This window comes from Mus musculus, chromosome 17 (genome assembly GCF_000001635.26).
Source record: "Mus musculus strain C57BL/6J chromosome 17, GRCm38.p6 C57BL/6J".
NCBI classification, from domain to species: domain Eukaryota; kingdom Metazoa; phylum Chordata; class Mammalia; order Rodentia; family Muridae; genus Mus; species Mus musculus.
The window spans coordinates 23,216,880-23,288,908 of record NC_000083.6 but is presented as its reverse complement, the minus strand read 5'-3'; the positions used below and the strand labels follow the sequence as shown (position 1 = coordinate 23,288,908).

The 72,029-nt window shown below is 38.2% G+C and overlaps 1 pseudogene; it reads left to right on the top strand.

Annotated features, from left to right (window-relative positions):
- Positions 11,731-47,241, top strand: Vmn2r-ps133 (vomeronasal 2, receptor, pseudogene 133; annotated as a pseudogene).

Below are 72,029 nucleotides of genomic sequence, written 5' to 3'. Positions count from 1 at the left end.
TTCATAACTTCTGTTAGTTTCACTGTGTCCCTGTTTAGTTTCTGTTTCCATGATCTGTCCATTGATGAAAGTGGTGTGTTGAAGTCTCCCACTATTATTGTGTGAGGTGCAATGTGTGCTTTGAGCTTTACTGAAGTGTCTTTAATGAATGTGGCTGCCCTTGCATTTGGGGCATAGATATTCAGAATTGAGAGTTCTTCTTGGAGGATTTTACCTTTGATGAGTATGAAGTGTCCCTCCTTGTCTTTTTTGATAACTTTGGGTTGCAAGTCGATTTTATTCAATATTAGAATGGCTACTCCAGCTTGTTTCTTCAGACCATTTGCTTGGAAAATTGTTTTCCAGCCTTTCACTCTGGGGAAGTGTCTATCTTTTTCCCTGAGATGGGTTTCCTGTAAGCAGCAGAATGTTGGGTCCTGTTTGTGTAGCCAGTCTGTTAGTCTATGTCTTTTTATTGGGGAATTGAGTCCATTGATATTAAGAGATATTAAGGAAAAATAATTGTTGCTTCCTTTTATTTTTGTTGTTAGAGTTGGCATTCTGTTCTTGTGGCTGTCTTCTTTTTGGTTTGTTGAGGGATTACTTTCTTGCTTTTTCTAGGACGTGATTTCCATCCTTGTATTTTTTTTTCTGTTATTATCCTTTGCAGGGATGGATTCTTCAAAAGATAATGTGTGAATTTGGTTTTGTTGTGGAATACTTTGGTTTCTCCACCTATGGTAATTGAGAGTTTGGCCGGGTATAGTAGCCTGGGCTGGCATTTGTGTTCTCTTAGTGTCTGTATAACATTTCTCCAGGCTCTTCTGGCTTTCATAGTCTCTGGTGAAAAGTCTGGTGTAATTCTGATAGGCCTGCCTTTATATGTTACTTGACCTTTCTCCCTTACTGCTTTTAATATTCTCTATTTAGTGCATTTGTTGTTCTGATTATTATGTGTCGGGAGGAATTTCTTTTCTGGTCCAGGCTATTTGGAGTTCTGTAGGCTTCTTGTATGATCATGGGCATCTCATTCTTTAGGTTTGGGAAGTTTTCTTCTATAATTTTGTTGAAGATATTTGCTGGCTCTTTAAGTTGAAAATCTTCATTCTCATCAACTCCTATTATCTGTAGGTTTGGTCTTCTCATTGTGTCCTGGATTTCCTGGATGTTTTGAGTTAGGATCTTTTTGCTTTTTGTATTTTCTTTGATTGTTGTGCCGATGTTCTCTATGGAATCTTCTGCAACTGAGATTCTCTCTTCCATCTCTTGTATTCTGTTGCTGATGCTTGCATCTATGGTTCCAGATTTCTTTCCTAGGGTTTCTATCTCCAGCGTTGCCTCACTTTGGGTTTTCTTTTTTGTTTCTACTTCTCTTTTTATGTCTTGGATGGTTTTATTCAAATCCATCACCTGTTTGGTCATGTTTTCCTGCAATTCTTTAAGGGATTTTTGTGTTTCCTCTTTAAGGTCTTCTACCTGTTTAGCTGTGTTCTCCTGTATTTCTTTAAGTGAGTTGTTAAAGTCCTTCTTGATGTCCTCTACCATCATCATGAGATATGTTTTTAAATCTGGGACTTTCTTTTTGGGTGTGTTGGGGTGCCCAGGACTAGGTGGGGTGGGAGTGCTGCGCTCTGATGATTGTGAGTGGTCTTGATCTCTGTTAGTAGGATTCTTACTTTTGCCTTTTGCCATCTGGTAATCTCCGAAGCTAGTTGTTATAGTTGTCTCTGGTTAGAGCTTGTTCCTCAGGTGACTCTGTTAGCCTCTATCAGCAGATCTGGTAGACTAGCTCTCTCCTTAATTTCAGTGGTCAGAGTACTCTCTGCAGTCAACCTCTCCTCTTGCAGGGAAGGTGCCCAGATATCTGGTGTTCCAACCTGCCTTCTGGCAGAAGTTTTGTTCCACTTACCAGATGTCTTAATATCCCGTGGGGGATCCTGTGGGGGTCCTTGCTGGTGTCCGGAGACTCCCAGGGCAAGCAACCCTGGTGTTGTTGTGGACTGGAAGGGACTTCTGACCCTGATTAAGCCAGGTTTTCTGATTCCCTAATTAATGCAGTCTCAGGTCCAGTGTGATCGGATTGGAGTAGATGCTGTGTTCCACTCACCAGAGGTCTTAAGATCCCATGGGGGATCCTGTGGGGGTCCTTGAGGGTGTCTGGAGACTTCTCGGGTAAGGAACCCCAGTGCTGGCATTGACCGGAAGGCGCAGATAACCCTTCTAAGGTGAAAGATAAGTTATTTCACCTGTCTCTTCACACCACCAAGAAGCACAATGTTTATTGGGTCTATTTGGATTCTGGAGACAGAACATTCCTCACTTGGGTGTGTTACTCAGGCCTATTTTCCAAGTGACTTGAAAAGCTTCTAGTTTTGTTTGGGGCATGGAACAGGAAAAAGTCTTTTCAACAGGTCCAGGCGGCTGTGCAGGCTGCTCTACCACTTGAACCATATGATCTAGCAAACTTGATGGTACTTGAGGTGGCAGATAGAGATGTTGTTTGGAACCTCTGGCAGGCCCCTGTAGGTGAATCACAGAAGAGACCTTTGGGATTTTGGAGCAAAGCTCTACCATCATCTGCAGACAACTATTCTCCATTTGAAAAATATCTCTTGGACTGCTATTGGGCCTAAGTGGAAACTGAACATTTGACAATAGGACACCAAGTTACCTGTGGCCTGAGCTACCCATCATAAGCTGGGAGTTATCAGACCCTCCAAGTCATAAATTAGGACATGCACAGCAGCAGTCTATTATCAAATGGAAGTGGTATATATGTGATCCAGCTTGAGAAGGTCCTGAAGGCACAAACAAGTTACATGAAGAAGAAGTTGCTCAAATGCCCATGGTTTCTACAACTGTTACAATGCCATCTGCTGCCAGGCATGCACCTCTAACCTCATGGGGTGTTCCCTATGATTGGCTGACTGAAGAAGAGAAACTAGGACGTGTTTTACTGATGGCTCTGCATGTTATGCAGGCACAACCCAGAAGTGGACAGCTGCAGCATTATAATCTCTTTCCAGGACAACCCTGAAAGATACAGGTGAAGGAAAATCTTCACAGTAGACAGAACTTTGGGCAGAACACCTGGTATTACACTTTGTTTGGAAGAAGAAATGGCCAGATGTATAATTGTCACTAACTCATAGATTGGCTGGATGGTCAGGGACTTGGAAAGATCACAATTGGAAAATTGGTGAGTAAGAAGAATGTGAATAGATCTCTCCAAATAGGCAAATGATGTAAAGATATTTGTGTCCCATGTAAATTATCAATGAAAGGTTACTTCAGCTGAGGAGGAGTTCAATAATCAAGTGGATAAAGTGACCCGTTCTGTGGACAGTCAGGCTCTTTCCCCAGCCTGGGTTCTATAAGAAAGCTGAGCAAGGCAGAGGAAGCAAGCTAGTAAGTACCATCCCTCTATGGCCTCTTCACTAACTCCTATTTCCTGACCTGCTTGAGTTCCAGTCCTGACTTCCTTTGATGATAAACAGCAACGTGGAAATGTAAGTTGAATAAACCCTTTCCTCTCCAACTTGCTTCTTGGTCATGATATTTGTGCAGAAATAGAAACCCTGACTAAGACACTGGCCTAGAAGCCTTCTACTCTCTCCTTGAGTCTGTTCTTCTTCCTCCTCTTCCAGGGACCTGGAAGTCCCACCTTTTTCCTTTCACCCAGAAATTAGTTTCTTCCTCCTTTATTGACACAATCAAGAACCAATTAGAGAATCAATACTTCCCTCTATTTCTTACCTTTTCTGTCCAATAAGAATAAAAACCCGGGGCTAGAGAGATGGCTCAGCGGTTAAGAGCACCAACTGCTCTTCTAAAGGTCCTGAGTTCAAATCCCAGCAACCACATGGTGGTTCACAACCATCTGTAATGAGATCTGACACCCTCTTCTGGTGTGTCTGAAGACAACTACAGTGTACTTACATATAATAAATAAATAAATCTTTATTTAAAAAAGAATAAAAACCCTCTTCTCTCAGATATAAGTTGAACAAAAACCATAACAATTGAGTAAATTAAATAGTATGAGTTAAAATGACATCCAGTCCATCAGTTTGTCAATTAGACAACATACCTTATTTCCTACCTGAAAAATTATGATTCTATTCCTGGATTATGTTTAGATTTTTTAGTCTGTAACATCACTTGAAAGCCATGTCATCAGCCTGTCAAAGAGTTACAATATTAATTATAAATCTTGTATCAAATATAAGAAAGTCACACCAATGAAAGCCTTAAATCTGTACCAATCTATAAACTGCATACCAATGTAAGATAACTTCAATTCACTTTAACTATAAAGGTGTCTACCAATGTAAGATATGGCTATGTAATATTCTGTTTAAGAGTACATTTAATAATTTATCCGTATTTGTCTACTCCTCTAATTCCTATGATATTACCATATTTTTCTCTTTGACACACCTACCTAAGAAGTAAGGATAAAGAAGAGGAAAGGAAAATTAGAAATCCCTGAGTTAGAGCTCTCTTGTTCCCTCCCTGTCCAAAGCTACAATGTTTGTAAAGTGTCTTTAAAGGGGAGAAAAAGGATAGGAAAATTAAGAGATTTGGTTGGGTATTTAGAAAGCCAAGCCAGCAGTTGTTATTCAGTCTCTGATGCCTAGAAAGCTCAGGGGTTGACTGAAGTTCTGACTAGATCCATCTGGAAGATTGAATGATGCAAAATGAACTGGAATCTGTGACACAGGGAATCCAAGTAGGTCAGTTCAATATCTTTGCAGATAAATGTCACCAAAGCTGAACACTCTCTAATATATAAATCTCAAGACAGATGGAAGTACAATCAAGGTATTGTTAATGATTGATGCACAGAGCAGTTAAGGATGAAATTCTGCTCCATGTTTGAACATGTGAAGACAGCTTCCTTTTCTATGAGCCAGTGTTAATAATAACCAATTATAAGTCTTAATATATGCCATGTAAAGGCTACCACAAAAAAATCTTTACCTGTTCTCTCTGATTCTGTTGAACATTTTTAGTACTTCAGAGGCTTTCCCTCTGTCATATATGATCCATATAACTCTGGGAGGGTTCAGAGCCTAATCTCCATTTCTGTGAACACAAATATAAAGCCTTCCTCCCAAAATAGCATGTCCTTGAGCCAGAAACCAGAAAAATTATTACCTTGACTTCTTTTCTAGAGGAATAATATTATAACCACAAAACTCAAAATCACCCCATTTTGATAGTTAAAACAATTCAAAACAAATAAAGTAAACTAAACAAATACTGTATGTGCCTACTCTTAGACTTCTAAACTATCAGGCCAGGAAATTTAACCCCAAATTATTTTTTAAAATTTTTTATTAGGTATTTTCTTCACTTACATTTCCAATGCTATTCCAAAAGTCCCCCATATCCTCCCACACAACCCCCTACCCTCCCACTCCCACTTCTTGAACCTGGCATTGCCCATATTGAGGCATATAAAGTTTGCAAGACCAGTGGACCTCTCTTTCCAATGACGGCCGACTAGGCCATCTTCTGATACATATGCAGCTAGAGACACGGGGTACTGGTTAGTTCATATTGTTGTTCCACCTATAGGGTTGCAGATCTCTTTAGCTCCTTGGGTACTTTCTCTAGCTCCTCCATTGGGGGCCCTGTGATCCATCCAATAGCTGACTGTGAGCATCTACTTCTAGTGTTTGCTAGGCCCCAGCGAGCGCGCCACCACACACGGCAACTTTTTATCTTTTTAAGGAGACGAGAACCAGGTTTTCAACAGTGTGAGGAAGGACACGGGCAAAAGCTGTAGTATTTGAACTCTGTACACAGAACAAAGCAAGGGAGACTGTGGAGCGTGGAGGTGCTCCATGATGGCTGGGTAATCCTGGAGGCTGAGGGAGAACGAGTGGGAGATGGTGCTGAGTGTGGAGTCCAGTCTGAAGTCCCATGGGTATCCTGGTGACTCCAGCCTTTTGGCTGTCCCTTTGGACCTCATCAGGACTTTGTGCCAACACACCCATTGCTAAGAACCACCAAAAACAGAAAACTGCCCTGTAAAGAATCAGTTGGAGACCAAGCATTCAGAATTGGGGTACAAAAAACCTCCATAGAAGTGTTGAGTGTTGGATCTCTCATCAACTATAAGAGTGTAAGAAACCTTCACAGAAGAGGGTGACTGAAACTCGGTATGTGGCATATAACTTCTCCGAAAAGCTCTTTGAACCTCATGCTCAAATACTGAGCAGAAAACACCCACACTAAAGGCAAGAAGACACAACAAATGTCAAAAGTCCTGCTGCTGTATTTGGAAAGCAGTCGAATGCTTTAAATGGGGCTTGATGGGCTGTTCTATTAGGAATATGGAAGACTTTTGTTACTGAGAGTGATTTGAACTGTGCAGACCTGGCTTAAGAGGTTTCAGAGGATAAGAATTTTAGTATGTGGCGTAGAGATTGTGTTTGTGGTTTTTTGGTGAAGAATATGGATATGTTTTGCCCTTATCTAAAGAGTCTACTCGAGGCTAAAATGAAGAGATTTATATTAGTTGCATTGCAAAATGAAGTCTCAATAAAAAGCCCAGCAGAGACTTTATTCTTTGGTTAAGTCTCATGAAGAGCATTTTAGCAAGTGTAGCAAGCTGAGAAAGAAAAAAAAATATAAAACATAGCCGGGCATAGTGGCGCACACCTTTAGTCCCAGCAATCAGGAGGCAGAGGCAGGCAGATTTCTGAGTTCAAGGCCAGCCTGGTCTGCAGAGTGGGTTTCAGGATGGCCAGGGCTACACAGAGAAACCCTGTCTCAAAAAAACCATATATATACATATACGTATACATACATGTATATGTGTATATATATATAAAACATGTGGTTCAAATATTAAAAGGGTACCGGGAAGTGAAATGGAACTGAATCCTGTGTTCTAGGAGATCTCAGATTAAGGGAGTGGGACTTTGGAGCAAGCTCCTACCCAACTAAATGTAGATCCATGAATGGCAGTGTACACCCTTAATCTCAAGAAACAAAGCCAAACAGATCTCTGAGCTCAAGACCATCCTGGACAAACCAGGTTCTAGGTGAAGAAAAGCTTAAATCCTGCCATGGTGGTACATGCCTTTAATCCCAGCATTACAGGAGACAGAGCCATGGAGAGCTCTGAGTTCAAGGTCAATCTACAGAGCAAGTTCCAGGACAGCCAAGCTTAGGCAGTGAGGGAGTTGGAAAACAGAAAGCTGGTAATAGAATAAGGAGGGCCATGTACCCTGCAAGCAGCAGCACTCTGAAGCTTTGGATATGTGGCTCTGGCTCTAGAGTGAAAAATAGAGGAGACTACTGGGACTTAGCTGGAGCTAAGAAATTAGTAGTGATTAAGAAGAGACCAACATCCCTGAGAGGAAATCTTCTGGGAAATGCTTTGTTTTCTGAGAGCACAAAGAAGCTGTGTTCCAGAGATAGCCAAAGTTGTAATTCGTGCTACAGCTGTACTTGGTAATGTGTAAGAGTCACTCAGGTGGTACTGATTTTGAAGGCATGAAGGGGTCATGAAGAGCAACTGAGGCTTGGCACTGTGAAAGGCCATGGAAAGCCATTGGTGAAGGTGCAGCCTCAGTTGTAGTTGACGACCCAGGACTTAAGGGGTCATGCAAGGGATTTGAGGCTTGGCGTTATGAAGAGAGCCTATGAGAGGCCATTGGCAAAGCCTAGTTGCACCAGAAGACCCCAGTGTATTGCAGACGCCAGTGCCATGGGATGATCACCAAGAACAGCAGAGGCAGAGGAGTGGACAACCTGTGCTTAGAGTGCTACAGAGGGCAGCGCTGGAGAAATGATGGCAGCCCTTTGGAGGAGCCCAGAAGATCATGTGTGCATCCCAGATATTGAAACAAGAAGCTGTAACATTGAAGTTGCTTTGGAGACTCTCAAGATGTTTGAGATGCGGGAGCCATGGGCTATCTGCTTAGGAATGCTGCTAACAGAGTGGAACCAGCCCAAAAGAAAGAAGTTTGTTACAATCAACAAAGATGAAAAAGGAGTTGGAGATCTGAAGACTGCGTTGACATTAGACATGGAGATGCAGAGTATGGAGTTTGCCCAGCTGGTTTCCTATCTTGAGTCAGGGATTACAGTTAAGTGACTGGATGGATCTCAGAAGAGACTTTGAACTTTGGACTTTTGACATTGTTGAGACTGCTATAGGAACTTTGAAAGCTGGACTAAATGTACTTTTTAAAATATGCTATGGGGCTGGAGAGATGGCTCAGAGGTTAAGAGAACTGACTGCTCTTCCAAAGGTCCTGAGTTCAAATCCCAGCAACCACATGGTGGCTCACAACCACCTGTAATGAGATATGATGCCCTCTTCTGGTGTGTCTGAAGACAGCTACAGTATACTTATGTATAAATAATAAATAAATCTTTGGGCCAGAGCAAGCAGGGACTGAGTGAGCAGGACCAACTGGAGCAAGCAGAGGTCCTAAATACAATTCCCAACAACCACATGAAGGCTCACAACCATCTGTAACAGCTTCAGTGTACTCATATAAAAATACATAAAAATAAAAAATTGTTAAAAATAAAAAAGAAATACAGATCAATGATATCTCTTAATACCAATGGTCTCAATTCCACAATAAAAAGAAAGCAAGTCAAAATCAATGGAATAAAGGGAATAATCTTTCTTCTCCATGAATCAAATGTACATCAAAGATATATCACTTCAGGGTAAAGAATTGGAAAATCATATCTTAAGCAAGTAGACATAAGAAACAAGCTCCAGTAGCAATTTCATATCTGACAAAATAGTCATCAAACTAAAACTAATCAAAAGACACAGGCAAGGCCACTATATCATCAAGGAAAAAAAATCCACCTACAAGATATTTCAAATCTGAACATTTAGGTCCCCAACACAAACTCAATTTGTAAAAGAAACATTAGTACAGCTTGCATCACCTATAAAGCTACAAACTGAAGTTAGTGTCTGCATCATTTAGCTCTCGCTGATAGAAATGTTGTTTAGACAAAAATCAAAACAGAGACATACTGGACCCCCAGACATAGCACAAACTGACCTCACAGATACAGAACATTTCACTCAAACAAAAAAATAATATACATACTTTACTGCATCTTTTCTAAAATAGACCAAATACTCAGAAACAAAGTAAATCTCAAGCTATACACAGACTCGAAATAACTATTTGCATTTGATCAGTCCATCATGATAAAAGCAGGCTGTAAACATGCATGAGTTCAAACAGAAGGAACCATTGTGGTAATCATTATATATGGAAGCAGCTGAAGGTACATAAGTCAATATAGTACATAGATACTTGCCTGTCCACTTTATTTCAGAATTATTCATAATCAGTATATGGTATCAAGCTTTATGTATCTCAACAGATGAGTAATCAAGAAAAGTTGTCATCTAAAACTTTGTGATTTTACTTTCATAGACAGAAAGATCGATTAGTGCTACTTACAGTGTATTCCTACAATTTTGAAATTTCATTCAATGAATTATTTCATGTAAATACATAAAAACTAATTTTAGCTTAACAATATACACCAATTTTATATAAGTTTAAATAAACAGCTTCAGGGATGAAAGAAAACAAATAAGATCATTGGTTCCAGATTTCTCTTAGATATATTCCAATTCAGATGAAAGACAGAGTTATATAAACATAATAATGTTGTCCTCATCCTGCAAGTATTAAATTATGTCAGTAGCAGAAATTGGGGGTGGAACAGGGGATGTTGATGACACTAAACAGACAGAAGAAATTCAAACTTTCACTGGTTTTTAGTTTAACCATCTCTCCCTCTCCTTCTCCCTCTCCCTCTCCCTCTCCCTCTCCCTCTCCCTCTCCCTCCCCCTCCCCCTCCCCCTCCCTGTCCCTGTCCCTCTCCCTCCCTCTCTCCCTCTCCCTCTCTCTCCCTCTCCCCCTCTCCCTCTTTTCCCTCTCCTTCTCCCTCTCCCCCTCCCCCTCTCCCCTCCCTCTCCCCCCCTCTCTGTGCACTTAGGAAGTATAATATATTAAAACTGAAGAGGCCTGAAGGAATTATGGATGTGGTATGATAGAAAACAAGTGGGAAGAAAACTAGAGAAGAAAATATCAAATTTTCTCATTTGTACACCTGTCATAAATGAGAAAGCAGATATTTGAGCTGAGGAATAGAATCAATAGTACGAAAAGCAACAGATGTGGGTGATATAAGGGCAAACACCAGCAAAGTCCAGGTTACACATGTGTGAATGTGCCATAATTAATCCTACTATGTTATTAATTTTAAAATAAATTAGTATACACAAATCAAAGCTAAACAACATGCCAAATCTAGCTACAAAAAAAAACTTTGTCATCTTCACAAAACACAAATTTGCTCTGTCTTCTTATGAAAGACTCTTCCCCTCACATTCATCTATATCCATTACTTAGATAACCATGGCCAATCATCACAGAATCAGAGGTCATGTAAATGTTAAATCTTGATTATTAAATTTCCAACAAAATTCAAATAAGGAGACCAGCTCTGTGTATGCCAGCTCAAATGCTTTATATGACATATCAACATCCACACTAAAATTCCAACGTTTGTTCTGCTTTCTTTACCATCCACATTTACTGAAAAGGGCTCTTCAGAACACATTCATCCATCAGCACACTCCCCCTCTGTCAGTACAGGTTCTAGAATGTAATCAAGAATAGATGACTAAAAACTTGGTTTAACAAAAGTATACAGATTTTAAAACGGGTTACTTCCTAGTGTCTGTTTACTTCTAAGATCCTCAAGACAAGGCTCCTTCACAGGCAATATTGGAATGAAAATTGGGCAAATAAAATATAGGAAGTCAAAGATAAAGTAGCAATGGGTCAACACAAGGTATTGATCTGTGAGAACTGAGGATCTGAGATAATATTTTAAATCTGAAATATTCATCTTCATTTCTCATTAATAATGACTGATTATGAGAAGGAGTTATAGATCTTGTATAGTATTTGGAGTAAGGCACACAGTTCTGGCATTTATTTCTGGATCTTGTGAAATATTTAAAAATCAAAATTTAACATGTGAATATACTTTTGTTTGATAATGTGGATATTTTTGGATAAAGCAGGGCAAATTCAGAAAATTTCTGGATTTGTCATGATTATTGCTTCTCCAAACAATGAAACTACATGTTTTGCTTAAATATTTGTATCTTTAACTGCTGTAGCATATTCCATACTGTGCATGCTTTTCTGGATCACAAATGCTCCACACATAAGGCTGCCTCTCCCTAACATAGACTTTATGCTAAAATTTCCAGTGAGTAACTATGAGCTCTGACTGTTTTGAGTTCTTCCTGAACGATTAATGTGTGTCTCACTGTGCATCATCTAAAATAATGTGATCACATAAACAGATTGGTGAGGCATTTTTTGGACCAAGTTTTCTAAAACTGGCTTCTTCCCAAGGGCCTTAATATCCATAAACATTAGTGATGTCATAAAATCAGAGACATAATTATTCTTACACATATTTATCAACTCATGTTTATCACATGGATTGTGGAATCAGCTGTGAAATCCCCTGAGAAGAGAGTGTTCAATATTCCTCCAGTGGTAGAAAACACTTGGGAAAATGGGGAATCATGAGTGTGTAAGTTGCTTCTTCTTTGGACTTCAAAATAAAAACAGGTGGAAATACCTGTGTGCCCATTAGATATGCTTACCTGAAAGACACTTCACAATCCACACAGCTTAGTCTTAGAACAGGACAAATATGTTTACTCTCATTTTCTTCTTCTTGCTCCTGAATATTCCACTTCTTGTGACAAGATCCATTCATCCCAGGTGCTTTTGGAGAATAAATCAGAATGAAGACAAAGATGAAGACTTGATGACAGATTGTGCCTTCCCAGTTAAAGCAGTGCTTTTGTCTGTGGACAAAGATTATTTTAATCAAATTCTGAATGTAAAGTAAGTGCTTTTGTGTTTTCCATGTAAATATCACTATGGTGACTGCTACATCCCTTGTCACTTGCCTGAGTGACAGCTGTGGCATGTGATGGTAACATTGAGAACAGTGGTCGAGAAGTTGTCATTATTTAAGAAGCATTTATCTTTTCTTTTTATCTCTAATTTGTTTACTCTCTGACAAATATCAGAATTACCTCTATGTTTCTCTAGCAATAATTTTCCAAAAAAATAGCTGTCTTTCTTTGTAGCATGAGCGCTATGCACATTTTTATTTTGTGGACTTTTAAAAACCGTTTCTCAAACACATCTCTTTAGACCACTGGGCCTTCTTATAGCAAACAACTTAATATTTCTTAACATTTGAGGTGCAAGAGTTCATGTTAGTATTTGAGTTGCACAAATTCTAGTCTCAAACACATATTGTATGTTACTGAAATTTCAATGATACATTTTCTGACTGTGATAAAGAAAATTCTAAAAGTGCCCAATTTTGTAAATAAATACAGAACGGCAAATAATTTCAAACTGGAAAATGAACTGTATTAAACTCAAGTGAATATTCAGAAGGAATTATGTTTGGTATATACTGTGCAGATGACATGAACTAATTAGGATAAGATGGGATTTTTTTTTAAAGAGGACTTTATTTTGTCTTTTTTTTTTTTCCAGAGCTGAGGATGGAACCCAGGGCTTTGTGCTTGCTAGGCAAGCACTCTACCACTTAGCTAAATCCCCAACCCCAAGATGGGATTTCTAATTCTTCCCCAAAACATGAAATGGGATTATTTCCTGCCATTTGAATTATCTCCTGTTTATATTACAAAAGTACCATAACTATTTCCATACATTTTATACATTATATTCTTCCATTTTACAAACATGTAATAGTGTCAATAGAAATATCATAGGAAGTTTTGGTGCTCCTAGTTCTAAATAGGTTGCAAGTGCTGTGTTAATATACCTGGATATGTGTGAAAATATGATTTTAGGAAACAATGTTTCTCCAATATAGCCAGTGTGAATATATTAGATGCCTGTGTTAACATAAAACAGGTGGAAGTCAACAGAAACACTGATCTCTTACCAAATATGTCTCTAGTATTTGACTTCCCAGAAGATGGTTGTATGAGTACATCACAACTAGAAACTCTCATTCATTTTTCTGAACAAAATAGTGCTAATCCCCCTAATTATGTCTGCATAGAAGAGATGAATTGTGCAGTGTTGTTAACTGGACCAGAGTGGGAAAAATCTTTGAGGCTTCAGAAGATCATAGACCTCTATAGATCTCAGAAGGTGAGATTCTGTAGAGTAGGAATTCCTGAAATCATACCATTTCTAGATGCTAAAAATAATGTAAAGAAGAGATTGGTCCTATACTTATGCAATTTATATAACTTAAAGATAATATTCAGAAACTTGATGGGCCTTCTTGCATTTACTTCTTTGAAACATAGATAAGAGAATGAAATGGGTTTAGGGAACTTTTAGGACTCTGAAGAAATGTGTTTGTAAGATTATAGAAGAGCATGCTAACTCCTGCTGCACCCTATGTCCTAGGTCCTTCAGCTTACCTATGGACCTTTCCATCCTATCCTGAGTGATAATGAACAATTTCCCTATCTGTATCAGATGGCTCCCAAGGACACATCTTTAGCCCTGGCCATGATATCTTTTATCGTTCACTTCAGCTGGAACTGGATTGGGCTTGCCATCTCAGACAATGATCAGGGTGTCCAATTTCTATCATATTTGAGAAGAGAGATGGAAAAAAATACAGTCTGCTTTGCATTTGTCAACATGATCACAGTTGACATTCATTTATACATGTCAAGAACTGAAGTGTATTACAACCAAATCATGACATCAACCACAAATGTTGTGATAATTTATGGTAACCCAGACAGTACTCTAGCGTTGAGCTTTAGAATGTGGGAATCACTAAGGATACAGAGACTATGGGTCACCACCTCACAGTGGGATTTCACTACAAGTACAAGCTATTTCACCCTTGACTCATTCTATGGAACCCTTGCTTTTGTCCACAATCATGCAGTGATTTACGGTTTTAAAAGATTTGTTCAGACACTGAACTTGCTGAAATATTCAGACAACTATCTGGCAAGGTTGGAGTGGATGGAATTTAACTGTGAAGTACCAGTATCTAACAGTAAGACACTGAAAAACTCCTTATCTAATGCTACATTGGAATGGCTAATAGAACAGACTTTTGAAATGGCCTTTAGTGATAACAGTTATGACCTATACAATGCTGTGTATGCTGTTGCTCCTGCCATTCATGGGATGCTTTTTCAAAGAATGTCTAATCTAGAAAAGGACAATGGAAAAGGACACAATTCACATTGCTTGGAGATAGTGTTTCTTATAATGGACAGTACTTGGTATCATTAATGTTATAATACTTTTAAGAGTCTCTCAGTGGCTCAAAACCAGAGGGTAGAAATTATTTCCCAAAACAGAGAGTTTTCTGAATATTTTTTCTGCTGAGAAAGTAGACATAAATCAATAAGCTGATATAAATTTCTAATGTAAAGGCAGTAGAGCATAAAGCACAATTTATTGAAGATAAGTGATTTTGTTACAGAGCACCTAAATATATAAGTCCTAATATATATATATATATATATATATATATATATATATATAGTCCTAATGCTTATCTGTCTTTCTGTATTTTGTAAAAGTGAGCATAAATTTATGTGTCAGTGACTTACTTTATGGTGTTTGTGTCTATGTTTACGTTCCTGTGTGTATTTTTAACTGACTGTGTCTGAATGTGTCTGTGTGTTTTGTGTGTGTGTGTGTGTGTGTGTGTGTGTGTGTGTGTGTGTGCTTGCAGGGATATATGTTCCTGTTGCTGTGTGCGTATAAGTTTGTGCATATGTGGGTGCATGTAAGTCTTTTTGTTGTATGTGTATATTTCTGTCTGTCTGCCCATATTTCAATGAGAGGAAGTTTTTATATATGTGTCAATGTCTTTCTGTGTAGGTACTTATATTATTGTATATCTCCCTGTGGCTTTTTGTCTTCACAAAAATACACACACTTACACATACCTCAGAATTTTATTCTTGTTTTTTCCATTATACATTTTATTGGATACTTTATTTATTTACATTTCAGATGTTATAACCCATCCCAATTTCCCCTCCAGAAAACTCCTATCCCATCCTCCCTCTCCCTGCTTCTATGAGGGTGCTCTCTTACCCACACAATCACACCCAACTTCCCACCCTGGCATTCCATTACACTGGGAAATCAAGCCTTCACAGAGCAAAGATTTCTCCTCCAATTGATGTCTAGCAAGACCATCCTCTCCTACATATGTGGCTGGAGCAATGGGTTCCTCCATGTGTACTCTTTGGTTGGTAGTTTAGTCCCCGGGAGCTCTAGGGTGACTGGACGATTGATATGTTTGTTCTTTCTATGTGTTGAAAAGCCCTTAAGCTCTTTCAGTCCTTTTTCTAGTTTCTCCCCTGGGAAACCTATGGTCAGTCCAATGGTTAGCTATGAGTATCCACCTCTGTATTTGTCAGGCTCTGGCAGAACCTCTCAGAAAACAGCTATATCGGGCTGCTGTCAGCAAGCACTTCTTTGCATCCACAATAGTGTCTGGGTGTGGTGACTGTATATGAGATGGATCCCCAGGTGGGGCAGTCTCTGGATAGCCTTTCCTTTAGTCTCTGTTCCACAATTTGTCTCTGTATTTCCTTCCTTGAGTATTTTGTTCCACCTTCTGAGAGGAACTGAAACATCCTCACTTTGGTCTTCCTTCTTGAATTTCATGTGGTCTGTGAATTGTATCTTGGATATTCCAAGTTTTGGAGCTAATATCCACTTATCAGTGAGTTCATACCATGAGTGTTCTATTGTGACTGGGTTACCATGCACAGGATGGTATTTTCTAGATCCATCCATTTGCCTAAGAAGTTCATGAAGTTATTGTTTTTAATAGGTGTATAGTACTCCGTTGTGTAAATGTACCACATTTTCTGTATCCATTCCTCTGATAAAGGACATCTGGGTTCTTCCAGCTTCTGGCTATTATAAATAAGGCTGCTATAAACATAGTGGAGCATGTATCCTTATTACAAGTTGGAACATCTTCTGGGTATATGCCCAAGAGAGGTATTGCTGGATCTTCAGGTCCAATTTTCTATGGAACTATGAACTATATATTACATTGAACTATGTCCAATTTTCTGAGGAACCACCAAACTGATTTCCAGAGTGGCTGTACCAGCTTGCAATCCCACCAGAAATGGAGGAGTGTTCCTCTTTCTTCACATCCTTGCTATCAATTTTTTTTTTAGTTTGATTTTTTTTTCTTTTTTTTCCATTTTTTATTAGGTATTTAGCTCATTTACATTTCCAATGCTATACCAAAAGTCCCCCATACCCACCCACCCCCCACTCCCCTACCCACCCACTCCCCCTTTTTGGCCCTGGCGTTCCCCTGTACTGGGGCATATAAAGTTTGCATGTCCAATGGGCCTCTCTTTCCAGTGATGGCCGACTAGGCCATCTTTTGATACATATGCAGCTAGAGTCAAGAGCTCCGGGGTACTGGTTAGTTCATAATGTTGTTCCACCTATAGGGTTGCAGATCCCTTTAGCTCCTTGGGTACTTTCTCTAGCTCCTCCATTGGGAGCCCTGTGATCCATCCATTAGCTGATTGTGAGCATCCACTTCTGTGTTTGCTAGGCTCCGGCATAGTCTCACAAGAGACAGCTACATCTGGGTCCTTTCAATAAAATCTGATCTTAGCCATTCTGACTGGTATGAGGTGGAATCTCAGGGTTGTTTTGATTTGCATTTCCCCTGATGACTAAGGATGTTGAACATTTTTTCGGGTGCTTCTCAGCCATTCAGTATTCCTCAGTTTAGAATTCTTTATTTAGCTCTGTACCCTCCTTTTTAATAGGGTTATTTGGTTTTCTGGAGTCCAACTTCTTGAGTTCTTTATATTTATTGGATACTACTCCCTATCGATATGATTGGTAAAGATCTTTTCCCAATCTTTTGGTTAAACATTTCTTTAGGTGCTTCTCGACCATTTGGTATTCCTCAACTGAGAATTCTTTATTTATCTCTGTAACCCATTATATAATAGAATTATTTAGTTCGCTGCAGTCTATCTTCTTGAATTCTGTGTATATATTAGATATTAGCCCTATATCAGATGTAGGGTTGGTAAAGATCTTTTCCTAATCTGTTGGTTGCCATTTTGTCCTACTGACAGTGTCCTTTGCCTCATAGAAGATTTGCAATTTTATGAGGTCCCATCTGTCAGTTGTTGATCTTAGAGCATAAGCCAAGTTCTGCTCAGGAAATTTTCCCATGTGCCCATGTATTTGGGGCTTTTCCTTGATTTCTCTTTTATTAGTTTCAATGTATCCGGTTTTATGTGGAGATACTTGGTCTTGAGCTTTGTACAAAGAAATGAGAACTGATCGATTTGCATCCTTCTACGTACTGACCTCCAGTTGAACAGGCACCATTTGCTGAGAAGGCTGTCTTTTACCCACTGGATGGGTTTAGCTCCGTTGTCAAAGATCAAGTGACCATAGGTGTATGGGTTCATTTCTGTGTCTTCAATTCTATTCCATTGACTTACCTGCCTGTCTCTGTACCAATACCATGAAGTTTTGTTTTGTTTTTTTGTTTTCTTTGTTTTTGTTTTTAATCACTATTGCTCTGTAACAAAGTTGAGTCAAGGATGATGATTCCCCAGAAGTTTTTTGTTGTTTTTGAGAATAGTTTTTACTATCCTAGGTTTTGTTGTTGTTGTTGCTGTTATTCCAAATGAATTTGCAAATTATTGTTTCTATATCTATGATGAATTGAGTTGGGATTTTAATGGGGATTACATTGAATTTGTAGATTGCTTTCAACAGCATGGCTATTTTGACTTTATTAATCATGCCAAACAATGAGCATGGGAAATATTTCTATCTTCTGAGATCTTCTTTGATCTCTTTCTTTAGAGACTTGAAATTCTCATATAGTCATGTAGGTCTTTCATATAGAGTCATTACAGATATTTCACTTCCTTTGTTAGAGTCACACTAAGGTATTTTGTATTGTCTGATACTATTGTGAAGAGTGTCATTTCCTTAATATCTTTTTCAGCCTGTTTATCATTCCAGTAGAGGAAGGCTGCTAATTTGTTTGAGTTAATTTTATATTCAGACACTTTGCTAAAGTTGTTTATCAGATTTAGGAGTTCTCTGGTGGAATATTTGGGGTCACTTGAGTATACTATAATATAATCTGCAAATAATCATATTTGACTTCTTCCTTTCAAGTTGTATCCATTTGACCTCATTTTTTTTTGTCTAATTTCTCTGGCTAGGACTTTGAGTAGTATGTTTAATAGGTAGGGAGAGAGTGGGCAGCCTTGTCTAGTCCCTGATTTTAGTCGGATTGCTTCGAGTTTCTCCCTCATTTAATTTGGTGTTGGCTACTGCTTTGCTGTATATTACTTTTACTACATTTAGTTATGGACCTTGAATTCCTGGTCTTTCTAAGACTTTTATCATGAATAGGTGTTGAATTTTGTCAAATGCTTTCTCAGCATGTAATGAAATGATTATGTGGTTTTCTTTTCCTTTGAGTTTGTTCTAAAGAGAGAGCATGAACATTGCAACTCCTATAAAGAAAACCATTTAATTGTTAATGGATTACTGCTTCAAGGATTTAAGTTATTATCTCCGTGATGTGAATCAGGGCATGATGTGAAGTAACATTTTTTACTGTATTACACTTATTTCTTTTGAACTGTTTCCACTGCCTGCTTGTAGCTCTCTTTGGCAGGTATCCCCCATCTTTGACTTCGCCAAACCAATGGGGTCTCCAAGGCAATCAATCCATGCTTTATCTTCACAGCTTTACACAATAGCCTTTCACAACTTCAGACAGTGGCATCTCTGAGCATCCTTGTAAATATATCCCTGCCACATGTCTGGCCTCAGTAAATTCCCAGACTCACAAGCAGAGATTCCATAATCAGTTTCTTTCTAGGAGTACATGAGGGACACCACTGCAATAAACCTGGATTCAGTGACTTTTCATAATTAAAGAGAAAGATTCAATAACTACATCATTTTATCCTTGACTGTGAAACCAGAAACATGTTGCCTTAGCTGCCAAATTCTGCTGCTTCCTGGTCCTGGAACATGGTCTACTGCCTTAATTAAATCCCCATCAGCTTTCTGTTTTCAATGGTTTCCTTCATTGTTTACCCTTGTTATGTAACTCATAAACCAGATTGACATTGTTTTCAGAGATCTGCATGCCTTTCTCTTCTGAGTGCTAAAATTAAGGCATGTACCACCATGCTAGGAAGTAATCTTTTCTTTAATTTTATTTCATAAGATTGAAGCTTAGCTGGGTTAGCTAAGATTGTGCTTTGAGGCTACCACTTCCTTAATTCCATTTAATATATTTAGTCTTTTTTTGTCCTTGAAAATACAGTTTAGTACTATTCCACATGTTGATGCCCCTTTAATCCTCAAATTATACATTTTGTATCTTTCCTTGCTCAGTTTGCTCTATTTTACCAAAACACTCTTTATAAGAGTGAGGCACAGGACAAAGCCTATACTAAGCTGTTTTGAGATTTTCTTTGCCAATGCAATTACTTGAATTTTTTTCATTTTAGCCTCAGCCAGACTATTTGAAAAACAGCTAAAAACTGCCAATTTCTTAACCAACCAAGAATGAAATCTAGGTAAAATACTAAAATTCTGTTCTTCTGAAATTTCGTGAGTCAGGCCCCAACAGTTAAAATCACCATTGGTACTTCTGTCTTCTATGTTTCTACTAGTATGGCCCATTAAGACCAAAGTTGTTTTTAACAAAATCTTAAACAGAATCAAATGTTTGATTTTACCAATATAAACCTAGAACCCAGATGCTGGGGTGAAAGCCTACTAACTCAGAGCAACAAAGAAAGCTTCCTGCTGAACTTCATCCTCATTTGACATTCTAAAAGGAGAAGGAAGCTCTCCCTTTTCATGCCATATCCAATCCCTTCAAACTCAATGTCCCTTCCTTTCTACTTTCTGTGTATCTCTCTCTTCATCTGACTGCCTCTTCCTCTGTGGGTATTTTCCTATGTTCACACCCTGTCAAAAGGTTGCTTGCTTTGCCTCTTGACCAATGGTTAACTTTATTTAATTCTGTTTGAAATAAACAGAAAGCTCTTGGATTAATGGTGTGTGTGTGAGTCCTGAGCCATACTACAACTAGAAACAAGTATTTTTAGTAAATAGCACAGTTTCAGAGTTCAGAGTATGTTCAAATATCCTGCAACAGACCTACTTAAAATTTTCTATTGCTTTCATAATAAAATTTCCCAAATCTACATTGTTCCAAACAAAAGCATGATCAGGCTTATCAGAGCAACACTCTGATCCCTACTAAAAATGCCTGTCAATAGTTAGGATTCTACTGTGAACAGATACCATGACAATGACAACTTTAAGGAAAACATTTAATCAGGGCTGACTAACAATTTCAGAGGTTAACCATTTATTATCACCATAAAAAGCATGGTAACATCCAGATAGACATGGTACTGGAGAAGGGACTGAGAGTTCTACATCTTGATCCACATATGGCAGAAAAAGACTCTCTGACACAGTGGATATAGTTTAAGTATAGAAACCCTCATCAAACAGTGATATATTTTGGCCTTCCAACAAGGCCAAAACTCAAAATAATGGTACTACTTATGGGTCAAGCATTCATACAGACAAGTCTCTTGAGGCCATATGTATTCAAACCACCACATCACAGAATGTTTCTGTGTCTCTGTATGTTTAGATGGATATATCTCTCTGTATGTCTGTGACTTTATGTATGTATGTAACTGGCTTACATGTGTATGTTTGGGTAAATAAGTGTATAGTTGTATTATCAGTGTATTTCTCTAGAGATGTGAGTCTTGGTGTATGTAGGTGTGTGTCTCTCTATTTTCATAGTGCATATCTATTTTTGGTGTTCATGTGTGTATTTTGGTGTTTGTCTTTGGTAGTTTCCTCTGAAAGAATTAAATTTCTAGGAATATGATAATTTTATTTATCCATCTCCTTTCATTGATATTTTTACCCTAGAGAAATTCAATAATGCTGCCTTTAAGATGCAATCAGAATATTTTATGATTTCAAGTAAGGGCATATACAATATAGAATACTACCTGTCTTACAGCTGAACTCCTTTCTGAGAAAGACCCACTTCACTAAGCCTGTTGGGGAAAGAGTGAATATGAACCAGAAATAAAAACTGCAGACAGCATATGATATTTTCTATTTGTTGAATTTCCCACATGGTCTTGGAATTAAGGTGAAGATAGGAAAGTTTAGCCCAGATTTTCCACAAGGTCAACAGCTCCTTTTGTCTGAAGATATGATAGAGTGGACTACGGGAAGTAGACAGGTAGGTCTGATATAAATGTATGATTTTTATTACACTGCACTAAACTTTGTAACATAGGTTAATTTTTCCTATCTTGTATTGAAATGAAATAGTCACACAAGGAAACATCATTTAGCCTCTGATTTTATGTCTCTTCTTTTCATACTTTTATGAGATCTTACTAATTCTTTCAGCATTTCTGATGTGCTTACAGATATCTTTATTTTATCAGAAATTATTTGTTTTTTAATACTAATATAAAACTTTTGTGATTGCTGCTTAATATAATTTTCAGAAAATTATGCCATATTCCTTTAGTACCATTGTGATTACTACATAGAGAGATTTGAATGTCTTGTGCTATGATGCAAAAAAAAAAAAAAAAAAAAGCGAGACTACCTGTAAGGAAGAAGTAAGATAAATATATTTAAGCATTGATTTTTATTATATTATACTATTTAGACATTTTAAAAAACAGGTCCTAAATTGTCAATATCTCAAACCATATTACTGAATGGTTTTGATGACCCATTTAGAAACTCTATGAAGTATACATTTATTTTTTTCTCACATTTTGTATGGGTATGATAGTTTTATATACACGTATGTTCATGCATGTTTGGTTCATATAGATGTCAGAAGTACAATTATAACGGGAGACACCTTAAACGACTCAGTGGGTACTAAAACTCAAACTTGTTTTCTCTTCATAAACAGCAATTATTATTGACAGCTGAGACATGTCTCCAGAGTTCAATCCTACCCTCTATAAAATATTATTCACTAAAGGTAACTTACTTGGCTAGCTCAATTTTTGCATACTTCACTCAAATAAATAAGTTGTATCTAGTTTTTTTTCCCCACTCTTTGTGAAGATATTTGCCATGATAAAATTTGGCTTTGAGAAATTTTTAAAATGCTATCTTCCACTATGGGTTGTAGGTATGGTATAGATATGAATTTTGATGTAGATGGTTATAAGGTTTCCAATTTAAGCTACCAAGTGGATTGAATTTTAGAGGTGATGATTTTGGGAGAGTCTTCAAGCTTAGTCTGAAATGAAATCATGATTCTCAGAGAGTATGAAACATAAAACCAATATTCATTCTCAGAGGGATGCCAGGAATCATTCTCAGGAAAGAAGCACACTCTGGACCTGGTTCAGCAGCCATGTAACCAAAAGCAGCTTCGGAAAGGAGCCAATGAAGCCACCAAAACCCTAACAGAGGCATCTCTGTGACGGCACCAGACACCTAGCCCTTGGAGATCATCCTGCACCTCCCTCTACTGTGTGAAGACAAGAATGTCCCCAAGTATTTGTGCACTCCAAGCAGGCTTTTGGACAGGCCTGTGGAGTCACCAGGAAATCTCATGCCTTATCCAGGCCTCACTTGAGCATTACAAAAACATCCCCTAAAAGAACAGAGGAGTGACTAGTCTGCACAGGTGAAAGTTGGGACTACAAAAGCTACACAGCTTCTGGGAAAGGCAGAAGTGACACAGCTTCTGGGACAAGCCCAGTTTCAGGCCTTCATCTTCAGTCAGTAGGCAGGCCTGAATGCCAAATATCTGTACATCTTCCCTGCAAGAGGAGAGCTTGCCTGCAGAGGGTACTTTGATCACTGAAATTCAGGATAGAGCTACACTCCCAGATCTGCTGACAGAGGCTAACAGAATCACAGGAGGAACAAGCTTAAACCAGAGACAACTATGACAACTAACTCCAGAGATTACCAGATGGCAAAAGGCAAACATAAGAATCTTACTAACAGAAACCAAGACCACTCACCATCATCAGAACCCAGCACTCCCACCTCAGCCAGTCCTGGATACCCCAACACACCTGAAATGCAAGACTCGGATTTAAAATCATATATCTTGATGCTGGAAGAAGACATCAAGAAAGATTTAATAACTCACTTAAAGAAATACAGAAGAACACTGCTAAAGAGATAGAAGTCCTTAAAAAAAAACAGGAAAACGCAACCAAAGAGGTGATGGAATTGAACAAAACCATCCAAGACCTAAAAAGGGAAGTAGACACAATAGAGAAAACCCAAAGTTAGACAATGGTGGAGATAGAAACCCTAGGAAAGAAATCTGGAACCATAGATGCGAACATCAGCAACAGAATACAAGAGAGGGAAGAGAGAATCTCAGGTGCAGAAGATTCCATAGAGAACATCAGCACAACAATCAAAGAAAATGCAAAATGCAAAATGATCCTAACTCAAAACATCCAGGAAATCCAGGACACAATGAGAAGACCAAACCTATGGATAATAGGAGTAGATGAGAATGAAGATTTTCAACTTAAAGGGCCAGCAAATATCTTCAACAAAATTATAGAAGAAAACTTCCCAAACCTAAAGAAAGACATGCCCATGAACATACAAGAAGCCTACAGAACTCCAAATAGACTGGACCAGAAAAGAAATTGCTCCCAACACATGATAATCAGAACAACAAATGCACTAAATAAAGATAGAATATTGAAAGCAATATGGGAAAAAGATCAGGTAACATATAAAGGAAGGCCTATCAGAATTACACCAGACTTTTCACCAGAGACTATGAAAGCCAGAAGATACTGGACAGATGTTATACGGACACTAAGAGAACACAAATACCAGCCCAGGCTACTATACCCAGAAAAACTCTCAATTACCATAGATGGAGAAACCAAAGTAATCCATGATAAAAACCAAAATCACACAATATCTTTCCGAGAATCCAGCCTTTCAAAGGATAATAAAGGGAAAACACAAACACAAGGACAGAAACTAGACCCTAGAAAAAGCAAGAAAGCAATCCTTCAACAAACCTAAGCCGCAAGAACAGAATTCCAACTTTAAATACAAAAATAACAGGAAGCAATAATTACTTTTCCTTAATTTCTCTTAATATCAATGGACTCAATTCCCCAATAAAAAGACATAGACTAACAGACTGGCTACACAAACAGAACACAAAATTTTGTTGCTTACAGGAAACACACCTCAGGGAAAAGGACAGACACTACCTCAGAGTGAAAGGTTGGAAAACAATTTTCTAAGCAAATGGTCTGAAGAAGAAACTACCTGACTAGCCATTCTAATATCTAATAAAATCGACTTCCAACCCAAAATCACCAAAAAAGTCAAGGAGGGGCACTTCATACTCATCAAAGGTAAAATCTATCAAGATGAACTCTCAATTCTGAATACCTGTGCTCCAAATACAAGGGTAGCCACATTTATTAAAGAAACTTTAGTAAAGCTCAAAGCACACATTGCACCTCACACAATAATAGTGGGAGACGTCAAGACCCCACTCTCACCACTGGACAGATCCTGGAAACAGAAACTAAACAGAGACACATGGACACTAATGGAAGTTATGAAACAAATGGATTTAATCTATATCTACAGAACATTTTATCCTAAAACAAAAGGATATACCTTCTTCTCAGCACCACATGGTACCTCCTCCAAAATTGACCAAATAATTGGTCACAAAACAGGCCTCAACAGATACAAAAATATTGAAAATTTCCCATGCATCCTATCTGCTCACCATGGACTAAGGCTGATCATCAATAACAACATAAATAATAAAAGCCAACATTCACGTGGAAACTGAACAACACTCTACTCAGTGATTTCTTAGTCAAAGATGAAATAAAGAAAGAATTTAAAGACTTTTTAGAGTTTAATGAAAATGAAGCCACAACATACCCAAATTTATGGGACACAATGAAGGCAGTCGTAAGAGGAAATCTCATTTCCCTGAGTGCCTCCAAAAAGAAAGTAGAGATAGAATGCACTAGCAGCCTGATAGCACACATAGAAGCTCTAGAACTAAAGGAATCAAATTCAACCAAGAGGAGTAGATGGCAGGAAATAATCAAACTCTGGGTTGAAATCAACCAAGTGGAAACAAAAAGAACTATTCAAAGAATCAATCAAACCAGGAGCTGGTTCTTTGAGAAAATCAACAAGATAGATAAACCCTTAGTGAGACTAACTAGAGGGCAAAGTGAGAGTATCCTAATTAACAAAATCAAAAATGACAGAGGAGACATAACAACAGAACCCGAGGAAATCCAAAACATCATCAGATCCTACTATAAAAGGCCATACTCAACAAAACTTGAAAATCTGGATAAAATGGACAACTTTCTAGACAGATACTAGGTCCCAAAGTTAAATCAGGATCATATTAATGATCGAAACAGTCCCATTTCCCCTAAAGAAATAGAAGCAGTCATCAATAGTTTCCCAATCAAAAGAAGCCCAGGACTAGATGGGTTTAGTGCAGAGTTCTATCAGACCTTCAAAGATGACCTAATATACTATATATAGTATATTATAGTATAGTATATATATAGTATACTATATAGTATAGTATACTATAGATAGTATAAATAAGTGACCCCGAAAATTCCTCCAGAGAACTCCTAAACCTGTAGCTGGATATAAAGTTAACTCAAATAAATCAATGGCCTTTCTCTACACAAAGGATAAATGGACTGAGAAAGAAATTAGGGAAACAACACCCTTCACAATAATCATAAATAATATAAAACACCTTGGTGTGACTCTAACTACGGAAGTGAAAGATCTGTATGATGAGAACTTCAAATATTTGAAGAAAGAAATTGAAGAAGATCTCAAAAGATGGAATGACTCCCGTATTCATGGATTGGCAGGATTAATTTAGTAAAAATGACTATCCTGCCGAAATCAATCTATAGACTCAATGAAATCCCCATCAAAATTCCAACTCAATTCTTCACTGAGTTAGAAAAGGCAATTTGCGAATTCATCTGGAAAAATAAAAAACTGAGGATAGCAGAAACTATTCTCAACAACAAAAGAACATCTGGTGGAATCACCATGCCTGACATTAAGCTGTACTACAGAGCAATTGTGATAAAAACTGCATGGTACTGGTACAGTGACAGACAGGTAGATCAATGGAATAGAATTGAAGACCCAGAAATGAATCCACAAACCTATGGTCACTTGATCTTTGACAAGGGAGCTAAAACCATCCAGCGGAATAAAAGACAGCATTTTCAACAAATGGTGCTGGCACAACTGACAGTTATCATGTAGAAGAATGCAAATTGATCCATTTTTATCTCCTTGTACAAAGCTCAAGTCTAAGTGGATCAAAGACCTCCACATAAGACCAGAGACACTGAAATTAATAGAGGAGAAAGTAGGGAAAAGCCTCGAAGATATGGGCACAGGGGAAAAATTTCCAAATAGAAAAGCAATGGCTTGTGCTGTAAGATCAAGAATTGATAAATGGGACCTCATAAAATTGCAAAGCTTCTGTAAGGTAAAAGACACTTTCAATAAGACAAAAAGGCCACCAACAGATTGGGAAAGGATTTTTACCAATCCTAAATCTGATAGGAGACTAATATCTAATATATACAAAGAGCTCAAGGAGCTGGACTCCAGAAATTCAAGTAACCCCATTAAAAATGTGGTTCAGAGCTAAACAAAGTATTCTCAACTGAGGAATACCGAATGCCTGAGAAGCACCCAAAAGTATGTTCAACATCCCTAATCATCAGGGAAATGCAAATCAAAACATCCCTGAGATTCCACCTCACACCAGTCAGAATGGCTAAGATCAAAAATTCAGGTGACAGCAGATGCTGGCGAGGATGTGGAGAAAGAGGAACACTCCTCCACTGCTGGTGGGATTGAAAGGTTGTACACTCTGGAAGTCAGTCTGGAGGTTCCTCAGAAAATTGGACATAACACTACCAGAAGATCCAGCAATACCTCTCCTGGGCATATACCCAGAAGAAGTTCCAACTTGTAATAAGGAAACATGCTCCACTATGTTCATAGCAGCCTTATTTATAATAGCCAGAAGCTGAAAAAAAACCCCAGATGTCCCTCGACAGAAGAATGAATACAGAAAACGTGGTACATTTACACAATGGAGTATTACTCAGCTATTAAAAAGAATGGATTTATGAAATTCTTAGACAGATGGATGTATCTGGAGGATATCATCCTTAGTGAGGTAACCCATTCACAAAAAAGTCATTAGATATGCACTCACTGATAAGTGGATATCAGCTCAGAAACATGGAACACCCAAGATACAATTTGCAAAACACAAGAAAATCAAGAATAGGGAAGACCAATGGGTGGATACTTCATTCCTCCTTAGAATAGGGAACAAAATACCCATGAAATGAGTTACAGAGACAAAGTTTGGAGCTAAGACGAAAGGATGGACTATCCAGAGACTACCCCACCCGGGATCCATCACATAATCAGCTGTCTCGTATGAGGCTATGCCAGTGCCTGGCAAATACAGAAGTGGATGCTCATAGTTATCTATAAGATGGAACACAGGGCCCCCAATGGAGAAGCTAGAGAAAGCACCCAAGGAGCTGAAGTAGTCTGCAACCCTCTAGGTGGAACAACAATATGAACTAACCAGTACCCCCCAGAGCTCGTGTCTCTAGCTGCATATGTAGCAGAAGATGGCCTAGTTGGCCATCACTGGGAAGAGAGGCCCCTTGGATTTGCACACTTTTATGCCCCAATACAAGGGAATGCCAGGGCCAAGAAGTGGGAGTGGGTGGGTAGGGGAGCAGGGTGGAAGGAGGGTATAGGGAACTTTCAGGATAGTATTTGAAATGTATATAAACAATATATCTAATAATTAAAAAAAAGAACAGAGAGGATTAAATACAAACAGTGGTCTGCTCCCAGGCACGGAAATTCCAATGCAGAAACAAGCAAGCAAACAAACAAAGTTAACAAAGTAACATGACTCCAGCTATTTAAGGACTCCAGTCCTAGGCATAAATGAAAGTGTGCTCAATTACATACTAAACAATGAATTATAAGAATTGATTATAAGAATGCTTTAGAAGACAAGTCCCTTCCGCTCGACTTGAGCCCCGGGCTACCTTGCCAGGAGAGTCTTGCCCAACACCCGCAAGGGCCCACACGGGACTCCCCACGGGATCCTAAGACCTCTGGTGAGTGGAACATAGCGCCTGCCCCAATCCAATCGTGCGGAACCTGAGACTGCGGTACATAGAGAAGCAGGCTACCCGGGCCTGATCTGGGGCACAAGCCCCTTCAACTCCACTCGAGCCCCGGGCTACCTTGCCAGCAGAGTCTTGCCCAACACCCGCAAGGGCCCACACGGGACTCCCCACGGGATCCTAAGACCTCTGGTGAGTGGAACATAGCGCCTGCCCCAATCCAATCGTGCGGAACCTGAGACTGTGGTACATAGGGAAGCAGGCTACCCGGGCTTGATCTGGGGCACAAACCCCTTCCGCTCCACTCGAGCCCCGGGCTACCTTGCCAGCAGAGTCGCCTGACACCCGCAAGGGCCCACACAGGATTCCACACGAGATCCTAAGACCTCTAGCGAGTGGAACACAACTTCTGCCAGGAGTCTGGTTCGAACACCAGATATCTGGGTACCTGCCCTGCAAGAAGAGAGCTTGCCTGCAGAGAATACTCTGCCCACTGAAACTAAGGAGAGTGCTACCCTCCAGGTCTGCTTATAGAGGCTAACAGAGTCACCTGAAGAACAAGCTCTTAACAGTGACAACTAAAACAGCTAGCTTCAGAGATTACCAGATGGTGAAAGGCAAACGTAAGAATCCTACTAACAGAAATCAAGACCACTCACCATCATCAGAACGCAGCACTCCCACCCCACCTAGTCCTGGGCACCCCAACACAACCGAAAATCTAGACCCAGATTTAAAAACATTTCTCATGATGATGATAGAGGACATCAAGAAGGACTTTCATAAGTCACTTAAAGAATTACAGGAGAGCACTGCTAAAGAGTTACAGGCCCTTAAAGAAAAGCAGGAAAACACAGCCAAACAGGTAGAAATCATTAAAGAAAAACAGGAAAACACATCCAAACAGGTGATGGAAATGAACAAAACCATACTAGAACTAAAAGGGGAAGTAGACACAATAGAGAAAACCCAAAGCGAGGCAACGCTGGAGATAGAAACCCTAGGAAAGAGATCTGGAACCATAGATGCGAGCATCAGCAACAGAATACAAGAAATGGAAGAGAGAATCTCAGGTGCAGAAGATTCCATAGAGAACATCGACACAACAGTCAAAGAAAATACAAAATGCAAAAGGATCCTAACTCAAAACATCCAGGTAATCCAGGACACAATGAGAAGACCAAACCTACGGATAATAGGAATTGATGAGAATGAAGATTTTCAACTTAAAGGGCCAGCTAATATCTTCAACAAAATAATAGAAGAAAACTTCCCAAACATAAAGAAAGAGATGCCCATGATCATACAAGAAGCCTACAGAACTCCAAATAGACTGGACCAGAAAAGAAATTCATCCCGACACATAATAATCAGAACAACAAATGCACTAAATAAAGATAGAATATTAAAAGCAGTAAGGGAGAAAGGTCAAGTAACATATAAAGGAAGGCCTATCAGAATTACACCAGACTTTTCACCAGAGACTATGAAAGCCAGAAGAGCCTGAACAGATGTTATACAGACACTAAGAGAACACAAATGCCAGCCCAGGCTACTATACCCCGCCAAACTCTCAATTACCATAGATGGAGAAACCAAAGTATTCCACGACAAAAACAAATTCACACAATATCTTTCCACAAATCCAGCCCTTCAAAGGATAATAACAGAAAAGAAGCAATACAAGGACGGAAATCACGCCCTAGAACAACCAAGAAAGTAATCATTCAACAAACCAAAAAGAAGACAGCCACAAGAACAGAATGCCAACTCTAACAACAAAAATAAAAGGAAGCAACAATTACTTTTCCTTAATATCTCTTAATATCAATGGACTCAATTCCCCAATAAAAAGACATAGACTAACAGACTGGCTACACAAACAGGACCCAACATTCTGCTGCTTACAGGAAACCCATCTCAGGGAAAAAGACAGACACTACCTCAGAGTGAAAGGCTAGAAAACAATTTTCCAAGCAAATGGACTGAAGAAACAAGCTGGAGTAGCCATTTTAATATCGGATAAAATCGACTTCCAACCCAAAGTTATCAAAAAAGACAAGGAGGGACACTTCATACTCATCAAAGGTAAAATCTTCCAAGAGGAACTCTCAATTCTGAATATCTATGCACCAAATGCAAGGGCAGCCACATTCATTAGAGACACTTTAGTAAAGCTCAAAGCATACATTGCACCTCACACAATAATAGTGGGAGACTTCAACACACCACTTTCTTCAAAGGACAGATCTTGGAAACAGAAACTAAACAGGGACACAGTGAAACTAACAGAAGTTATGAAACAAATGGACCTGACAGATATCTACAGAACATTTTATCCTAAAACAAAAGGATATACCTTCTTCTCAGCACCTCACGGGACCTTCTCCAAAACTGACCATATAATTGGTCACAAAACAGGCCTCAATAGATACAAAAATATTGAAATTGTCCCATATATCCTATCAGACCACCATGGCCTAAGACTGATCTTCAATAACAACATAAATAATGGAAAGCTAGCATTCACGTGGAAACTGAATAACACTCTTCTCAATGATACCTTGGTCAAGGAAGGAATAAAGAAAGAAATTAAAGACTTTTTAGAGTTTAATGAAAATGAAGCCACAACGTACCCAAACCTATGGGACACAATGAAAGCATTTCTAAGAGGGAAACTCATAGCTCTGAGTGCCTCCAAGAAGAAACGGGAGACAGCACATACTAGCAGCTTGACAACACATCTAAAAGCCCTAGAAAAAAAGGAAGCATATTCACCCAAGAGGAGTAGACGGCAGGAAATAATCAAACTCAGGGGTGAAATCAACCAAGTGGAAACAAAAAGAACTATTCAAAGAATTAACCAAATGAGGAGTTGGTTCTTTGAGAAAATCAACAAGATAGATAAACCCTTAGCTAGACTCACTAAAGGGCACAGGGACAAAATCCTAATTAACAAAATCAGAAATGAAAAGGGAGACATAACAACAGATCCTGAAGAAATCCAAAACACCATCAGATCCTTCTACAAATGGCTATACTCAACAAAACTGGAAAACCTGGACGAAGTGGACAAATTTCTAAACAGATACCAGGTACCAAAGTTGAATCAGGATCAAGTTGATCATCTAAACAGTCCCATATCACCTAAAGAAATAGAAGCAGTTATTAATAGTCTCCCAACCAAAAAAAGTCCAGGACCAGATGGGTTTAGTGCAGAGTTCTATCAGTCCTTCAAAGATCTAATTCCAGTTCTGCACAAACTATTTCACAAAATAGAAGTAGAAGGTAATCTACCCAACTCATTTTAGGAAGCCACTATTACTCTGACACCTAAACCACAGAAAGACCCAACAAAGATAGAGAACTTCAGACCAATTTCTCTTATGAATATCGATGCAAAAATCCTCAATAAAATTCTCACTAACAGAATCCAAGAACACATTAAAGCAATCATCCATCCTGACCAAGTAGGTTTTATTCCAGGGATGCAGGGATGGTTTAATATACGAAAATCCATCAATGTAATCCATTATATAAACAAACTCAAAGACAAAAACCACATGATCATCTCGTTAGATGCAGAAAAAGCATTTGACAAGATCCAACACCCATTCATGATAAAAGTTTTGGAAAGATCAGGAATTCAAGGGCCATATCTAAACATGATAAAAGCAATCTACAGCAAACCAGTAGCCAACATCAAAGTAAATGGAGAGAAGCTGGAAGCAATCCCACTAAAATCAGGGACTAGACAAGGCTGCCCACTTTCTCCCTACCTTTTCAACATAGTACTTGAAGTATTAGCCAGAGCAATTCGACAACAAAAGGAGATCATGGGGATACAAATTGGAAAAGAGGAAGTCAAAATATCACTTTTTGCAGATGATATGATAGTATATATAAGTGACCCTAAAAATTCTACCAGAGAACTCCTAAACCTGATAAACAGCTTCGGTGAAGTAGCTGGATATAAAATAAACTCAAACAAGTCAATGGCCTTTCTCTATACAAAGAATAAACAGGCTGAGAAAGAAATTAGGGAAACAACACCCTTCTCAATAGTCACAAATAATATAAAATATCTTGGCGTGACTCTAACTAAGGAGGTGAAAGATCTGTATGATAAAAACTTCAAATCTCTGAAGAAAGAAATTAAGGAAGATCTCAGAAGATGGAAAGATCTCCCATGCTCATGGATTGGCAGGATCAACATTGTAAAAATGGCTATCTTTCCAAAAGCAATCTACAGATTCAATGCAATCCCCATCAAAATTCCAACTCAATTCTTCAACGAATTGGAAGGAGCAATTTGCAAATTTGTCTGGAATAACAAAAAACCTCGGATAGCAAAAAGTCTTTTCAAGGATAAAAGAACTTTTGGCAGAATCACCATGCCAGACCTAAAGCTTTACTACAGAGCAATTGTGATAAAAACTGCATGGTACTGGTATAGAGACAGACAAGTAGACCAATGGAATAGAATTGAAGACCCAGAAATGAACCCACACACCTATGGTCATTTGATCTTCGACAAGGGAGCTAAAACCATCCAGTGGAAGAAAGACAGCATTTTCAACAATTGGTGCTGGCACAACTGGTTGTTATCGTGTAGAAGAATGCGAATCGATCCATACTTATCTCCTTGTACTAAGGTCAAATCTAAGTGGATCAAGGAACTTCACATAAAACCAGAGACACTGAAACTTATAGAGGAGAAAGTGGGGAAAAGCCTTGAAGATATGGGCACAGGGGAAAAATTCCTGAACAGAACAGCAATGGCTTGTGCTGTAAGATCGAGAATTGACAAATGGGACCTAACGAAACTCCAAAGTTTCTGCAAGGCAAAAGACACCGTCAATAAGACAAAAAGACCACCAAAGATTGGGAAAGGATCTTTACCTATCCTAAATCAGATAGGGGACTAATATCCAACATATATAAAGAACTCAAGAAGGTGGACTTCAGAAAATCAAATAACCCCATTAAAAAATGGGGCTCAGAACTGAACAAAGAATTCTCACCTGAGGAATACTGAATGGCAGAGAAGCACCTGAGAAAATGTTCAACATCCTTAATCATCAGGGAAATGCAAATCAAAACAACCCTGAGATTCCACCTCACACCAGTCAGAATGGCTAAGATCAAAAATTCAGGTGACAGCAGATGCTGGCGTGGATGTGGAGAAAGAGGAACACTCCTCCATTGTTGGTGGGAGTGCAGGCTTGTACAACCACTCTGGAAATCAGTCTGGCGGTTCCTCAGAAAATTGGACATAGTACTACCGGAGGATCCAGCAATACCTCTCCTGGGCATATATCCAGAAGATGGGTAAGAAGGACACATGCTCCACTATGTTCATAGCAGCCTTATTTATAATAGCCAGAAGCTGGAAAGAACCTAGATGCCCCTCAACAGAGGAATGGATACAGAAAATGTGGTACATCTACACAATGGAGTACTACTCAGCTATCAAAAAGAATGAATTTATGAAATTCCTAGCCAAATGGATGGACCTGGAGGGCATCATCCTGAGTGAGGTAACACATTCACAAAGAAACTCACACAATATGTACTCACTGATAAGTGGATATTAGCCCCAAATGTAGGATACCCAAGATATAAGATATAATTTGCTAAACACATGAAACTCAAGAAGAATGAAGACTGAAGTGTGGACACTATGCCCCTCCTTAGATTTGGGAACAAAACACCCATGGAAGGAGTTACAGAGACAAAGTTTGGAGCTGAGATGAAAGGATGGACCATATAGAGACTGCCATATCCAGGGATCCACCCCATAATCAGCATCCAAACGCTGACACCATTGCATACACTAGCAAGATTTTACTGAAAGGACCCAGATGTAGCTGTCTCTTGTGAGACTATGCCGGGGCCTAGCAAACACAGAAGTGGATGCTCACAGTCAGCTAATGGATGGGTCATAGGGCTCCCAGTGGAGGAGCTAGAGAAAGTAGCCAAGGAGCTAAAGGGATCTGCAACCCTATAGGTGGAACAACATTATGAACTAACCAGTACCCCGGTGCTCTTGACTCTAGCTGCATATATATCAAAAGATGGCCTAGTCGGCCATCACTGGAAAGAGAGGCCCATTGGACTTGCAAACTTTATATGCCCCAGTACAGGGGAACACCAGGGCCAAAAAGGGGGAGTGGGTGGTCAGGGGAGTGGGGGTGGGTGGATATGGGGGACTTTTGGTATAGCATTGGAAATGTAAATGTGCTAAATACCTAATAAAAAATGGAAAAAAAAAAGAATGCTTTAGAAAATCAAACAGGATGCAACCACCTCCACCTCCAGGAGACTTCAAGAAAATTTGATTGTATTCAGAAATTTTGAGTAGAATAAGAAGCTGAGCAAGGATATGACAGACAAATTCCACATAGGTACAAATTGATGAAAAATACCAAACTAAAATATGTAAAGGAAAGACAAAACAAATACAATAAAAATCTAAATGAAAACTCTCAACAAGAGAATACTTCACATTGACAGTATGACAAGCCTTAAAGGCAAGGAAGAGAATTAGAAGTATGACTAAGATAAAATAAAAATAATGAAAGTTTCATGAAAGAAAAGGAAAGGGTCAAAGGATCATCTACAATTTATGGACATGAAATGAAGAAAGACTCACAAAAGATACCATTAAATGCAACAGCAATTTCCCAAAATAAAGTGAAACATATGACCATCAACACATAGAAGATATTTGAATAGGAAACAGACAATACCAGAAAAAGAAAAAATTCCTGTTACACATTTACTTGAAATTTGAATTATACAGGAAAAAAGAGAAGAAATTGTAGGCTGCAAGACAGACGCCTATTATATATAAAGACTTTCTTTGGATAACAGTAGATTCTTGCATTGAATCTCTTAAAAGGAGAGAGAAGAGTGATGTAATACAAACAGATTTTATAGATAGATACATACATAGATAGAGATGATATACATAGATATAGAGATTCATTCTACCACTCTAGATAAACCTGATGAATACCTATACAGAACAAGGATCATTAATAAGCAAATTATAGAGATTCATGACAACTATGGAAGATATTTAAAGATTGGTCAAGGAATATATGGTCACCACTGCAATACCAGGCACAAATATATGTATTAGAAAAGTATTAAATATTTTAATATCAATAAGTGGACAATAATTAACAAAAATTTCAGTAATAATTAAATGTTAATCTCCACTTTTTTTTACCAAATCAGAAAAGCAACAAGATTAGCTTATTAAATCTAAATCTATTGCCAATATTGTATTACATGGAAAGAAAATCAAAGAATTTCAAGTATAATCAGAAATGAGGCCAAGTATGTGTTATGTTGTATGCCTTTATGCTAATTCTGTGGAGGCAAAGGCAGGCATATCTATGTCTCTTTTTGGCCAGATTAGGCCTATATAGTGAATACAAGTCAGCCAAGGCTTTGTATGGAGGCACTGTCTCAAATGAAATAAACCAAAATTTTGTAAAGATATACATTTTTTTTTACATTTCACCAAAATAGTACTTAAGACCAAAGCAATGTTTGGCAAGCAATAAAGAAAAAAAGCAAAGAAATGAGAAAACTTGAAGTACACTACTTTAACCTAGGCATTGTCGAGGCAGAGAGATAGATCTTTGTGAACTCTATGTCAGTTTGTTCTACATAGGGAGTTGATGTCTACTAACGCTACATTGTGAGAATCTTCTTCAAAAAACAAAAACACTAAAACATGGATACGTGTACTTAATTGAATGTGTGGGGATCAGAAGAAAAGCCTATTTTGTGTATTCATCATGGACCTCAATAATGACAAAGGATGCAAATTGAGAGTGTAAGAATTAGGAATTTTCTGATTTATCACACAGATTCCCATCATCAGATTGTAATATATATGATATAAATGGTTCTCACAATATTTTCAGTGTTTGTAAAGCCTTTACATGTAGGAAAGACTCTATCTTCCAGTTCAATACTTATCAACTCAACACTACCTCATCACAAATGCAGAATTCTTTGCATAATAGGTTGTTTTCTTCTTTACACCATTTTTGGCATGGTTTGCACTGCTAATTTATTGGAGCACATATTTTTCCATGTTTCAGGGAAAATAACCATTAGTCCCTGTTTGCAGTTTTACTGTGATAAAATTTTGACTATAAGCAATATGAGTGGAAAGAATTGATTTGACTTTTTGATTACAGAATCAGGAAATCAGGAATCAGGAAATGTGTGCTCAAACATCAACCCTGAAGGAACACAATATAGTGTCTTGCTCTGCTTGATTCTTGTACAGCCATGCCCAAAGTCAACACTGCTCACAGTTCACTCTTTATTTCTGCATCAACTACCAAATGATTAATAAACTGATTCACAAATATTACAATAGGATACTTTAATGGAGAGATTACTTAAAGATACCTATAATTTGTGTCATTTTTGGCATTGCATTTTATAGTAAGTGAAATGTAATCACACTATCGGTACAAATAAAATATGCTCACTGATATCACAACATGCTAACATATTATAGTCATGAAAGATGTAGGTAGATTTTCTTATATTAACATGTGCCTAATTTTTCTCAGATGCCACCGTCTGTGTGCAGTGCTGATTGTGGTCCTGGACTCCGAAAATTGTGGCAGGAGGGAATGGCAGCCTGCTGTTTTGATTGTAGTCCCTGCCCAGAGAATGAAATTTCTAATGAGACAAGTAAGTATTTCTAGCAAAGACAAAAATCTTCACATTGATAATTCTCTTCCAACCACACTGGAAATCTGAAGGGGTCTAAAAGGCAACTGAAAAAAATAAAATATATCTCTTTCTTAAGCCTTTATAGGAATAGAATAACAGTGTCTCTTGAAGTAATAACTTAGGAGTTGCCACGTATCATTTACTCATGGTAGATTTATTGCAGATGCCATTTTCACAGAGTTTTGGTAGTCAAAACAGTGTGAAGAAAATCTAAAAACTTTTACTCACAGTGATTAATATTCTTTTTTTCCCATTTTTTATTAGGTATTTAGCTCATTTACATTTCCAATGCTATACCAAAAGTCCCCCATACCCACCCACCCCCACTCCCCTACCCACCCACTCCCCCTTTTTGGCCCTGGCGTTCCCCTGTACTGGGGCAATTAAAGATTGCGTGTCCAATGGGCCTCTCTTTCCAGTGATGGCCGACTAGGCCATCTTTTGATACATATGCAGCTAGAGTCAAGAGCTCCAGGGTACTGGTTAGTTCATAATGTTGTTCCACCTATAGGGTTGCAGATCCCTTTAGCTCCTTGGGTTCTTTCTCTAGCTCCTCCATTGGGAGCCCTGTGATGCATCCATTAGCTGACTGTGAGCATCCACTTCTGTGTTTGCTAGGCCCCGGCATAGTCTCACAAGAGACAGCTACATCTGGGTCCTTTCAATAAAATCTTGCTAGTGTATGCAATGGTGTCAGCATTTGGATGCTGAATATGGGGTGGATCCCTGGATATGGCAGTCTCTACATGGTCCATCCTTTCATCTCAGCTCCAAACTTTGTCTCTGTAACTCCTTCCATGGGTGTTTTGTTCCCAAATCTAAGGAGGGGCATAGTGTCCACACTTCAGTCTTCATTCTTCTTGAGTTTCATGTGTTTAGCAAATTGTATCTTATATCTTGGGTATGCTAGGTTTGGGGCTAATATCCACTTATCAGTGAGTACATATTGTGTGAGTTCCTTTGTGAATGTGTTACCTCACTCAGGATGATGCCCTCCAGGTCCATCCATTTGGCTAGGAATTTCATAAATTCATTCTTTTTGATAGCTGAGTAGTACTCCATTGTGTAGATGTACTACATTTTCTGTATCCATTCCTCTGTTGAGGGGCATCTAGGTTCTTTCCAGCTTCTGGCTATTATAAGTAAGGCTGCTATGAACATAGTGGAGCATGTGTCCTTCTTACCCGTTGGGGCATCTTCTGGATATATGCCCAGGAGAGGTATTGTTGGATCTTCCGGTAGTACTATGTCCAATTTTCTGAGGAACCGCCAGACTGATTTCCAGAGTGGTTGTACAAGCCTGCAATCCCACCAACAATGGAGGAGTGTTCCTCTTTCTCCACATCCTCTCCAGCATCTGCTGTCACCTGAATTTTTGATCTTAGCCATTCTGACTGGTGTGAGGTAGAATCTCAGGGTTGTTTTGATTTGCATTCCCCTGATGATTAAGGATGTTGAACATTTTTTCAGGTGCTTCTCTGCCATTCAGTATTCCTCAGGTGAGAATTCTTTGTTCAGTTCTGAGCCCCATTTTTTAATGGGGTTATTCGATTTTCTGAAGTCCACCTTCTTGAGTTCTTTATATATATTGGATGTTAGTCCCCTATCTGATTTAGGATAGGTAAAGATCCTTTCCCAATCTTTGGTGGTCTTTTTGTCTTATTGACAGTGTCTTTTGCCTTGCAGAAACTTTGGAGTTTCATTAGGTCCCATTTGTCAATTCTCGATCTTACAGCACAAGCCATTGCTGTTCTGTTCAGGAATTTTTCCCCTGTGCCCATATCTTCAAGGCTTTTCCCCACTTTCTCCTCTATAAGTTTCAGTGTCTCTGGTTTTATGTGAAGTTCCTTGATCCACTTAGATTTGACCTTAGTACAAGGAGATAAGTATGGATCGATTCGCATTCTTCTACACGATAACAACCAGTTGTGCCAGCACCAATTGTTGAAAATGCTGTCTTTCTTCCACTGGATGGTTTTAGCTCCCTTGTCGAAGATCAAGTGACCATAGGTGTGTGGGTTCATTTCTGGGTTTTCAATTCTATTCCATTGGTCTACTTGTCTGTCTCTATACCAGTACCATGCAGTTTTTATCACAATTGCTCTGTAGTAAAGCTTTAGGTCAGGCATAGCGATTCCACCAGAGGTTCTTTTATCCTTGAGAAGAGTTTTTGCTATCCTAGGTTTTTTGTTATTCCAGATGAATTTGCAAATTGCTCCTTCTAATTCGTTGAAGAACTGAGTTGGAATTTTGATGGGGATTGCATTGAATCTGTAGATTGGTTTTGGCATGATAACCATTTTTACAATGTTGATTCTGCCAATCCTTGAGCATGGGAGATCTTTCCATCTTCTGAGATCTTCTTTAATTTCTTTCTTCAGAGATTTGAAGTTTTTATCATACAGATCTTTCACCTCCTTAGTTAGAGTCACGCCGAGATATTTTATATTATTTGTGACTATTGAGAAGGGTGTTGTTTCCCTAATTTCTTTCTCAGCCTGTTTATTCTTTGTATAGAGAAAGGCCATTGACTTGTTTGAGTTTATTTTATATCCAGCTACTTCACCGAAGCTGTTTATCAGGTTTAGGAGTTCTCTGGTAGAATTTTTAGGGTCACTTATATATACTATCATATCATCTGCAAAAAGTGATATTTTGACTTCCTCTTTTCCAATTTGTATCCCCTTGATCTCCTTTTGTTGTCGAATTGCTCTGGCTAATACTTCAAGTACTATGTTGAAAAGGTAGGGAGAAAGTGGGCAGCCTTGTCTAGTCCCTGATTTTAGTGGGATTGCTTCCAGCTTCTCTCCATTTACTTTGATGTTGGCTACTGCTTTGCTGTAGATTGCTTTTATTATGTTTAGGTATGGGCCTTGAATTCCTGATCTTTCCAAAACTTTTATCATGAATGGGTGTTGGATCTTGTCAAATGCTTTTTCTGCATCTAACGAGATGATCATGTAGTTTTTGTCTTTGAGTTTGTTTATATAATGGATTACATTGATGGATTTTCGTATATTAAACCATCCCTGCATTCCTGGAATAAAACCTACTTGGTCAGGATGGATGATTGCTTTAATGTGTTCTTGGATTCGGTTAGCAAGAATTTTATTGAGGATTTTTGCATCGATATTCATAAGAGAAATTGGTCTGAAGTTCTCTATCTTTGTTGGGTCTTTCTGTGGTTTAGGTATCAGAGTAATAGTAGCTTCATAAAATGAGTTGGGTAGAGTACCTTCTATTTCTATTTTGTGAAATAGTTTGTGCAGAACTGGAATTAGATTTTCTTTGAAGGTCTGATAGAACTCTGTGCTAAACCAGTCTGGTCCTGGGGTTTTTTTGGCTGGGAGACTATTAATAACTGCTTCTATTTCTTCAGGTGATATAGGACTGTTTAGATGGTCAACTTGATCCTGATTCAACTTTGGTACCTGGTATCTGTCCAGAAATTTGTCCATTTCGTCCAGGTTTTCCAGTTTTGTTGAGTATAACCTTTTGTAGAAGGATCTGATGGTGTTTTGGATTTCTTCAGGATCTGTTGTTATGTCTCCCTTTTCATTTCTGATTTTGTTAATTAGGATTTTGTCCCTGTGCCCTTTAGTGAGTCTAGCTAAGGGTTTATCTATCTTGTTGATTTTCTCAAAGAACCAACTCCTCGTTTGGTTAATTCTTTGAATAGTTCTTCTTGTTTCCACTTGGTTGATTTCACCCCTGAGTTTGATTATTTCCTGCTGTCTACTCCTCTTGGGTGAATTTGCTTCCTTTTTTTCTAGAGCTTTTAGATGTGTTGTCAAGCTGCTAGTATGTGCTCTCTCACATTTCTTCTTGGAGGCACTCAGAGCTATGAGTTTCCCTCTTAGAAATGCTTTCATTGTGTCCCAAAGGTTTGGGTACGTTGTGGCTTCATTTTCATTAAACTCTAAAAAGTCTTTAATTTCTTTCTTTATTCCTTCCTTGACCAAGGTATCATTGAGAAGAGTGTTGTTCAGTTTCCACGTGAATGTTGGCTTTCCATTATTTATGTTGTTATTGAAGATCAGTCTTAGGCCATGGTGGTCTGATAGGATACATGGGACAATTTCAATATTTTTGTATCTGTTGAGGCCTGTTTTGTGACCAATTATATGGTCAAATTTGGAGAAGGTCCCGTGAGGTGCTGAGAAGAAGGTATATCCTTTTGTTTTAGGATAAAATGTTCTGTAGATATCTGTCAGGTCCATTTGTTTCATAACTCCTGTAAGTTTCACTGTGTCCCTGTTTAGTTTCTGTTTCCACGATCTGTCCATTGATGAAACTGGTGTGTTGAAGTCTCCCACTATTATTGTGTGAGGTGCAATGTGTGCTTTGAGCTTTACTAAAGTGTCTTTAATGAATGTGGCTGCCCTTGCATTTGGAGCGTAGATATTCAGAATTGAGAGTTCCTCTTGGAGGATTTTACCTTTGATGAGTATGAAGTGTCCCTCCTTGCCTTTTTTGATAACATTGGGTTGGAAGTCGATTTTATCCGATATTAGAATGGCTACTCCAGCTTGTTTCTTCAGACCATTTGCTTGGAAAATTGTTTTCCAGCCTTTCACTCTGAGGTAGTGTCTGTCTTTTTCCCTGAGATGGGTTTCCTGTAAGCAGCAGAATGTTGGGTCCTGTTTGTGTAGCCAGTCTGTTAGTCTATGTCTTTTTATTGGGGAATTGAGTCCATTGATATTAAGGAAAAGTAATTGTTGCTTCCTTTTATTTTTGTTGTTAGAGTTGGCATTCTGTTCTTGTGGCTGTCTTCTTTTTGGTTTGTTGAATGATTACTTTCTTGGTTGTTCTAGGGCGTGATTTCCGTCCTTGTATTGCTTCTTTTCTGTTATTATCCTTATAAGGGCTGGGTTCATGGATAGATATTGTGTGAATTTGGATTTGTCGTGGAATACTTTGGTTTCTTCATCTATGGTAATTGATAGTTTGGCCGGGTATATTAGCCTGGGCTGGCATTTGTGTTCTCTTAGTTTCTGTATAACATCTGTCCAGGCTCTTCTGGCTTTCATAGTCTCTGGTGAAAAGTCTGGTGTAATTCTGATAGGCCTTCCTTTATATGTACTTGACCTTTCTCCCTTACTGCTTTTAATATTCTATCTTTATTTAGTGCATTTGATGTTCTGATTATTATGTGTCGGGAGGAATTTCTTTTCTGGTCCAGTCTATTTGGAGTTCTGTAGGCTTCTTGTATGATCATGGGCATCTCTTTCTTTATGTTTGGGAAGTTTTCTTCTATTATTTTGTTGAAGATATTAGCTGGCCCTTTAAGTTGAAAATCTTCATTCTCATCAATTCCTATTATCTGTAGGTTTGGTCTTCTCATTGTGTCCTGGATTTCCTGGATGTTTTGAGTTAGGATCCTTTTGCATTTTGTATTTTCTTTGATGTCGATGTTCTCTATGGAATCTTCTGCACCTGAGATTCTCTCTTCCATTTCTTGTATTCTGTTTCTGATGCTCGCATCTATGGTTCCAGATCTCTTTCCTAGGGTTTCTATCTCCATTGTTGCCTCGCTTTGGGTTTTCTTTACTGTGTCTACTTCCTTTTTTAGTTCTAGTATGGTTTTGTTCATTTCCATTACCTGTTTGGATGTGTTTTCCTGTTTTTCTTTAAGGACTTCTACCTGTTTGGCTGTGTTTTCCTGCTTTTCTTTAAGGGCCTGTAACTCTTTAGCAGTGCTCTCCTGTAATTCTTTAAGTGACTTATGAAAGTCCTTCTTGATGTCCTCTATCATCATCATGAGAAATGTTTTTAAATCTGGGTCTAGATTTTCGGTTGTGTTGGGGTGCCCAGGACTAGGTGGGGTGGGAGTGCTGCGTTATGATGATGGTGAGTTGTCTTGATTTCTGTTAGTAGGATTCTTATGTTTGCCTTTCGCCATCTGGTAATCTCTGAAGCTAGCTGTTATAGTTGTCACTGTTAAGAGCTTGTTCTTCAGGTGACTCTGTTAGCCTCTGTAAGCAGACCTGGGAGGGTAGCACTCTCCTTAGTTTCAGTGGGCAAAGTATTCTCTGCAGGAAAGCTCTCTTCTTGCAGGGAAGGTACCCAGATATCTGGTGTTCGAACCGGACTCCTGGCAGAAGTTGTGTTCCACTCACTAGAGGTCTTAGGATCCCTTGTGGAATCCTGTGTGGGCCCTTGCGGGTGTCAGGCGACTCTGCTGGCAAGGTAGCCCGGGGCTCGAGTGGAGCGGAAGGCGCTTGTGCCCCAGGTCAGGCCCGGGTAGCCTGCTTCCCTATGTACCGCAGTCTCAGGTTTCGCGGGATTGGATTGGGGCCTGCGCTGTGTTCCACTCACCAGAGGTCTCAGGATCCCGTGGGGAATCCTGTGTGGGCCCTTGTGGGTGTCGGGCGACTCCGCTGGCAAGGTAGCCCGGGGCTCAGTGGAGCGGAAGGGGCTTTTTCCCCAGGCCAGGCCCGTGTAGTCTGCTTCCCTATGTACCGCAGTCTCAGGTTCCGCGGGATTGGAGGGTGTCAGACGACTCCGCTGGCAAGGTAGCCCGGGGCTGGGCTGGAGTGGAGTGGAAGGGGCTTGTGCCCCAGGTCAGGCCCGGGTAGTCTCCTTCCCTAAGTACCGCAGTCTCAGGTTCCACACGATTGGATTGGGGCCAGCGCTGTGTTCCACTCACCAGAGGTCTTAGGATCCCATGGGGAATCCTGTGTGGGCCCTTGCGGGTGTCAGACGACTCCGCTGGCAAGGTAGCCCGGGGCTCAAGTGGAGCGGAAGGGGCTTGTCATGATTAATATTCTTTATATCTACATGTAGATTATATTCTATTCATGTAGGTATGTATCCCTTCTCTTGGTGCAGGAGCCCATGAAGAACAATATAGGACACTGAATTTGCTGGACTGTGTTATCTGGGTTCTAGGAATTAAATCTAAAACCTCTGAAAAATTAAATAAGAATACAAATAAATACTTGTATATTTGTCAGAAATTGCTGAATATAAGAAATAACATTTATTTGTTATCTAGGGAGCCTTTTTAGGGGTTAATTTGATTTGAAATCTAGGGACATGGATATAATATTTGGCTCATGATGCAGAAAATATAACTCTTTTATTAATAACTTTTTATACTGAACCAAATTAATAATATCACAAAGTAATAGATTAAAATGACTTTGTACTGATAGCAATTATCCACAGTTTCTCAAATGGTATTGTTACCTACACAGTCTGCATTAGTCAAATGATCATTTATTTAAGGTTTGTTACATATAAAAGACACACAAATAGTTTGTCACATGTCACCTCTCATCCTATAGAATGACATAAAAGTTTTTGAGAGATGTTTATGATCAGTTCAATGAATTAGATTTTAAATCTCTTGCCACTAAAGGTAAAAGACTGAGTTTATTCCAAGGACTGATACAGCAGTGGACAGTAGCTAAGTCCTCCTAAGAGTTGTCTTTTGATCTCCATGTACTCCTACGTGCAATGTATGCATTTTAATTAAACAAAGTGCAGTGAAGTTGTTGTAAATGTAAAACAAATGTATTATTATTTAACGTGCATGTTTGTGGAGAGGATGGGTTAGTGTACACAAGTGCAGATACAGGAGAGAGGTGTCCAAACCCCTGTACCTAGAGTTATAGGCAGTTATGAGACTCATGGGTACTGTGAATCAAACTCAGGACTTCTAAAGAAAGCAGTACTTTCACTTCAGGACTTGGATAATTTCCTAGCCCCTTGAACAAATTAACATAGGTTTCCAAATTCATTGTTCTAGATAAAATGACTTAAAATCCTTTAAGCACATTACCCGTTTGCAATGACCCAAATGGTTCTGCATAATTGCTTTCATATTTCCAACACATACCATGGAAAGATTAGATCTTATGAAAGATGATTAGATCTATTGCTCAACCAAACATTATGTGTTACTGCTCTTGACTGAGAGTTCCTGTTTTATGATTCACATGCTATTTGTCAAAATCTACTTTACTCTTGAGTACATTCAATGAATCTGAGTCTCATAGAGATGGAAATTATGGAATCAGGTCAATGCCACCTGATTCCAAAGGTGATAGAATCAATTTATAGGGCTATTTAGTAATATGAATATATAAAGGTTTTACATTCAGTGACAAGATTATTGTTTCATATAAACAGGACACAGAATTTTGGTGCCCCTATGCCTGATGAGCACTCTAAGAATGGTTTGCTAATTAATTAATTAATTAATTACCTATCACATGTTATAAATATTATTGTATTTATATTTTTCACTTCTCACACTCACCCTGTTACTTCCTCCATAAGAACCAATTCATTGTCAAATTCATCAGCTCCTTTGTAATTTTACAGGAAATCATACATAGAAATCTATACCGGCATACAACATATTGAATTCATTTTGTGTTGCATCTTTAGCACATTGTTTATGTTGGTGATTCCCTAGAAAATGTATCACAGGTCTTGTCCCAGTAGAGGACAGAGTCTTCATCTTTCAGAGGGACAGCATTTCTAAAACAGAGAAGCTTTTTAGGTGGCACTGAACCTCTGGGACCTGTGATTTTAAAATACATTCAGTAAAACTGAGATTAATGAACTTATATTCCATGAATTCAGCAGTCAGAGTCATTTTATCAAAGCATCCAGAGTGTAGTAAGAAACCTGTGCTTTCTTACAACATGATAAATATATATCAACACATTCTTTTTTTAAAATATTTTTTATTATTACATATTTTCCTCAATTACATTTAGAATGCTATCCCAAAAGTCCCCCATGCCCTCCCCCCCCCCACTTCCCTACCCACCCAATCCCATTTTTTGGCCCTGGCGTTCCCCTGTACTGGGGGATATAAAGTTTGCGTGTCCAATGGGCCTCTCTTTCCAGTGATGGCCGACTAGGCCATCTTTTGATACATATGCAGCTAGAGTCAAGAGCTCCGGGGTACTGGTTAGTTCATAATGTTGTTTCAGATTGTATATCAACACATTCTTAAATAGACAAAGAAATGATTGCTAAGATTCATTCATCATAAAGATAATGAGAATTATGAAATGGATGTATTGCTGTGCTCCACTTATATCCTCAGCAACAAAGTAAGATATTACAAGCCTTCTTAAACATACTTTCTTCAAAATGCATAATGGAAATATCATGCTAAGAAAAAATCCTGAACCTGAACTAGTGACAATTTTCTTTCTCCATCAGATATGGATCAGTGTGTGAGGTGTCCAGAGGACAAGTATGCCAAAACAGAGAAGAACCACTGTATTCATAAAGCTGTGCTCTTTCTAAGCTATGATGACCCCTTAGGGATGACGCTAGCCTTAATGGCCTTCTGTTTCTCTGTATTTACAGTGCTAGCTCTTGGGGTGTTTGTAAAGCATCACAACACTCCCATTGTGAAAGCCAATAACCGCACTCTCAGCTACATCTTGCTTGTTTCACTTCTCTTTTGTTTCCTTTGCTCATTTTTCTTCATTGGCAGTCCAAACTCAGCCACTTGCATCCTTCAGCAAATCACATTTGGACTTGTATTTACTATGGCTGTTTCTACTGTGTTGGCAAAAACAATTACAGTTGTTATGGCTTTCAAAGTCACAGTCAATGAAGGAATCATGAGACACTTCCTGGTATCAGGGGCACCAAAATACATCATTCCTATCACTATCCTTATCCAAATTATTCTCTGTGCAATCTGACTTGGAATTTATCCTCCCTATGTTGACATTGATGTACATTCTGAGCATGGTCATATCATCATTGTGTGCAATAAGGGTTCAACTGCTGCCTTTTACTGTGTCCTGGCATATCATGCTTCTCTTGCCTTAGGGACCTTCATTGTGGCTTTCTTGGCCAGGAACCTTCCTGACATATTCAATGAAGCCAAGTTTCTGACATTCAGCATGCTGTTGTTCTGCAGTGTCTGGGTCACATTTCTTCCTGTCTATCAGAGCATCAAGGGCAAGGTTTTGGTGGCTGTGGAAGTATTTTCCATCGTGGCCTCCAGTGGAGGCTTGCTGGGATGCATCTTTATTCCCAAGTGCTACATAATTTTGTTAAGACCAGAAAGAAATTCTCTTCAAAAGTTAAGAGAGAAAACATCTTCCTGAACTTACATGTTATAAATTGCAACTAACAAATATAAATTTCGTACAGAAAGTCCTATTGGAATATCATACAAGATGTACACAATTAGTGACTATTGCTGTGTTTTTTCTAATAATGATTCCTAGCAATGTCATGTATAACTTGTCTTCTACAATATTTCACATAGCCACTTGGACAGAATGGAAGAGTCCTTTCCTTTTGTTCCCTTTCTCGAGTAAACAACATGAATTAAAATAAACTAAAGATTTTTTTGTGTGTTTCTGTTTTCTATCTGAGTGAATGTGTGAATTTGACAGCAGGTAGATGCAGAGAGAAAACACAGGAAGTTAATGAGTTCTTGAAGATGATGGTAAAACAACGCTTCCATTTGTACATAGAAGAAAAGACAATCCTCATGCATTCTGGGAGTTTCAGGAGTAGGAATCTGTAAAGAGAAGATGTATTAATAAACAGAAAAATATAGCAAAAGATAGTGAGATGTCTCAGCAGTTAAGATAATGTATTGCTTATGCTAAAGATCTGAGGTGAATATCCACACCCATGTCATGCAGTGTGCACAAGACCCATATCAATACCTCCAGGGAATGATTCTGGCTTCCAAAGACACCTAAACTCACATGTACACATAATAGCAAACACACGCAACACACATACTTATAATTAAAATTAAATATTTTAGAATTTTTGAGTTATATGAAGACACGGCAGTGGAACACTGCTTTTATTACTTTCATTGAAAATAGATTTTTTTCTCATACAATGTACCTTGGTTATTGTTTCCCTCCATCTAGTGCCCTTCGATTAGCTTCAGATTCCTTTCATCTGTATCCACTCCATTTCCAACTCTCATTAGAAAAAAACCAGGCTTCTATGTGATAATAAGAGAATGAAATATTTTAATTAAAATATACTAAAATGAAACACAAAAATTGAACAAAATGGAAAAAAACAAATGAGAAGAGGATGAGAATCAGAAACCCACGTGTTTGCACACTTAACAATACCATTAAAATTGTAACCTCAAAGTCATCATATATATTCAATACACAGATCTCTGAATAGGTGGTTGAGTTCACTTTTTATTGGCCATCTACTATTTGGATATGCAATGTATTGTAAAAAGTAGATTATTTTCTTATTGAGACTCATTTAGAGGAGATTAAAATTGTATTAGAGGTAGTTATCAACCAGAGATATCTTCTGAATTATGGATGGATCATTTCTTCACTTCTGCTTGAAATTCTAGGAACCCAGCTGAGGCATACACATAATCCTTGCTGCTTCAGTATCGGTGATATCTTTTATGTGTCAATACTGTTGTTTTAGAAGATCTTTTTTCTGTGATTTCCTCCAATTTCTGGCTTAAAAAAATCTTTCTGTTCCCTCTTGAATAAATTTCCCTTAGTCCTGAGTGGATATGTTTGAAGGGGACATTCCCTTTAGACTTATTTTTATATTCTGGGCATGACATCTGACTGCTGCTCTCTGCACTTGCTCTGTTCTGCTAGAAGAGGAAAATTCTCTGATGTTGACTGAGGAAGGCACTGTTCTATAAGTATAACACAATACTATTCCAAGTTATTCTAATTTTATATAATATATATTGTATATTATTATATATAATAATGTATACAATAATATATACATATACTTATATACATATATACATACATATATATACATATGTGTATATATATATATATATATATATATATATAGAGAGAGAGAGAGAGAGAGAGAGAGAGAGAATTGGGTTTTACAGTAGGTATACTTGCTGTGTAGTTTTCCGGTTTTGGTCACCCAAGTATGTCTCTTTGGAATCAATTTCATAGAGTAGGAATTCAGTCAAACAGATCTTGGTTGCCTACTCCCCCAAACTTTTTCCCTTCATTGACCTATTGTAAATGGAGTACACTATTTTCAATCAAATAGTTTTGCACTGTGTTGGTGTTCACATTTATCCTTTGAAATATGTAGAGTACATTCCTGTATGAAAGAAACTAGAAAACTGGATGAAGGTTTTAGGAAGGCACCAGGTAATTTCTACATGTTCAAAGATTTATGTAGATGTTGCCACTAGTAATGGGAATTTTCCATCAGTTTGTATAGAGCAAGCAACCTTAACCATTGGCAATGGCCTTGGTTGTTTGGGGATTCCCAAGAGATCCTTTTGGCCAACAACATAATTAGACATAATATAATCCTGGTAATAAAAGCTTCATCTGGTGAAGAGTTGGCCAGGTTCCCTGCACCCCACATTATTTGGTAATTTCATTTGTAAACCTTTTATAGTTTTTTTTTATAATTTAGGAAGGTTCTTTTGTATTGCATACCTACACTACTGCTCATGTAACCTTTAATTTTAGATGTCTCTCTGCATATTATACCCCTATTCTCTCTCCCTCCTTCTGATTTGAGTATCAACATAGTTTTAATTTGCAATCACAGGGTGGTTAAGAAAGTTCAACACTTTTAAGTGTTGCTCAGGCATTTTTGTTTCATCTTATGAGAACTCTTAGTTCTCTACTCTTGATTTATAAATAACTTTGTTTTGATGTTTAATTTTTTAAATTTTTATACATTCTAGATAGTGATCCTTTATGTCTAGTGTTCCATCAATATGTATTTAGCATGGTGTATCTTTTTTATTGTATGAATTTTAAAACTTTTATAAAGGTCAATGGCAATTGTTGTGGAAATGAATTATGCATAATCTATTTCATTAAGATATTTTGATTAAGTAGAATCAGTACTGTGGCCCTCTGTGGCTATAGGCCAAGAAGAAAATTGTACAATTGTACATATTTATTAAAATACCTCCAACTTTTTTATTTTTACTATCCATTGTTTTTTTTTTTATACAGAACCTCCTTTTCCACTTTAATATTAGAGTTGTTCTTCTATAGTTACAAACATTTTTTGTTTAGATATTTTCTTTATTTACATTTCAAATGTTTTCCCCTTTCCTAGTTTCCTCTCTGAAAATCCCCTATCTCCCTGCCCCTACCCTCCCTCTGCTCACCAACCCACCCACTTCTGCTTCCTAGCCCTCGAATTCTCTTGTACTGGGAATTAGAGCCTTCACAAAATCAAGGGCCTCTTCTCCTATTGATGACTGATTAGGCCATTCTCTGCTACATATAAAGCTAGAGCCGTAAGTCCCACCATGTGTTTTCTTTGGTTGGTGGTTTACTCCCAAGGAGCTCTGGGGGTACTAGTTAGTTCATATTGTTGTTCCTCCTATGGGGCTGCAAATCTCTTCAGTTTCTTTGATACTTTCCCTAGCTCCTTCATTGGGAACCTGTGCTCTGTCCAATTGATGGCTGTGAGCATCCACATATATACTTGTCAGGCACTGGCAGAGCCTCTCAGGAAACAGCTTTCTCAGGCTCCTGTCAGCAAGTTCTTCTTGGCTTCTGCAATAGTGTCTGGGTTTGGTGGTTGTTTATGGGATGGATCCCTGGAGGGGCAGCTACTGGATGGTCATTCCTTCAGTCTCTGCTCTGAACTTTGCCTCTGTAACTCCTTCCATGGGTATTTTGTTGTCTTTTCTAAGAAGGATCGAAGTATGCACACTTTGCTCTTCCTTCTTGATTTTCATGTTTTTTGCAAATTATATCTTGGATATTCCGAGCTTCTGTACTAATAACCACTTGTCAGTGAGTGAATATGATGTTTTTTCTTTTGTGATTGAGTTACCTCACTTAGGATTATATCCTCCAGATCCATCCATTTGTCTAAGAATTTCCTAAATTCATTGTTTTTAAAAGCTGCATAGTACTCCATTGTGTAAATGTACCACATTCCATGACAAAACCGAATTCACACAATATCTATCCATGAATCCAGCCCCTCAAAGGATAATAAAGGGAAAACTCCAATACAAGGGGGAAAATGATGCCCTAGAACAATCAAGAAAGTAATCCTTCAACAAACCTAAAAGAAGATAGCTGTAAGAACAGAATCCCAACTCTAACAACAAAAATAACAGAAAGCAAGAAATACTTTCCTTAATATCTCTTAATATCAATGGAATCCATTCCCCAATAAAAAGACATAGACTAACAGACTGGCTACATAAACAGGACCCAATATTTTGCTGTATGCAGGAACCTACCTCAGAGAAAAAGACAGACACTACTGCAGAGTAAAAGGCTGGAAAACAATTTTCCAAGCAAATGGTCCAAGGAAACAAGCTGGAGTAGCCATTCTAATATCTAATAAAATCGACTTCTGACCAAAAGCTATCAAAAAAAAACAACAAAAACAAAAACAAAACAAAACAAAACAAAAAACCAAGGAGGGGCACTTCATATTCATCAAAGGTAAAATCTTCCAACCTGAAATATAGCTGTCTCATGTGAGGCTATGCCAGTGCCTGGCAAATACAGACGTGGATGTTCACAGTCATCTATTGGATGGAACACAGGGCCCCCAATGGAGGAGCTAGAGATAGTACCCAAGGAGCTGAAGAGGTCTGCAACACAATAGGTGGAACAACAATATGAACTAATCAGTACCCCCAGAGTTCATATCTCTAGCTGCATATGTAGCAGAAGATGGCCAGGTCAGCCATTATTGGGAAGAGAGGCCCCTTGGTCTTGCAAACATTAAATGCCCTAATACAGGGAAAAGCCAGGGCCAAGAAGTGCAAGTGAGTGAGTAGGGGAGCAGGGCAGGGAGGAGGGTATAGGGGACTTTTGGGATTGCATTTGAAATGTAAATAAAGAAAATATCTAATAATAATAATAAAAAAGAACCCTCAATTCTGAATATCCATGCTCCAAATGCAAGGGCATCCACATTCATTTAAAAAACAAAAAACAAAAAACAAAACAAAACAAAACTTTAGTAAAGCTCAAAGCACACATTGCACCACACAGAGAAATAGTGGTAGACTTTAACACCCCACTCTCATCAATGGACAGATCCTGGAAACAGAAACTAAACAAAGACACACTGAAATTAACAGAATTTAATAAACAAATTGATTTAGCAGATATCTACATAATATTTTACCCTAAAACAAAAGGATGTACCTTCTTCTCAGTACCTCATGATACCTTCTCCAAAATTGACCATATAATTGGTCACAAAAGAGGCCTCACCAGATACAAAAACATTGAAAGTATCCCATGCATTCTGTCAGATCACCACAGACTAAGGCTGATCTTCAATAACAACATAAATAATTGAAAGCCAACATTGGCCTGGAAGCTGAACAACACTCTATTTAATGATAACTTGGTCAAGGAAGAAATAAAGAAAAAAATTAAATAGTTTTTAGAGTTTAATGAAAATGAAGCCGCAACATACACAAACTTATGGGACACAATGAAAACAGTCGTAAGAGGAACACTCATAGCTCTGAGTGCCTCCAAAAAGAAACTAGATAAAGCACACACTAGTTGCTTAACAGGACACCTAAAAGCTCCAGAACAAAAGGAAGCAAACTCACCCAAGAGGAGTAGACAGCAGGAAATAATCAAACTCAGGGCTGAAATCAACCAAGTAGAAACAAAAAGAACCATACAAAGAATCAACCAAACCAGGAAGTGGGTTTTTTGAAAAAATCAACAAGATAGATAAACCTTTAACCAGACTAACTAGAGGGCATAGGGACAGTATTCTAATTAACAAAATCAGAAATGAAAAGGGAGACATAACAACAGAACCTAGGGAAATTCAAAACATCATCAATTCCTACTACAAAAGGCTATACTCAACAAAACTGGAAAACCTGGATGAAATGAACAATTTTCTAGACAGATATCAGGTACCAAAGTTGAATCCAGATCAGATTAACAATCTTATTTTATTTATTTATTTATTTATTTATTTATTTATTTAATTTTTTTTTTTTTGGTTTTTTTTTTTTTTTTTTTTGGTTTTTCGAGACAGGGTTTCTCTGTGTAGCCCTGGCTGTCCTAGAACTCACTTGGTAGACCAGGCTGGCCTCTAACTCAGAAATCCACCTGCCTCTGAATCCCAAGTGCTGGGATTAAAGGCGTGCTTCACCACTGCCTGTCTCAGATTAACAATCTTAATAGCCCCACATCCCCTAAAAAAATAGAAGCTGTCAAACTGGGCATGGTGGCTCATGCCTTTATTCCCACATTTGGGAGGCAGAGGCAGGCAGATTTCTGAGTTCGAAGCCAGCCTGGTCTACAGAGTGAGTTCCAAAACAGCCAGGGCTACACAGAGAATGCCTGTCTCAACAAACAAACAAACAAACAAACAAACAAACAAACAAACAGACAGACAAAAATAGAAGCAGTCATTAATAGTTTCCCAAGAAAAAAGAGGCCAGGACCAGATGGGTTTAGTGCAGAGTTCTATCAGACCTTCAAAGAAGACCTAATTCCAATTCTCCTCAATCTATTTCACAAAATAGAAAAAGAAGGTACTATGTCCAATTTGTTCTACGAAGACACAATTACTCTGATACCTAAACCACACAAAGATCCAACGAAGAAAGAACTTCAGACCAATTTCCCTTATGAATATCAATGCAAAAATACACAATAAAATCCTCGAAAACTGAATCCAAAAACACATCAAAAGGATCATACATCATGACCAAGTAGGCTTCATCCCAGGGATGCAGGGATGGTTTAATATACGGAAATCCATCAACTTAATCCACCATATAAACAAACTCAAAGACAAAAACCACATGATCATCTCACTAGATGCAGAGAAAGCATTTGACAAAATCCAACACCACTTCTTGATAAAAATTTTGGAAAGATCAGGATTTCAAGGCCCATACCTAAACGAAATAAAAGCAATCTACAGCAAATCAGTAGCCAACATCAAATTAAATGGAGAGAAACTTGAAGCAATCCCACTAAAATCAGAGACTAGACAAGGATGCCCACTTTCTCCCTACCTATTCAATATAGTACTTGAAGTTCTAGCCAGAGCAATTCGACAACAAAAGGACATCAAGGAGATACAAGTTGGAAAGGAAGAAGTCAAAATATCACTATTTGCAGATGATATGATAGTATATATAAGTGACCCCAAAAATTCCACCAGAGAACTCCTAAACCCGATAAACAGCTTCAGTGCAGTAGCTGGATATAATTTTAACTTTAACAAATCAGTGGCCGTTCTCTACACAAAGGATAAACAGGCTGAGAAAGAAATTAGGGAAACAACAACCTTACAATAGTCACAAATGATATAAAATACCTTGGTGTGACTCCAAGGAAGTGAAAGATCTGTATGATAAGAACTTCAAGTCTCTGAAGAAAGAATTAGAAGAAGATCTCAGAAGATGGAAAGATCTCCCATACTCATGGATTGGCAGGAATAATATATTCAAAATGGCTATCTTGCAGAAAGCAATCTACATATTCAATGCAATTCCCAACAAAATTCCAACTCAATTCTACACCTAGTTAGAAAGGGCAATTTGCAAATTCATCTGGAATAACAAAACACCGAGGATAGCAAAAACTATCTCAACTATCTCTGGTGGAATCACCATGCCTGACCTCAAGCTGTACTACAGAGAAATTCTGATAAAAACGACATGGTACTGGTAGAGCAACAGACAGGTAGATCAATGGAATAGAATTGAAAACCCAGAAATGAACCCACACACCTATGGTCACTTGATCTTGGACAAGGGAGCTAAAACCATCCAGTGGAACAAAAGACAGCATTTTCAACAAGTGGTGCTGGCACAACTGGCTGTTATCGTGTAGAAGAATGTGAATTGATCCATTCTTATGTACTTGTTCAAAGCTCAAGTCTAAGTGGATCAAGGAACTCCACATAAAACAAGAGAAACTAAAACATATAGAGGAGAAAGTGGGGGAAAGCTTCGAAGATATGGGCACAGGGGAAAAATTCCTGGACAGAACAGCAATGGCTTGTGCTGTAAGATGGAGAATTAATTGACAAATGGGACCTCACAAAATTGCAAAGCTTGTGTAAGGCAAATGACACTGTCAAAGAGACAAAAAAGGCCACCAACAGTTTGGGAAAAATCTTTACCAATCCTACATCTCATAGGGGACTAATATCCAGTATAAACAAAGAACTCAAGAATCTGGACTCCAGAAAATCAAATAACCCCATTAAAATGGTTTACAAAGAATTCTAAAGTGTGGAATACCAAATGGCTGGGAAGCACCTGAAAAAAATGTTCAACATCCATAATCATCAGGGAAATGCAAATCAAAACAACCTTGAGATACCACCTCATAACAGTTGGAATTGCTAAGATCTACAATTCAGGGGACAGCAGATGCTGGTGAGGATGTGGAGAAAGTGGAACAGTCATCCATTGTTGGTGGGATTGCAACCTTGTACAACCACTCTGAAAATCAGTCTGGTGGTTCCTGAGAAAACTGGATATAGTACTGCCAGAAGATCCAGCAATACCTCTCCTGGACATATATCCAGAAGATGTTCCAACTGGTAAGAAGGACACACGCTCCACTATGTTCATAGCAGCCTTATTTATAATAGCCAGAAGCTGGAAAGAACCCAGATGCCCCTCAACAGAGGAATGGATACAGAAAATGTGGTACATTTACACAATGGAGTACTACTCAGCTATTAAAAAGAAAGAATTTATGAAATTCCTAGGCAAATGGATGAACCTGTAGGGCATCATCCTGAGTGAGGTAACCCAATCACAAAAGAACTCTCATGATATGTACTCACTGATAAGTGGATATTAGCCCAGAAATTTAGAATACCCAAGATACAAGATACAATTTGCAAAACACGTGAAACTCAAGAATAACAAAGACCAAAGTTTGGACACTTTGCCCCTATTTAGAATTGGGAACAAAACACCCATCGAAGGAATTACAGAGACAATGTTTGGAACTGAGACAAAAGGATGGACTATTTAGAGACTGCTATACCTGGGAATCCATCCCATAATCATCCTCCAAACGCTGACACCATTGCATACACTAGCAAGATTTTGCTGAAAGGACCCAGATATAGCTGTGTCTTGTGAGGCTAAACACAGAAATGGATGCTCACAGTCAGCTATTGGATGGATCACAGGGCCCCCAATAGAGGAGCTAGAGAAAGTACCCAAGGAGCTAAAGGGGTCTGCAACCCTATAGGTGGAACAACAATATGAACTAACTAGTACCCCCCCCCCTTCGCAGAGCTCGTGTTTTTAGCTGCATATGTATCAGAAGATGGCCTAGTCTGCCATCATTGGAAAGAGAGGCCCATTGGACTTGCAAACTTTATATGCCTCAGTACAGGGGAACACCAGGGCCATGAAGTGCGATTGGGGGGGTGGAGTGGGGGGAGGGTTTTGGGTTACTTTTGGGACAGCATTGGAAATGTAAATGAAGAAAATACCTAATTTAAAAAGATTTTATTAATAAAACAAACAAACAATGAATTTATGAAATTCTTAGGCAAATGAATGTATCTGTAGGATATCATCCTGAGTGAAATAATCCAATCCCAAAAGAACACACATGATATGCACTCACTGATAAGTGGATATTATCCCTGAAATTTAGAATACCCAAGATACAATTTGCAAAACACATGAAACTCAAGAAGAAGGAAGACCAAAGTCTAGATACTTCATTCCTCCTTAGAATTAAGAGCAAAATACCCATGGAAGGAGTTACAGAGACAAAGTGCAGAGCAGAGACTGAAGGAATGACCCTCAAGAGACTGCCCCACTTAGGGATCCACCCCATAAACAACCACCAAACGCAGACACTAGGCAGATGCCAACAAGAGCCTGCTGACAGGAGCCTGATATAGCTGTCTCCTTCAAGGCTCTGCCAGTGCCTAGCAAATACAGAATTGTATGCTCATGGACATCCATTGGAGGGAGCAGAAGGTCCCCAATGAAGGAACCAGAGAGATACCCATGGAGCTTAAGGGAACTGAAGCCCCATAGAAGGAACATCAATATGAACTAACCAGTACCCTCAGAGTTCTTTGGAACTATACCACCAATCAAATAAAACACATGCTTTGTTAATAAAGATGCTCACAGCTCATAGCTGGGGAAAGGAGAGGTAAGTGGGGCTAAAGTTTGCAGGTTTGACATTGGAGGCAAGGACCATGAGGGAGGAAGGAGGAAGTTGGTATAGCGGGGTAGCTTGGATCCTGAATTCTTGGCTACCAGGGCCAGCCTCTTGAAATAGGAATGTCCCACGAAGAATGCTGTAAGTAACATTTGGCATTTGGAATTATTGACAAGGAAGTAAACAAAATATCATATATGGTTGATACCTTCTTGGCTCTGACATTTTGAAGCTTATTATAAATATTAAATTTATGTCTTTTATTTGGAACTAATTTAGCAAAGGTGGGGAAGAAACCCCAAAATAATATTTAATACTGATTTTCCAACAAAGGAATATTTTGAAACACATACAAATTTATTCTCACAGTGGGCTACAGATTGGGAAATGATATTCATCAACCCTATGTCTGACAGAGGGCTAATATAAAAGTTTACAAAGAACTCAAGAAGGTAGATACAAACAACTCAAATAACCTGATTTAATAATGGCATACAGAACTAAACAGAATTCTGAACAGAGGAATACTGAACGTCTCAGAAACACTAAAAGAAATGTTTTAAGTCTTAATCATCAGGGAAATGCAAACCAAAACAACTCTGAGATTCCATCTTTCACCAGGCAGAATGGGTAAGATCAAAAACTCAAGTAATAGCAAATGCTGGTAAAGATGAAGAGTAAGGGAAAACTCCTCCATTGATGGGGGGAGTGTAAACTTGTACAACCACTTTGAAAATCAATTTGGTGGTTTCTCTGGAAACAATTCCAGCTCAAGATCCAGCTATAACATGCCAATGTATGTACCCAAAATATGTCCCACTATACCACAGGGACACTTGCTCAACTATGTTTATAGTAACTTTATTTGTAATACTCAGATACTGGAATCAAACTAGATGTCTCCAATCTGAAGAATGGTTGAAAAAATTACAAAATGAGGCAGGTCTACACAATGGAATACTATTCAGCTTTTAAAAACAAAGAACCTGTGAATTTGCAGGTAAATGGGTGGAACCTCACAATATCCTGAGTGAGTTAACCCAGACCCAAAAGGATGTACATGGTATCTTTTTACTTATTCACTTATAAATGGATAATAGCCATAAAGAGTACCCATGCTACATTCTACAGAACCAAAGAATCTAAACATGAAGGAAGGCCCAAGTGAGTATTCTTGAATCTCATGTAGAAGGGGGAATAAAATAGTTAGATGCATCATATACAGGGGGAGAACTGGGTTGAAAAGAGGATGGGGAGGGAAACATGGGGGTTCAGGATTTGGTGTGGAGATGATAGAGGAGACAGATAGATGGCCATGATAATGAAAGGAAATCTGTAATTGGCAGGGTAGGTAGGTGAGGAGTATCTCAAAGATGTGCCAGACCTGGATTAGAGGATGCACTCAATAGTCAGTGGGTTTGTCCTTGGGGATATGGAGCTAGGGAAAGTTGCCTTCTGTGTCCAGGCAGGAACCCCAGTGGAACAATACGGACACCAATACAACCACAAAATTTTCTACCCTAAATGTATCCTATCTACAAGAAATTCAGGGACAGGAGATGAAACTGATTGAATGAATGGCCAGTTATTAACTGGCCAATCTATCGATCCATTCAATGGGTAACTACCAATCCCTGAAATGATTAAAGATATTCTGTTGACCTTGTAAATAGGAATCTAGAATGGCCTTCCTCTGAGAGATTCTACCCTGCAGCTGATTCAGATGGTTGTAGAGACTACAACTAAACATTGGATGGAGCTTGGTGACTTTTATGGAATAGTTGGGGGAAGGATTGAGGGCTCCAGAGAGTATAAGAGTTCCTCAGGAAGACCAACAGAGTCAAAAAGCCTGAACCTTTGGGATTCTCAGAACTGAACCACCAACCACAGAATATACATGGGCTCGAACATGAACATACACGTTTTCTGGCCTTTTGAACTGTGAATCTTCACCCTCTTCTATTCCTGTTTTTCTTAGGTTTGTTCTTTTCATTGTGTCATAATGTGTCAAATGGAGGCAACCCTGGAGATGGACAACCTAGGAAAGAAACCAGCAACAACAGCATTACAAACAGGATAAATGAGGTAGAAGAAAGAATCTCTGGCATGGATGATACCACAGAAGATACTGACAAATCAGTAATAGAAAATACAAAGTGTTAAAAGCTCCTAACACAAAACATCCAGGATATTCAGAACACAATGAAAAGAACAAACCTGAGAACAATAGAAATAAAAGAGGGTAAATATTCCCAGGTCAAAAAGCCAGAAAACATCCTTACCAAAATCGTAGAAGAAAACTTCCCTAACCTAAAGAAACAGAATAACAATTAGAGTGGTCCAGAAAAGGAAATTCTCCTGTAATATAATAATCAAAACAACAAATGTAAGGGAAAAAAAGAAAGAATATTAAAAGCTATAAGAAAACATGACCAAGTAACATATGAAGGTAGAACTCCCACAATTATATCAGACTTCTCAACAGACTTTAAGTCAAAAGGTCCTGGAGAGATGTCATGAAAACCCTGAGAGACAATAGAGGCCAAAATAAACTTGTATACACAGCAAAACTCTCAATCACTGTAGATGGAGAAACCAAAATATTCCATGATATAACCAAATTTAAACAATATCTTTCTAGTAATCCAGCCCTACAGAGGATATTAGAAGGAAAACCCCATAAAAGAAGGATAATTACACCCAATGAAACACAAGAAATTAATCGTCCCACAACAAACTGAAAAGAAAAGAAACACACACACACACACACACACACACACACACACACACACACACACACACAGTAACACATCCAACAAGAAAAATAACAGAAATTAACAACTACTGGTCTTTCATATCTCTCAACATCAATGAATAGAATTCCCCAATAAAAAGTCACAGGCTAACAGACTGAACATGTAAACACAATCTAGTATTTTGCTGCATACTAAGAAACACACATCAATGACAAAGAAAGACACTACTTCCTAGAACATGACTTCAAAAAATTTTTCCAAGAAAATAGTCCTAAAGAACAATCCAGAGTAGTCATTTAATATCCAATAAAATAGACTTTGAAAAACAGTTATCCATAAAGATGGGGAATGACACTTCATCATCACCAAAAGAAACATCCACAAAGTGGAAATCTCAATTCTGACCATCTATGCTCCAAATGCAAGGGCACCCATATTCATAAAGGAAACTTTGCTACAGCTAAAAACACATATTGAATCTCAAACAATAATAGTTGGAGATTTCAACAACCCACTTTCACCAAGGGACTAGTCATTGAAACAGAAACTAAACAGAGACACATTGAATCTAACAGAAGTTATAAACCAAAGGAATTTGATATCTACAGACCATTTCACCCCAAAATGAAACCTTCTTCTCAGCACCTCATGGAACCTTCTCTAAAATTGACCACATAATTAGACATAAAACAAGCCTTAACAGATATATGAATTTTGAAATATTCCCATGCATTCTATCAGGTCACCAAAGACTTCAGTAACAACAAAGAAACAGAAAGTCCACATACTCATGCATGCTGAACAACAGTCTACTCCTTGATAACTTGTTCAGGGAAGAAATAAAGAAAGAAATTAAAGACTTTCTATAATTCAATGAAATTGAAGACACAGTATGCCCACACTTGTGGGACACAAAGCAATGTTAAAAGGAAATTTCATAGCACTGAGTGCCTTGATAAAGAAATTGGAGAGATCTTAAACTAGCAAATTAACAGCACACCTAAAAGTTCTAAGTTAAAAAGAAGCAAATATTTCCAAGAGAACTAGAAGTCACCAAAGTCAAACTCGGGACTAAAATCACCAATTAGAAAGAAAGAGAACAATGGAAAAAATCAACAAAACCAAGAAATGGGTCTCTGGAAATAAACAAGATATATAAATTCTTAACCAAACCAACCAAAGGGCAGAATCCAAATTAACAAAATCAGAAATAAAAGGGGAGACTTAGCAACTGAAACTGAAGTAATTAAAAAAAATCATCATATCTTACTACCAGCACCTATACTCAACCAATCTGGAAAAGCTAGAAAAGAAATGAATGAGTTTCTAGACAGATATCATGTTTGATTATTATATGACATGTTTGATTATTATATGACCAGATACATTTTATTATATGACAAGATACATTCCTTTTTTGGGTTCAATCTATTTGGTGTTCTGAAGGCTTTTTATACATTTATGTGCATCTCTTTTTTTAAGTTATGGAAATTATCTTCTACATTATCATCTAAATTATCATCTATCTTGTTGAAGATGTTTATTGGCCATTGAGTTTATTGAGTTCTGTAGTGCCTTACTCATATATGCTAAGACCTCACAGTTAAAGTATATCCTCGTCAGTCTTGCAATATATTAATCTGACATTTGAGAGGGTTCAATGTCTGGACAACAATTTTAAAACCAGAAATTTTATCATGGTGGTATGAAAAATCAACAGTCCTATGAGATGAGTCAGTTGGAAAGTCTTTCTTATTTTCAGTGAGATATCACTGGGAGGTGGTGACCCATATGCTATGTATACCTAGACATTCACACATTCTAAGCTCACAGCTAGAGTAATCTCTATGTCACTGTAAATAAAAACAACATTTGTAAATGTTGTCATGATTAGGTTGTAATACACTTTGGCTCCATATATCCAGAAGATATATCCATATATCCAGAAGATGCCCCAACCGATAAGAAGGACACATGCTCCACTATGTTCATAGCAGCCTTATTTATAATAGCCAGAAGCTGGAAAGAACCCAGATGCCCCTCAACAGAGGAATGGATACAGAAAATGTGGTACATTTACACAAACTACTCAGCTATTAAAAAGAAAGAATTTATGAAATTCCTAGGCAAATGAATGGACCTGAAGGGCATCATCCTGAGTGAGGTAACCCAATCACAAAGGAACTCTCACAATATGTACTCACTGATAAGTGGATATTAGCCCAGAAACTTAGGATACCCAAGATATAAGATATAATTTGCTAAAAACATTCAACTCAAGAGAACGAAGACCAAAGTGTGGACACTTTGCCCCTTCTTAGAATAGGAAACAAAACATCCATGGAAGGAATTACAGAGACAAAATCTGGAAGTGTGACGAAAGGATGGACCATCTAGTGATTGCCATATCTAGAGATCCATCCCATGATCAGCTTCCAAACGCTGTCACCATTGTATACACTAGCAAGATTTTGCTGAAAGGACCCAGATATAGCTGTCTCTTGTGAGACTATGCCAGGGCCTAGCAAACACAGAAGTGGATGCTCACAGTCAGCTATTGAATGGACCACAGGGCCCCCAATGGAGGAACTAGAGAAAGCATCCAAGGAACTAAAGGGAACTGCAACCCTATAGGTGGAACAACAATATGAACTAAGCAGTACCCCGGAGCTCTTGTCTCTAGCTGCATATGTATCAAAAGATGGCCTAGTCGGCCATCAGTGGAAAAAGAGGCCCATTGGACACGCAAACTTTATATGCCCCAGTACAGGGGAATGCAAGGGCCAAAAAGGGGGAGTGGGTGGGTAGGGGAGTGGGGGGGTATGGGGGACTTTTGGTATAGCATTGGAAATGTAAATGAGCTAAATACCTAATTTAAAAAAAAGAAAAGAAAAAAAAGAGAGCAATATGCAGTAGAATGCAGAGGGAAAGAGATAAAAAAAAAAAAAAAAAGACATTGCAGAGAGCAGAAGGATCAGTGGGACAGAACAGGTCCCAAGGTAAGGACAAGGCAGGCTTAGTCTTATTAAAAGAAACAAAGCTTTTTTCTTACAAACATGGGTTTAATTCATTTAGCATTATAAAGGTAGAAGCCTTTTTTTTCTCTCTGTAATAAAGATTGGAGCTCATTTTTCATCCAGAATGAGTGAGTTCTTTCTGCACTGGTGCTTGGTGTTTTGCTCCATATGCATAGGTAAGTATGGATGTATGTGTGTAAATATGTAATTGTGAGAATGCATGAAAGCTGGACCCAACTGGGTTTGAATGCAAATATGTAAAAAATGCATGAATCTGTATATGAATTTGTGTGAGATTATGCATATGTGCTTATATAACAGTTTTTTTTCCTTCTTCCAGTGTTGTTCTCTTCTCCTGGTTCAATAAAAGTTTATTGCTCCAAACTTTCCTCTAGCCTGACAAGGAAGAGGCATCTGAACAATAGGGAAAAGTCTCTAGCAATTAATAATTTACTTAAATCTCCTACTGTTTTAGGATGAGTTGCTAAGTGTCTGAGACTGCAGTCTCTGGCCTCAGAGGAACACAGAAGGCAGGTCAGTTACAATAACATAATAACTTAGATTTAGATAAGTAAACCTTTTATTATACAGCAACCCTAAGTATCTCGTAAGACAACATTCATTTTTTTTCATTCTAGTGTATCAATTGCAGGCAGAAAATGGTTTTTTAAAGGTTTATTTTTAAATATATTCAAATACCTGGACATATTTGGTAAAAGATATATGTTTTAAACACCTGTGTATATGGATGAGCAATGCTAATTTAGGCCATTAAGGAGGCAATAGATGCCATGGTTAGAACGATACTTTCCTGTAGATTGTGCTGGTTTCAAATGCACAGGAAGACACCTGCTTCAGGTCCTGACTGCAGAGAGTAAGTGCACACATGACCATCCCAATATACTTCAGCTATTTTATGGTTGCACAGACAAGTGATAAATTTACATTGGGTGTATCTCAATAACATAATTTTTCTTCTAAAATATATTTTTACTACTTTCCTAGCTACATTAACACAATACTATAGGATCCTACTGAGAACTAGAATCATCTAGAAATTTCAGTGAGATTTGTCTGTGTTAATATTACGTTTATGAAATAGAAACTGTGACCTATAATATGTATGGAAAATGATTATGATATTCTTAAGAAAATAGGTAACAAATAAGGTGGAATGGAATGCTACCTATTTATATTTGTGCATATGCAATGAATAACAACTCATTTCTTTTCCTACTCATGTCCTATCATCTGTCCCATAATCATCAAACAATTCTTCATTCAGAATCATTCAGTCATACTTATATAAAAATTTTTCCACATAGAAATTGTACTTTGGTGGTTTTTCTATAAAGAATAGGCCCTTTTAATATATGCTTTATAAACACACAAAAATGTTTCATTGAAAATTTCAGAAAAACACAACAGGAATTTGAGACTAGAATTTGTGCAATTTAAACACTAACTGATACACAATATTAAGAAACATAAATTACTTGAACTGTCAAGTCAGTCTACTGGTCTAAAGCACTTTGTGTGAAAACAACTATCAGCAAGCCGGAAAAGAAAATCAAATGTGTGTAGTACACACCTTGGTAAAATATGAAGGTATGTTTAATAAAATTACTGAGAGGTAAACACAAGAAGCAAATGTGATAAAAGTACCAAAGTATAAACAACTTAGTCATAAAGAAAGAAGAAGTATTTTTTGAATAATGGCAAAAAAAAAAACTAGCAGATAACTGCTTTATCCCTGTTCTCAAGTGTTGCTAAGTATCGAATGTCACAGCTGTCACTCAGGAAAGTAACAAGGGAAGTATGCAGTCATAATAATTATATTGAGTCTATATACTCCTTCTTTACTCAAGGGAGAGTTAAGAAGTGTACATTGTAATACTTACCAATCAATGATTTCACATGTATACAAATGAAATATTGAGAAATAGGAACAAATATGAATTTTATAGAGGACTGATCTGTACCATGTACTAGGAGCTACACAATGGTGTAAGGACAATCAGCATTCTCTCCATGGCCATTAACTTGCATGCAGTTAGGATGAAATTAATTAAAGTACTATGGGGTTTCATTCTATAAGACATAACTGACTACTGTGTCTTGGAACCTGTCAAGAGAAGAGCTAATTGTGATGCATCAAGCCTTTTCTTTGATAAGCTTCCAGTCTTGTAGGTAGGAGGCTAGGTGGAAGAAAAACAGAAATTTTACATAGAAGATGCAAAAGCACTTACTGCATATTCAGAGTGTAGTTGAAATACTTTTTTCTCCATGTCATTCTAGTGTACTGAGGGAGACAAAACAAATAAGCTGTCACCAAGTCTCCATCCTTTTCTTCATTCTGCTTCATTCTCCAAAAATACCTGTGGTGAGTAAAACTGGCCATGAGAAGTAGAGTGCTCTGCACCAAGAGGAGGAAAATCAGAATGTACCTGTTTGTTCTGCTCTAAGCTTAGGCAGTGTGAAATGTGAAGTGCCATGCAAATCAACAATCAAATAGAACCTATATATTCCCATCTGCTTTTATTTTCATGGCCAAAGGAAAGGCTGCTTGCATATTCATGATACTTTTTTATTTTTTATTTTTATTTTTTTAAGGTAGTTCCTTAGCCCTGTAGGAATCTTTTCAGTCTCTTCCCTGGGAATCTACATCTGATGTTCATAGTTCTTGCCATAAATTTAGGTTGATAAATATATATGAAGGTATTTCAGCTAGTTCCATGATATCAATCATGCTTTTTGAAAATAAGGCCCCAAAGGGGGTATCATTTTGGTAATATTTGGTCATAGGACTTCCTCAACAACCTATATATGTGAAGAGATTCAGAAATGATGTGAGTGGATTTGGTTTATGGTCCACAGTGATATATACATTAATGGTTCAGGAAGGACTCACAGTGTTTAGAGTTCAGGGCGACACACTGAGTATTGTATGCCAAAATTCATGTCACAGAAAAGTAGCCTCACGTTTAGAAGATCTGAGATCCAAAAAGTATGCATAATATGGACTATGCTATACCAGTGAGAGATACAGAGGGTCTAAACCAAGCCTCTGTTTCCATTGTCTTGAGAACCAATAAGAAGGCCAATCCAGAAATGCTCTGAATTCTGCTGTATCCAAATTTACCCAGGTCATCACATCGCCACAGCTGATTTACACATTAGTTTGATTTGTCAATATCTTTACATGATCTAGAGGGAATGCCAAACCCATGTGCATGATTTCAAACACTACTTAATACCCATTACTTCTCCGTTACCATATTATTATTAAAAAAAACTAAGCAGAATACTTGAATTCTAAAACACCATCTTCCTCCTGGAACCTTAGTTCTCAATTATCAATATATTGTATCTATACATTTCTTTTAACTTTTCTTAATTTCCTATGCTGTTTTTGCTTGATTTACATTCCAGTAGTGGCTGTGAGAAAAATAATTTAGGCATTGGTAAAGACTTTCTCAGCAGGACTCCACCCAACTTGTTTGGGAAATAAGGCCAACAACTGTCTTTTAAGAATTCATAAAAAGAGGAGGAAGAGGAGGAGGAAGAGGGGAGGAGGAGGAAGATAAAGAAGAAGAAAGTAAAAAGAAAGAAAGAAAGACCCAAAAATATTGAATAAATGAGCACTCAACAAAATGGAAGAAAATCATTGCACAAAATACGTCTGACAGAGGATTAAAATCCATAATATATAAAAACCTCAGAAGACTAAATAACAGAAAATTCAGACAATATGGTCATTAAATGGGCTAATGAAATAACAGTTTTCAAAAGATGAAATGCAGGGTCCCGGATCCCTCAGAGACAAGTCTGCACAGGTGAGAGTGTGGACTACAGAAGCTACACAGCTTCCAAGACAAGCCCTGTTTCGGGCCTTCATCTTCAGGCAGGAGGCAGGTCCGAATGCCAGATATCTGTGCACCTTCCCTGTAAGAGGAGAGCTTGCCTGCAGAGAGTACTCTGACAACTGAAACTCATGAGAGAGCTAGACTCCCAAGTCTGCTGACAGGCTAACAGAATCACAGGAGGAACAAGCTCCAACCAGAGACAACTATAACAACTAACTCCAGAGATGAGATTAATAGATGGCGAAAGAAAAATGTAAGAATCTTACTAACAGAAACCAAGACCACTCACCATCATCAGAACACAGCACTCCCACCTCAGCCAGACCTGGATACTCCAACACACCAGATATGCAAGACTCCGATTTAAAATCATATATCATGATGATGGTAGGGGACATCAAGAAGGACTTTAATAACTCACTTAAAGAAATACAGGAGAACACTGCTAAAGAGGTAGAAGTACTTAAAGAAATACTGGAAAACACAACCAAACAGGTGAAGGAATTGAACAAAACAATACAAGACCTAAAAAGGGAAGTAGACACAATAAAGAAAACCCAAAGTGAGGCAATGCTGGAGATAGAAGCCCTAGGAAAGAAATCTGAAACCATAGATGTGAGCATCAGCAACAGAATACAAGAGATGGAAGAGAGAATCTCAGGTGCAGAAGATTCCATAGAGAACATCGGCACAACAATCAAAGAAAATACAAAATGCAAAAAAATCCTAACTCAAAACATGCAGGAAATCCACAATGAGAAGACCAAACCTACGGATAATAGTAGATGAGAATGAAGACTTTCAACTTAAAGAACCAGCAAATATCTTCAACGAAATTATAGAACAAAACTTCCCAAACCTAAAGAAAGAGATGCCCATGAACATACAAGCCTACAGAACCCCAAATAGACTGGAACAGAAAAGAAATTCCTCCTGACACATAATAATCAGAACAAAAATTGCACTAAATAAAGACAGAATATTAAAAGCAGTAAGGGAAAAATGTCAAGTAACATATAAAGGCAGGCCTATTAGAATTACACCAGACTTCTCACCAGAGACTATGAAAGCCAGACGATTCTGGACAGATGTTATGCAGACCCTAAGAGAACACAAATGCCAGCCCAGGCTACCATACCCAGCAAAACTCTCAATTACCATAGATGGAGAAACCAAAGTATTCCATGAAAAAAACAAATTCATACAATATCTTTCCACAAATCCAGCCCTTCAAAGGATAATAAAGGGAAAACACCAACACAAGGATCAAAACTACACCCTAGAAAAATCTAGAATTAACCCTTCAACAAACCTAAAAGTAGAAAGCTGCAAGAACAGAACCTCAACTTTAACAACAAAAATAACAATAAGCCACAATTACTTTAATTTCTCTTAACATCAATGGACTCAATTCCACAATAAAAAGACAAAGATTAATAGACTGGCTACACAAACAAGACCCAACATTTTGTTGTTTACAGGAAACCCACCTCAGGGAAAAGGACATACACTACCTCAGAGTGAAAGGCTGGAAAACAATTTTCCAAGCAAATGGTCTGAAGAAACAAGCTGGAGTAGCCATTCTTATATTGAATAAAATCGACTTTCAACACAACGTTATCAAAAAAGACAAGGAGGGGCACTTAATACTCATCAAAGGTAAAATCTACCAAGATGAACTCTGAATTCTGAATATCTATGCTCCAAATACAAGGGCAGCCACATTCATTAAAAAAACTTTAGTGAAGCTCAAAGCACACATTACACCTCGCACAATAATAGTGGGAGACTTCAACAACCCACTCTCATCAATGGACAGATCTTGGAAACAGAAACTAAACAGAGACACATGGACACTAAGAGAACTTATGAAACAAATGGATTTATTTGATATCTACAGAACATTTTATCCTAAAACAAAAGGATATACCTTCTTCTTAGCACCACATGGTATCTCCTCCAAAACTGACCATATAATTGCTCACAAAACAGGCCTAAACAGATACAAAAATATTGAAATTATCCCATGCATCCTATCTGATCACCATGGACTAAGGCTGATCTTCAATAACAATATAAACAATAGAAAGCCAACATTCACGTGGAAACTGAACAACACTCTACTCAATGATTCGTTGGTCAAGGATGAAATAAAGAAAGAAATTAAAGACTTTTTAGAGTTTAATGAGAATGAAGCCACAACATACCCAAACTTATGGGACACAATGAAGGAAGTCCCAAGAGGAGTCCCAGAGTGCCTCCGAAAAGAAACTAGAGAGAGAATACACTAGCAGCCTGATAGCACACCTAGAAGCTCTAGAACTAAAGGAAGCAAATTCACCCAAGAGGAGTAGATGGTGGGAAATAATCAAACTCAGGGCTGAAATCAACCAAGTGGAAACAAAAAGAACTATTCAAAGAATCAACCAAACCAGGACCTGGTTCTTTGAGAAAATCAACAAGATAGCTAAACCTGTAGCCAGACTAACTAGAGGGCACAGGGACAGTATCTGAATTAACAAAGTCAAAAGTGAAAAAGGAGACATAACAACAGAATCTGAGGAAATCCAAAACATCATCAGATCCTACTACAAAAGACTATACTCAATAAAACTAGAAAACCTGGATGAAATTGATAACTTCCTAGACAGATACCAGGTAACAAAGTTAAATCAGAATCAGATTAAAGGTCTAAACAGTCCCATTTCCCCTAAAGAAATAGAAGCAGTCATCAATAGTCTCTCACTCAAAAAAAGCACAGGAACAGATGGGTTTAGTGCAGAGTTCTATCAGACCTTCAAAGAAGACTTAATTCCAACTCTTCTCAAACTATTCCACAAAATATAAACAGAAAGTACTCTAACCAATTCATTCTATGAAGCCACAATTACTCTGATTCCTAAACCACACAATGATCCAACAAAGAAAGAGAACTTCAGTTATCCATTTCATCCAGGTTTTCTAGTTTTTATAGTATCTGAGGGATGAACAATTTTAAGCAATTGTAAGCTCTGAGATATATATTGATAAATATACAAATTAAAGCTTGATTATTCAACATTTTAAAACACCATCTACAGCACACAAATGGGCCATTGTATGGATGTGTGGAATCAAACCCAAGTCCTTTAGAAAAATAACAAGTCTTCATAAGCACACACACATCTCTCTAGCTCCAAAACCCACCACATTCGCAAGTAGAAATTTCTGGTTTCTTTGGAGTCTCAGTTGTGCCATGTGATGTTTTTCTGGAAACTGTCATGAGAGGAAGTTTTGCTGAAACAGACACATGAAAGGATGTCTTGCTGAAAAAAGACATGTGTTTTCTGGAAGCAGCCTGGAAAAAGAGCATGCAATGTTTTGCTATAGTATACACTTGAGATGACATGTGATGTTTAGAAAGGGTATAAATATAACCGAACAGACAGTGGACTATGCTGTGTGGTATTGGTTAACCTAGACTCTCTCTGCTGGTCATTGTTGGGCTTTGCTGCTGATGGTCTTAGCTGATGATGCTGTGGGGTATTGATTCACCTTGCCATTTTTTTCTGGTCATAGTTTGTCATTACTTCATAGAGAGAAATGCACCAATTAACTTCTGGTGGTGTTGCAGTGGCTTCTAGCTACTTACGAGGACTGGGGACTATAGGCAGAGCCTCTTAGTTTCTTCTGGATTGAACTCCTGTTGCTTATTCATGAATGGTGATTGAGAATAGATCAAGCTACCACTGCTGATTTGTGTGAACTGAACTGCTGAAATCCTGATAAGCATATTGGATTCCTCCAAAGAACTATTTCTAAACAGGTCCACACTTTCTTTTATGCCCTGCCCCCTTTTTTTCTTTTGCCCTTTTAATCTTTTATTTACACTACCTCTGGTGGGTGATGGGCTAGAAGAGAGGAGGTTAAATTATTTAAATATACTTATTAAAGTAGGATTTAAAAATATAAGCCTACTGTCAATAGGACAAAATGGCAACAAACAGATTGGGAAAAGATCTTTATCAATCCTACATCCAATAGAGGGCTAATATCCAAAATATATAAAGAACTCAGGAAGCTAGATTCCAGAAAACCAAATAAGCCTATTAAAAATGGGGTATAAAACAAAGGATTCTCAACTGATGAATATCAAATAGCTGAGAAGCTCCTAAAGAAATGCTCAATATCCTTACTCATCAGGGAAATGCAAATAAAAACAACCCTGAGATTCCACCTCACACCAGTGAGCATGTCTAAGATCAAAAAATCAGGTAATAGCAGATGCTGGCAAGGATGTAGAGAAAGAGGAACACTCCTTCATTGCTGGTGGGATTGCAAGCTGGCACAACTGCTCTGGAAGTCAGTTTACTGGTTCCTCAGAAATAGTACTACCTGAGAACTCAGCTGTACCACTCCTGGGCAAATACCCCAAAGATGCTCCAACATATAATAAGGACACATGCTCCACAATATTCATAGCAGCCTTATTTATAACAGCTAGAAGTAGAAAGAACCCAGATGTCCTTCAACAGAAGAATGGATACAGAAAATGTGGTACATTTACACAATGGTGTATTACTCAGCTATTAAAAACAATGACTTTATGAAATCCTTAGACAAACGAATGGAACTAGAAAATATCATCCTGAGTGAGGTAACCCAGTCACAAAAGAACACACATGGTATGTGCTCACTGATAAGTGGATATTAGCCCAGAAGCTCAGAATACTCAAGATAAAATTCATAGACCATGTGAAGATCAAGAAGAAAGTGTGGATGCTTCAGTCCTTAGAAGGGAGAACAAAATACTCATGGGAGGAAATACAGTGACAAAGTGTGGACCCGAGACTGAAGGAAAGGCCATCCAGAGACTTCCCCACCTGGGGGTCCATCCCATATACAGACACCAAACTGAGACACTATTGAGAAGGCCAAGGAGTGCTTGCTGACAGGAGCCTGGTAATCTGTCTCCTGAGAGGCTCTGCCAGTGCCTGATAAATGGAGAATTGGATGCTCACAGCCAACCTTCGAACTGAGCACAGGAGACTCCAATGGAGGAGTTAGGGAAAGGATTGAAGGAGCTGAAAGGGTTTGCAACCCCATAGGAAGAACAATAATATCAACCAACCAGA